The 72,089-nt window shown below is 36.3% G+C and overlaps 4 protein-coding genes and 1 long non-coding RNA gene across 10 annotated transcripts in view; 3 read left to right on the top strand and 2 right to left on the bottom strand.

Moving 5' to 3' along the window:
• Positions 1-1,760: 1,760 nt before the first annotated feature.
• LOC107763894 (uncharacterized) lies at positions 1,761-5,178 on the bottom strand. Its single transcript, XR_001643127.2, has 2 exons — positions 5,020-5,178; positions 1,761-1,954 (listed from the first exon to the last, which is right to left on the bottom strand). It is a non-coding gene; the product is annotated as an uncharacterized LOC107763894 (long non-coding RNA).
• Positions 5,179-21,617: 16,439 nt separating this feature from the next.
• Positions 21,618-31,796, top strand: LOC107763893 (protein TIC 100). Its single transcript, XM_016582402.2, has 11 exons — positions 21,618-22,326; positions 24,520-24,591; positions 24,715-24,804; positions 24,894-25,067; positions 25,419-25,509; positions 27,062-27,124; positions 27,200-27,266; positions 28,866-28,969; positions 29,045-29,171; positions 30,033-30,775; positions 31,179-31,796. The coding sequence occupies exons 1-11, from the start codon at positions 21,707-21,709 to the stop codon at positions 31,494-31,496; spliced, it is 2,469 nt and encodes an 822-aa protein (XP_016437888.1). The 5' UTR covers positions 21,618-21,706; the 3' UTR covers positions 31,497-31,796.
• A 5,934-nt stretch (positions 31,797-37,730) lies between these two features.
• Positions 37,731-38,069, top strand: LOC142172678 (uncharacterized). The gene has a single exon (XM_075236345.1). The coding sequence runs from the start codon at positions 37,731-37,733 to the stop codon at positions 38,067-38,069; it is 339 nt and encodes a 112-aa protein (XP_075092446.1).
• Positions 38,070-63,898: 25,829 nt separating this feature from the next.
• Positions 63,899-65,192, top strand: LOC107823730 (uncharacterized). The gene is made up of 2 exons (XM_016650418.2): positions 63,899-64,597; positions 64,706-65,192. The coding sequence occupies exons 1-2, from the start codon at positions 64,201-64,203 to the stop codon at positions 64,909-64,911; spliced, it is 603 nt and encodes a 200-aa protein (XP_016505904.1). The 5' UTR covers positions 63,899-64,200; the 3' UTR covers positions 64,912-65,192.
• A 3,353-nt stretch (positions 65,193-68,545) lies between these two features.
• The window catches only part of LOC107823728 (pentatricopeptide repeat-containing protein At2g15820, chloroplastic), a 9,233-nt gene continuing 5,689 nt past the window's right edge, over positions 68,546-72,089 (bottom strand). The window contains exons 3-5 of one of the 6 annotated variants that reach the window (XR_012702287.1): positions 70,558-70,915; positions 69,988-70,061; positions 68,546-69,784 (exon numbers count right to left, since the gene is read on the bottom strand). The gene's annotated coding sequence lies outside the window, so the exon portion shown is untranslated. Of the gene's footprint in view, positions 70,062-70,545; positions 70,916-71,289; positions 71,350-72,089 lie in introns of those variants that run through there. The other 5 variants (XR_001656704.2, XR_001656703.2, XR_001656700.2 and 2 more) reach the window with 5 other exon arrangements.

Here is a 72,089-nt window from a genome sequence, read left to right on the forward strand (position 1 = left end):
TAAAGGGAGGATTTATAAAAGGAGATAGAACGAAGAACATTTCACCAGAATTATTCTACATACATGATCTTCAGGAAAATTGTGACATTGATGTGCATCAAATTAGTTCAAGTGACAATCCAACAGATTGTCTTTACCAACTTCAATATTTGAGAATATGGTATACAAGATTGGAATGCGGAGACTCAAATATTTGAAATAAGGTTGTCTTCAGGGGGAGTAAAATGCGCGTTGTACTCTTTTTCCCTTACTAAGGTTTTTCCCACAGGGTTTTCCTTATAAGGTTTTTAATGAGGCAGCCAGCAATGCGTATTACTAAATATGTGTACTCTTTTTCCTTCACTAGGATTTTTTCCCACGTGGTTTTTCCTAGTAAGGTTTTAATGAGGCACATTATCTTTTAATGAACATCCAAGGGGAGTGTTATAAATATATTATATTATGGATGTTCATTTAGTACTCCGTTGTAAATAAGCTTCCTGAAGAAGCTTATCCATATGGGACTCCACCGTAAATATGTTTATCTATTGAAGTACTCTATTGAAAATAAGCTTCCTGAAGAAGCTTATCACTTCGGTACCCGGTTATGGATAAACATTACCCCCGGTAGAAGATTATCCATACCGGGTATAATAAGTTTATCCTTTCAGTACCCAGTTTTGGATAGACATTACCCTCGGTAGAAGATTATCCATACCGAGTATAATAAGATTATCCTTTCAGTACCCAGTTATGGATAAACATTACCCCCGGTAGAAGATTATTCATACCGGGTATAATAATCTTATCCTTTCAGTACTCCGTTATGGATAAACACTACCCCCGGTAGTAGATTATCCATATCGGGTATAATAAGCTTATCCTTTCAGTACTCCGTTATGGATAAACATTGCTCTCAGTAAAAGATTATCCATATCTGGTATAGTAGCAGCTTACACAACAACTTCCTTTTTCCTATAAATAGAAGAGATTTCAGTTCATTATGTACATGAGTTTGAATTCGAATAATATATCAGTTTCTCTCTATACTTGTCTTTACTTTATAGTCTTTATTTTATAACATGATTCAGTTAAACGGAAGAAAGCCTAACACGTGATTCAAATACGGTATGTTACTGATATATAAGAATAATAGGATAAGGTTGAGTTTTTACCTTCCACGTGGCAGTGAACTGAGGGCTTTCGACACTCCACGTCTACTCCAAAAGACGAGTTGAGCGACGAAATTGAAGGACTTTTGAGCATAGGATTGGAGAAATTTTATTTTGGGTGAGACTCACCCAACAATAGTTGTATGAGGCCTTCTCTATTTTTGACAAGTGTATTTGTGGGGTCCATTCACCAATATTGGATTGATTTAAAAGAAAAAATGAGTTAAGTGAATTTGTTGTTGATGTGGTTCCTACCTCATATATTTATATTCAATAAATAGAAAACTAAATAGATAGTACAAGAAAAATGGAGGGAAAGAGAAAACGTGGAAGCAATTTTCCCTCCTTAATTACCATTTGTGGTCATTACAATAGAGTATAGACTCCAACAAAATTTCTCATCTCTTTGAACTGTGGATCAACATAGCCCAAACGAAGGCCACAACAAATTTATATTCAAGCAAAGAAAAACGGCATTCTATCCAAACGTAATATTCCATATACATTTTGTATCTATCTGTCTTCTTCTTGTTTTTATTTTAACTTTTATTATCATAGTTTACATCTTTCTAAATTCATCTTCAGTTGCCAAAGCTTAAAAACTGAACCTTTAGAAGTTATTCATCGATATACAGAATTGTGCTCACAAAATACTCTTCTTGTCAATATCAGTGTGAAATACAAAATTGTGCTTACAAAATACTCTTCTTATCAATATAAAATTTATGTCTTCTTGTTAACAAATACAAATTTGTGCCCACTGACATTGAGACTTTTGCATTTGATCCATTTTGTTATCATACCTGCAAGAAAAATTATCAATACAAAAATATTGTTTACTATAAATTTAAAATAAGATCAATATGAACTTTTATTATCACTGTAATCTTTTAGTACTAAAATGAGATGGTGGGCCAAATTTGCACAAAAGATTTCATTCACAATTATAGTGATAAAGAATAGTGCCTAAGAATAGACTAAATTATATCACTGTAATCTTTTAGTGATAAAGAATAGACAACAATAAAAAAAAATCTTATCAAGGACTTAGCTTCAGTATGTATAACTGGACAGGGAGGGGAATTCACTCTAAGTTTATTTTCTAATTTTGTGTTCTAAGAGGGATTTGCTTTTGTTTCCTAAAACAGCAGAAACTATTGTACCAGTGGCTAGAGGTGGAGTTAATTTCGTTATGGAGACTATGACAGTGCCTACTACTCTTGTTTCTTACCAAGATCACAATTCAAATAATGAGAAAAATTCCACAATGATACATAATGTGTATAATATCGACAAGAACTTTGCTTTTAAGATTGGCATGAAATTTGGTTCTAAAGAAGAATCATACAATGCATACAATTCCTACGCCATGGCAAAAGGGTTCGGTGTTCGAAAAGGACCAAAAACTCTTAATAGAAACAAAGAAATTACTAGATGTTTATTTCTTTGTTCTTGTGAAGGGAAATCTGACAAGCTTTCCCCTTTTCAAGAAAAAAAGCGACAAAGGTTAGAATATAAATGTGGTTGTCTGGCTCGTATAAAATTCAAAATTTCAAATGGGACATGGGAAATATGTAAATTCAATGATGTGCATAGCCATCTCATGATAGAAGAGAACTTGAGACATTTCATACAATCCGGTCGAAAGCTTACAAGTGCTACCAAAAACATTCTTGGTTCTATGGTTGATGTTGGTATTCGTGCAAAAAAAAGTTGTTCGATACCTTCAGAATGAAGCTGGTGGAATTGAAAATGCAGGATTTACTGAACAAGATGCTCATAACTTCATACAAGCGCACAAGAGAAACATGATTAGTAGTGGAGATGCTCAAACTTTGGTAAATCATTTTATGCATTTGCAAGCAGAGGATTCAAACCTCTTTTATTTTTTTCAAGTTGATGAAGATGGCAGATTGTGCAACTTCTTTTGGAGAGATAGCATATCTAGATTGCACTATGAGTATTTTGGGGATGTGATGATTTTTTATACTAGATATCGTACAAATAGATGACATGATTTGTGCTCCATTTGTTGGTGTGAATAATCATGGAAAAATGTTTTCTTTGGATGTGCATTATTGTGCGATGAAACGATTGATTCTTTTGTTTGGTTATTTCAAACATTTTTGAAGGCAATGGGAGGAAAAGCACCAAGAACAATTTTTACCGATCAAGCTCATGCCATAGCATTTGCCGTTAAAGAAGTTTTTTCTGATACATGTCATCGATTATGTGAATGGCATATTGATAGAAATGCTCAAAAGAACATACCATATCTTTACTGGAAATCGGGATTCAAAGAATATTTCGATAAACTTCTGTGGAGGTGCACTCAGAGATAAAATTTGAGTTAATATGGCAGAAAATGATAAGTGATTGGAATGTGGGAATACCACTTGGCTTCAGAAGCTATATGACTTGAGGGCGAAGTGGTGTCCCGCATTTAGTCATTTTTTTTTCTCTGCAGGTATCAGATCAACTCAAAGAAGTGAGAGCACGAATAGGGTCTTTACAGAAATGGCATGCAAGACAATGAGTATAACTGAATTTGTAAAGCACTATGAGCAACGAGCAACTGAAATGCGTGATATTGAGGAAACTGAGGATTACAAGTGTCGAGGAAAACCTAAACTTTTCATAGAAGATTGTGGGATCTTAAAGCATGTTGCTAGTGTTTACACCAGAAGAATTTTTTCCAGATTTCAACATGAATTTTTGCAAGGGACAACCAAAAAAGTAGTCAATGTTGATACTAATGGGACTTGTAGTAAGTTTACAGTTTTAAAGGGTGAAAGTGGGCAAACTGAAATCGTCCTGTTCAATTCTCTGGACAAATCAATTATTTGTAGTTGCCAGATGTTTGAATCCATGGGTTGGCTATGTTGTCATGCACTAAGAGTTTTGTTCTTTGACTTGAACTTTTTTTGTATCCCGGAGCAATACATTTTGAAAAGATAGACTAAGAATGCTAAACATAGTAATGGATTTGAGGAGTACATCAATAAGTAGGAACCGTTAAAATCCTCTATGGCAATTCGCTTAAATGGTTTAATGAAGGAGTCATTTGTAGTTATGACTTTAGCAGCAAATGATGTCGACTTCGAGGAAATTGCTAGAAAATATTTGTATCAAGCAAAGGTTGAGATAACTAAGCTCCAAAGTGCGTTATATGTAGATGGTCGTGATAAAAATCGGCATAAGTTTATTTCAACTACTGATCCTCTGCTAGGTAGTATGGATCATATTCTGGATCCAATAAAGAAAAAAGGAAAGAAAAAGGTATATGGGAGATTAAAGTCAATTACTCAGCAAAGAAGGAGAAAGACATCTCAAAAGGCATCAAAAGCTAAAGTAGGACTACCACATGCGTCCACGGGATTACGTTTTGAGGTTTAATCTCTATACATGTCAAGTTAAATATTTTTTGTTAATGGTTTTTGCACCTTTCTGTCATCTAATAATTTTAATATGTATTTTCCTTTCAATTTCAAATATGCAGCTATATGAAAATTCAAATAGTACTTTCACCCAATTGTTGACTCAAGAATCAAGCTTGCAGACAGCATGTTGCAGCCAACACCCAGCTCAAACAATAACCAGTGTCGGCATCAATTGAAGCATAATAGGACCCTCTATTTTGTGTGAATATATTTGAATCTACTTTTGTTCTCTTCCTAGGGGTGTTATTAAATAATTTACTGCAGGATATTACACTAATATGACAAGTGAATTTTGTATTTTGGTACTACTAATTTCAAGTGTAGAAGAGCTTCAACATCTAGAATCTATAATTATGAGATATCTGAAATATAATTTATTTTTGTGAGCAATATACAAAGAAGCCATAAGAGATTAAGAAAGAATTTACCTTAAATCCATGGATAAACGGAAGTAGCAGAAGATCTTTAGAATTGAGCTAAAATTTGACCGAACAGGATTAAAATTTGTTCTGGGTATTGTTTCAGTTGATAAGAACGAGAAGAAGAAGTCTTCAATTCATTTAAGATGATGTTTGTGGTTTTGCGTGGGACCCACAATCCTCTTTACTTTATTTTTATTTCATTTAATCCTTTCAGTTGGCCCACATTCACTTAACTCATTTTTTCTTATTTAAATCAATCCAATATTAGTGAATGGATCCCGCAAATACACTTGTCAAAAATAGAGAAGGCCTCATACAACTATTGTTGGGTGAGTCTCACCCAAAATAAAATTTCTCATAAGATTGTAAGTACTAAAACAAAGATTCAGTTGAGTTGAGAGATTATTTTTTTAGTGTTCAAGCCCTCTTTCGGCTGGGAGTATTTATAGATGGAACTTAGGGTTCTGATTTTTTGAGCGGGATTATTTTCAAAATGGTTGAAGGTCACGGGTTGGGGTTTTGATTTTCAAAATTACCGTTCAAGAATGGTCCAAAGTGTGGCAGAAAAGATCTGAAATCAATCGTCACTTTTTCAGATTAGAAGATTTTGTAAGAGGAGATGATTTTGAACTTTCATATGGTCAAAGGAAAAATTTCTCTTTCTCAACTATATATTCAGCGAGAGAGATCCAAAATCGATGGAAGAAGAAAGAAAAGAGTCGTTTTACACATGTGAATATTGATCCTCGATTTCTCATATCGATGCAAGAGCTGCACGAAAATGGCTAAACACTACTGACTTGCGGTGAAAAGGCTTTGGAATTTTGCTCAAAAATAGTGGAGGCATAGAGTACGACTGGTTTGGAGGAGATTAGGAGACTTAGTTTTTAGTTACTTGGGCTGCTGGATAATGTGATGGACATTAGGGTATGATGAGCTGCTGAAATGTGGTGATATGAAGGCTTTGTTTGGGCCGAAAATCATGGCCTTTTCCTTCTTCAAATTAATTTAATTGGGCTCCCATATCTTAATAATAATTTGGACTCAATAAAATAGGAATTTTTATCTGGCTATACTATAATAGAAATCTATTTACTATCTTTATTTAGGTTCCTTATTAATTACTTTATATACCTATATTTATTAGTTTTATACAAAACCATAAAAAGGAGAAAATACAACATACCTTAAATACTGAGTATCAGTTACACATAATCCCCCTACATTTAAGATACTCTTCCTTTTTCAAAGGATTACAAAATATCATCTGTCTTTGTGCTTACCCACCGTAAGAAACCCACTGATACCCGAATCATCACCTCTTTCATACAAATCAACTAATCTCTCTCTCTCTCTCTCTCTCTCTCTCTCTCTCTCCCTCCCTCCCTCCCTCATACAGATCAAACTATTATCTCTAAAAAATTGTAGCATCATATATTTCTCTGAATCAATTCCACCAACAACCATTAAAAAGCTTCAATTATTGACACACTCATCAACATTATCTTTGAAATTGCAGGTGGAGGGGTCTGCCATTGACATACCATTAAAAAGTTTCGAACCTTTGAATTAGATATTCAGATTTTACGAATTTGTGATTTTTTTGGATTGGGTGTCCTTGAAAACGATTGAAAATATCCTTTAGAGTTTATATCTCAATTTTAAGGGAGATTCGTTAAGTTTAAAGTTGGTTTTAGGTTGAATTTCTGATTGAAACTCGAGGAAGAAGAAGTTTCGGAATTGTATTACGATTGTATGATAAATGTATCATAACTGTATCTGAGTTGTATTTGATACATCAATACCTAAGACAATTCTGATACAACACTAATACTATTAAAATATTGTATCATAATTTAAGTTTAGAGTTGGTTCTAGGTGGATGTTTTAAATTGAAACTTGAAAAAGATGAAGATCAAAGTTGTATCATAATCTAGAATTGTATCACAATTTGTACCTAAAATAATATATGATACAGTGCTAATACAAATATAATACGATATTGTATTAGTTTAAGTTTAGAATCGGTTTTAAGTTGTATCATAATTGTATCAGAATTGTGTAAGAGTACTTTCGGGATTGTATCAAATTTGTATCTGAATAATGAGTAGTTGTGAGTTCATGACAAATTGCACAGTTTATATCACAAATATGTGATAATTATATAATAATTTATTAGTATTGTATCAGATATTATTTTGGATATTAATGTACCATCTGCAAGTTAGATACAATTGTGATACAAGTATGATACAATTATGTTTTACGCATTAATATATCTGATACAATTTAAATACAATTATGATATAGTTATCATACAATCCCTAAATATTTTTTCATTTTCAGTGTTGTTCGGTCTCCCAACAAAAGAATGATGCAATTAAAGATTTAATAATATAAAGTTGTCGCCAATAGTGGAAAGAGAGAAGATGGAGATTCTGGGTGTAGATTAAGGGATTTTGATGTTAAAAAAAGGAGAGAGAAGAGGAAAGAGAAAAAAGGAAAGGATATAATTGAATCCCTTAATTGAAGACATTAATAATGAGATGAGAGTCTTTTAAGGAGAAATATACACAATTTGTAAGAAAAACCTAGATACTTATTAAAAACTACAAAACGTAAAGAATAACAGTAAATAAGTTTCTAATATAGTATAGCTAGGTAAAAATCCCAATAAAATACTTTGAGCATATATAGTATTATTACATATTAAAATAAGTCTGTTAACTCAATAATAATTATATTAATGGTAATATTAATAATAATGCTAATAGTACTAATAATAAAATAATAATTTCGTAATAATAGTAATAGCTTCAATTATTATAATTATAATAAATAGTAATAATAATAGTAATACCACTATTACTAACAAATGTAACAATAATAGTAGTAAAAGTAAAGTATATAAATAACTTAAAAGTAGTAAAAATAAAGTATATAAATAATTTAAAAGCTCAAGAAAATTGATTGGAAGAAAGGAGGGACAAAATTAATGTCAACAGAGACCACATAGGAAGTTTTCTTCACTCTCTACCCTTCCATGTTCTTATTTTTGTTAAGCATTGGGGACAATACTTATTTTCATTTGGGGAGTGGTCCCCAATGCTTATTTTCATTTGGGGGTAGTCTATTCTGATTGATTGACATTGACATTTGGCATATAATAACTATTACACTATTTTTCCTTTATCTTTATTTTCTCTTTGGTATGTATATATATTCTCCCACATTTGATGTATATATTCATTTTCCTTATGTATATATTCATTTTACTTCGGTTTATATATTCGTAGCTTCTTTACTTTGTCTTTCTCAGTAGTCTAACTTCTTATTTGCTTTAGTAGCTTCTTTTTTATTTGTTAGCTTCTTTTTCGTTTAAGTGAACAATATGCCTTTGGTTTTCTTAATGTCACGGTTCTTTCAAAAGGTGGATTTTGTGTGAACCAGGTGGCTCTTCCCAACGATGGATAACGTGAGAATCTTCTTAAGGAATTGAGTCCGTTTTCTTTTATGTTTAGGCAAATATAGTGATGAATAAAAGGGTCTCAAGCATACTTTACTTGGTACCAACACATTTACCTATGATCGTATGGTTAAAAATAAGTTGTTGGCAGAAAATAGCTCTTATTGTGATCTTTTGACTCTTGTGTTGACTTAAGCAGTCATCGAGTGGTTCAGTCAAGCCATTTGTGATTCTCAATCTTAACTAGGGTTGTTGTGGGACCTCGACTCCGTTCTCTTTAGCAATCCATGAGAGGTGAGGTATTGAATTGCAAGTCCAAGTTCCCGTGTTAATAGTCTAGAACTTGCCCTGAATGTTTTCTAGGTGAAATTCTAAGTATAGCTTGGCTTGAGAAATGAATGTAGGCTCTCCTTAATCTCATTTGAAGTTTGAAATCTTCCATAGCCTACTAATGTGATATCCCTAGTCAACCCATTTAAGCCTAAGCCCTTTTTCTTTTAATAACCACGCTACAAGCCTTTATCCATTTTGTAATGACCCTCTCTTGGCACCCAATCTTTCCTTAGCATTCTTGAAAAACAATTGGCAAAATCATAAGTTTGGGGGAGAGACGAGGAGTTTGAAAGTGATAAAAGGAACAAAGAAGAGAGAGAAATGAAGAAAGGGGATGTGATGACCCGGTCAGTCGTCTCATGAGTTACCGCTCTGTTTTTTTCATTTCTGCTTCTTTATGCTTTGTTTATCCGTTTTATGTGGTCTCGGTTTGGTCGGATCGAATCCGGAATGAATTTGGTAAGGTTTGAGACACTTAGTCTCTTTTGAGGAAGCTTAAGTTGGAAAAGTCAACCAGATGTTGACTTATGTGTTAGAGGGCTCGGATGCAAGTTCCGATGGTTTGGTTAGCTTCGGAAGGTGATTTGTGATTTAGGAGCGTGATCGGAATGAGTTTTGGAGGTTTGGAGTAGATTTAGGCTTGAATTGACGAAGTTGATATTTTGGCGATTTCCGGTTGGTAGGCGAGATTTTGATATAGGAGTCAGAATGGAATTTCGAGAGTTGCAGTAGTTCTGTTGTGTCATTTGGGATGTGTTTGGAAAATTTCAGGTCATTCGGACGTGGTTGGTTAGGTTTTTGATCAAAAGCGTAATTCGGAAGATTTTAGAAAGTTTGGCTTGAATCCGATGTGTTTTGAGTGATTTGATGTTGTTTGAGGTGTTTTGGTGATTGAAACAAGTTTGAATAAGGTTTTAGGACATGTTTATGCCTTTGGTTGAGGTTTCGGGGGTCTCGGGTGAGTGTCGGGTGGTCAATCCGATCATTTTGAAGTTGGAAAAATTGCAGAAGTTGCAGGTTCAACTGTTGCAGGCTTTTACTCTTCGCGTTCGCAAGTGGACCCTCACGTTCGCGAAGAGTCAGTGGAGGTCAGTGGAAGTTTAGCCTTCACATTTGCGAGGGAGGCTCTGCGTTCGCGAAGGGGATGGATGCTCGCGCATCGCGTTCGCGAGATGTAAGTCGCATTCGCGTAGGGTCTTTTTGGTCAGCCAGTCTGAGGTCGTGTTTGTTCTTCACGTTCGTGAGAGAGGGTATGCGTTCGCGAAGGGTAAGGTTGAGGAACCATCGCGTTTGCGATGGTCATGTCGCGTTCACATAGAGGAAAAATTGGTCAAAGTAAGATTGTGCTTCTCGAACGCGAGAGTTTGACCGCGTTCGCGAAGAAGGAAATAAGGTCTGGGCTGAATGTTTTTAAACTCTTCTTGTCCGCGAGAATTTGGTTTATTTCCTCCATAGTTGGTCATTTTGGGAGATTTTTGAAGGAGATTGAAGAGGGATTCAAGGGGAATCATTGGGAGGTAAGATTCTTGGACTTAAAAGTCGATTATTATGTGAATTCCACCTAGAAAATCATGGAAATTAAGCTAAAAATTGAAGTGCTAGGGCTTGAAAATTTGGACTTTTGATTGGGGATTTGGAGGACCATTTGGGGTCGAATTTGAGAACTTTTGATATGTATGAACTCGTGGGGAGATAAGGAATCTATTGGTGTGAAAATTTCTGAATTTCGTGACATGGGCTCGGGGGTCGGGTTTTGGTAATTTTGGGATTTGTGCCCTTTATTGATTGTTTTCGCTTGGGCTTTGTTCTCTTAGCATATTTTAACGTCCTCGTTCTGATTTTGGATAGATTCGACGATCGTGGAGGCCGATTCGAGGGGCAAAGGCGTCGCGAGCTAGAGATTTAGCTTGTTCGAGGTGAGTAATGATTTTAATTGATGTTCTGAGGGTTTGAAACCCCAAATTGCACATCGTAGTGCTATATTGAGGTGAGACACACACTTGATGACGAGTGTGGGGTCGTTCACTATTGGGGATTATGACTTGGTCCGTCCCGATTGATGATTTTATCGCGTATTTGATTGATAATTGTTTGTTATCATCATTATTTGGGCTGAATGTCATATTTGGGCTTCGTGCCAATTATTTGAACCCTTTGGGGCTTTTTATTGATATTTTCTCACTATTTGACTTTATATTTAAACTCAGTCATGCTATTTTCCCACTGTTTTCATACTCAGCCATGTTTACTCAGTTTTATTACTTAAATGATATTTTAAACGATGTTTGGGCTGAGAAACACTGTTTTACTATTGCCCGAGGGGCTTGTGAGGATTTTGACTGAGTAAGGCCAAGGGCCTATGTTATGAGAAAACACTGATACTGATTTGAGGCTGAGGGCCTAAGATATGTACGCCACGGGTGGCTTGATTGATATGAGGCCGATGGCCTGGTGTTGATGCCACGAGATGGCTTGATATTACGCTTGGGCCGTAAGGGGCCCCTCTAGGAGTTTGCACACCCCCAGTGAGTGTGGGTACCCATTGTGATGTAAGATTGAGCCCGAGGGGTTGGTATTGTTTTGAGATGTTGCCCGAGGGGCAGATTTGATGATATTGTACCCGAGGGGCGAACTTCTAATTATTTACTTTGCCTTAACTGCCTGTCAATTACCTGTTTACTTGTTGAAAAAGGATTGTTACTTAACTTTTCACTGGTTTACTACTTTTAAATGGTTTTACTGCTTCATTATAGAATGCCTTGTGCCTTACGTGTTTTCTTACTTTCAGTCGTTATTTACATTTGTTACTCACTGAGTTGGAGTACTCACTTTACTTCCTGCACCCCGTGTGTAGATTCAGGCATAGATGGTCCCGCTCCCGAGTGCTGATTCATTCCAGCTTCAGGCGGATCTCGAGGAGTCTTTAGGTAGTTGTTGGCGTTCGCAGCCCGGAGCTCCTCCCTATCTCTTTTCCTTTATGTCCTTAGTTCAGTATTTATACTTTGTAGTTACATTTGAGGATTCCATGTTGTTAGATGCTCGTGACTTGTGACACCTCGGTTAGGGCTGTGTTGGGTTGTACTTCCGTATTTTTATCGATATTATCTGCTACTTCGTATAATTAATCATGTCTTAGACTGTTTTACCGCTATTTTAATTGTTTAATGTCGAATTGGGAATAGTTGTCTGGCCTTGTCTTCACGAGAGACGTCATCACGACCAGGTCCGGGTTAGGGTCGTGACAAGTTGGTATCAGAGCCTAGGTTACATAGGTCTCACGAGTCATGTGCAGGTTTAGTAGAGTCTTGCGGATCGGTATAGAGACGTCTGTAGTTATCCTCGAGAGGCTTCAGAACCTTTAGGAAAAACTTCATATTCTTGAAATTCTTGTCGTGCGAACTTGTTGATCCGAATACTAAACTTCTTTTGTTCTACTCTCTCACAGATGGTGAGGACACGCGCTACTGGTCGGGGTGGACGACCCCCAGTACCACCAGTTGTGGCCACCAAAGGTCGAGGACGTGACCGTGGTCATGGTAGGGGAAGAGCGGCTAGAGCAGCACCTGTAGATCCACCAGCTGCCCCAATTCAGGATCAGATCCTAGTTATGGACGCTCCAACAACACCAACTCAGGCACCAGCTGTGCCCATTATGATTCCGGGTCTTCAGTAGGCCTTGGCTCAGATCTTATCAATTTGCACTGGCCTAGCTCAGGCGGTTTCAGACACTATAGTCGCAGCTACTTCTCAAGCCGGGGGAGGCAATCTGACTCCCGACGCTCGCACACCTGAGCAGGTTGTGCAGGGACTTCAAATGCCGGGGACGCATCCAGCCCAGCCGATTGCAGCTACTCAGGACTATATAGTTCCTGTCATGCCGGAGGATGCGCAGCGTAGGTTGAAGAGATTTGGTAGACTTTTGCCTCCGACCTTCAGCGGTACAGAGGACGAGGATGCCAGGGCTTTTTGGACAAGTGTCAGAGGATGCTTCTTACAACAGGTATTCTGGAGACCATCGGGGTCACTTTTACCACCTATCAGTTTTCAGGAGCTGCTTTCACTTGGTGGGAGGATTTTGAGAGGCGTAGGCCTGTTGGTGCAGCACCCCTTTCCTAGCAGCAGTTCTCCGTTCTCTTTCTGGAGAAGTACGTATCGTAGTCTCGCAGAGAGGAGCTGCGTAGGCAGTTTAAGTGGTTGTGTCAGGGGGAGATGACTATGTCGCAGTATGAGAAGGTTCTCTGAGTTGGCTCTTCATGCCATCTGGTTGGTCCCGACAGATACAAAGAGGATTAGGAGGTTTGTTGATGGTCTTACTTATCATCTCCGTATTCTGATGACCAAGGAGAGGGTGATTGGTGCTACGTTTGAGGAGGTTGTGGATATTGCTTGTGAGATTGAGTCTATTCATCGCCAGGAGCGCGAGGAGAGGGAGGCGAAGAGGCCTCGAGGATCTGGTAGTTATAGTGGTGCTCATTCGAGAGGTCAGTTTCAGCACGGCCGAGGTCGTCCATTCAGGTATGCTCAGCCAGCTCGCTCAAGTTATCGTGAAGCATCTTTGGGTCATGGTTATCACAGTTCTCAGCAGGGCCAGTCATCACTTAGTGCCCTTCCAGCTCAGATTTCATCCCGTGCTCCATCAGTCCAGGGCTCTTCTATGCCGAGCGCATCTGCTAGTCACTCCGGTGCGAGGGATTCCTTTCAGTTCCTTTCAGTCCCCTTCTCCAGCACATGGGAGTTGTTATGAGTGTGGCGAGATGGGTTACATGTGGAGGCAATGTCCTCGTTGTTTAGCTAGTTCGTCTCAGTAGAGAGGCCAGTCATCGGCTTCAGCGCCAGTTTCTTCACCACCACCCACTCAGTCAGCTAGGGGTGGGGGTTAGTCAGCCAGGGGTAGCACCAGAGGGGGAGGTCGATCTGGGGGCGGTCAGGCCAGTTTCTATGCACTTCTAAGCAGACCCGATGCTATTGCTTCAGATGCTATTATTACAGGTATTGTTTCAGTTTTCCACAGATATGCCTCTGTATTATTTGATCTCGGTTCCACCTTTTCTTATGTGTCATCATATTTTTCTCGTTATTTGGGTACGCCCCGTGAGTTTCTTGCTTCACCTATTCATGTATCCCCGGTGGGCGATACTATTATTGTAGACCGTGTGTACCGGTCGTGTATGGTGACTATTGAGGGTCTGGAGACCCATGTTGGTATTTTATTATTGTGTATGATGGATTTCGATGTCATTTTGGGTATGGATTGGCTATCTCCGTATCGTATTATTCTGGACTGTCATGCTAAGACAGTCACATTGGCTATACCGGGTGTGCCACAGATTGAGTGGCGAGGCATGACTTATTATGTTCCCAGTAGAGTGATCTCATTCTTGAAAGCCCAATGTATGGTTGGGAAAGGTTGTCTTTCATATCTAGCTTTTGTGAGGGATGTCGGAGCTGAGACTCCCAGTATTGATTTTGTCCCAGTTGTGAGGGATCTTCCCGATGTGTTTCCTGCAGACCTACCGGGCATGCCACCGGACAGGGATATTGATTTTGGTATTGACCTGGTGCCGGGCACTCAACCCATTTCTATTCCACCGTATCGTATGGCACCAGCGGTGTTGAAGGAATTAAAAGAACAGCTTCGGGAACTCCTTGATAAAGGGTCCATTCAGCCTAGTGTGTCACCTTGGGGTGCGCTAGTTCTATTTGTGAAGAAGAAGGATGGCACTATAAGGATGTGTATTGATTATAGGAAATTGAACAAGGTAACAATTAAGAACAAGTATCCTTTGACTCACATGGATGATTTATTCGACCAGCTTCAGGGAGCGAGAGTGTTCTCCAAGATTGATCTTCGTTCAGGTTATCACCAGTTGAAGATCAGGGACTCAAATATCCTTAAGACAGCTTCCAGGACCCGATACGTCATTATGAGTTCTTGGTAATGTCTTTTGGACTGACCAATGCCCCAGCAACTTTCATGTATTTGATGAACAGTGTGTTCCAGCCTTATCTTGACTCATTTGTCATAGTTTTCATTGATGATATTCTGGTATATTCGCATAGTCAGGAGGAGCACGCGGAGCATTTGAGAGTTGTGTTGCAGAGATTGAGGCTTCAAGTATGTTTCTTGACTCGTTCGAGAACGAATGATTGTTTAAGTTGGGGAGGATGTGATGACCCGGCCAGTCGTCTCATGAATTACCACTCCATTTTTCCCATTTCTACTTCTTTATGCTTTGTTTATCTGTGTTATGTGGTCTCGAGTTGGCTGGATCGAATCCGGATTGAATTTGATAAGGTTTGAGACACTTAGTCTCTTTTGAGGAAGCTTAAGTTGAAAAAGTCAACCGGACGTTGACTTATGTGTTAGAGGGCTCGGATGCGAGTTCTGATGGTTTGGTTAGCTTCGGGAGGTGATTTGTGACTTAGGAGCGTGATCAGAATGAGTTTTGGAGGTTTGGAGTAGATTTAGGCTTGAATTGTGACTTGGTTCGTCCCGATTGATGATTTTATCGCGTATTTGCTTGATAACTGTTTGCTATCATCATTATTTTGGCTGAATGTCATATTTGGGCTTCGTGCCAACTATTTGAACCCTTCGGGGCTTTTTACTGATATTTCCTCACTGTTTGACTTTATATTTGAACTCAATCATGCTATTTTCCCATTGTTTTCATACTCAGCCATGTCTACTCAGTTTTATTACTTAACTGATATTTAAATGATGTATGGGCTGAGAAACACTGTTTTACTAGGAATGTCCCGTCAACCACTACAATAGGGTAGCAGTATTTCCATCCTATGATTGATGATTTAGTGCGACAAAAATATACATGAAGCGCTCGTCCTCTAATTTATGTAACATTGTGACAGAACCAGGATTTGTCATATTTATCATACACAAGTGACCTAGCAGTTTACTATAAGATTCGTGTGGTATCCTTTTTAGCAGTTCAAGCGCCTTTTCTTTTGTTCTATAAGCTTTTACGTAACTTATATTAATCCCATACTATTGTTTCATGTCGCTCATGATGTCTGCCGGAGTGTATATTATTTTTGGATTGACATATTTATTGCAAATCATTTTTGCAATGGCTGACGAAATAACATGACGTGGTAAAAATAGTCTATTCATTTCAGAGCAAGTTTGAACATCATTGAACCGTCTAACCTTGAAGACATTTGATTTGTGTAGACTTGAAGATCTAAGACTCCATTTGCAGCTTTCATCCACGCATGTAAGACAATACCTATTTAAAATATAGTGTTATAATAATGCACTTCTTCAGATTTTTACACTTGTGTCTCAAATAAACAAGCAGTATACATATGCAATCTCATTATTCAATAATTATACATTTTTTTATACAAGCGGTATACACAAAATTACATAGAAGTGCAGTCTCATACGTAGAAATCATACCTTGTTGTAGATGATCTATCTACTATAAATTGACATTTTTCTCGTATTGCGTAATACTTTATTACACTAATGAGTGTATCTTTGTCCCAATACAACTGACCTTCTGCAATTTCTTCATGTTGTGGATTGTTTATTATACAATTTCCCTTCATCATCTCAATTTTGTCTTCTTTTCCATGATTATCCATCATCTCAACAATATTAGTTCCGTGTACTTCTTCTATGTTCTGACATTGTAAGCCAACTAAAGTTGTTGCGAGTAAGTTGCACCCAAGTATGAACCTAAATATGAGCATTCAACACTTGAATACACAGTTTTCAATGTTATGCATAATGGATATTCAGTGATATCTAGGTTTTTCTTTTTTATCTCCATATACAAGCACACACTCATATCATTGTATATTGGAATTGCTACATAGCCATCCTTCATTGTATATTTTATCTCCATCGCACTTGTAATTGAATCTCTACCCAATTGCTTGTATATCTCATCAACAAAATACTCATAGCTACAGTCCGAATTGATCAGCACGCCATTAACAAGGAAATTAACAAATTTACTCTCACTTACCCATTCACCACTGTATTGAAGTAAAATAGGAATCAAAATTGGAACAATAGTTCCAACATTCACAATCTCCATAGACATTAGTTGAGTTTGTCGATTTTGTATCAATTTCACAATTTAAAAACGAAATCTCAACTCTATTAAGCTGGTTGTAAGCCGCAATTGTGCAAAAACTTTGAATTTCAACGTGAATTTTTTGGAGCTCTTCTCTGGGTTTAATCTTCAAAAACCTTAGAATTTTTGACAATTTGAATAATTGGGCAACTTTTATAGTGTTTGGAGGTTGAAGATCCCATACTGAACGCGTGAATTTAGGATACAAAATCGATTATGAGTGATTTCCTTTTCGTTTGCGTTGAGCGTATGGTTTTAGCATTTTCAGTTGCTAGCCTTTATTATTGTTTTTAGACTATGACTTATATGAGGTTATTTTGTGGCTATCAGGTGATATAAGTTTGGCCCTAGTAGTTACAAATGAACTTTGCTCAAAAACTTATAAGTCGTCTTCCTTCAAATACCCACTTGAACATATGGCTATCTACATCATTATACGTAGAGTGTCTCTAGTGCATTACATATATACCAACACTATCACACACCTATACAGTTACATTTAGTGGTGGTGAAATAGAAAAAAGACAGTTATTCACCCATATTATCCATTAAAAATAGGTTGGATAATGTCACGATCCAAAACTAACTCTGTTGTGATGGCACCTAATGTGGTACTAGGCAAGCCGACACACTGCCAAAACCAATCAATATTTTCATTTTCAAGACAAAACCAAAGCTATTTAACAACATGTAAGGAGTTTAAATCAAAACAAAAGAGCGAAAAGAAAGCCCGACATCGGGGTGTCACTAGTCATGAGCATCTACTACAAGCGTCTGACAACATCAAGACTAACATAACTTGGAAATAACTGAATACAACTAAGGGAGGATAAGGAGGGAGAAAAGCAGGGCTGCGATCGCTAGGCAGTTACCTTACTAACTCTGATGGGCCTCCCACTAAGTAATCAACACCCGCTACTGGGTTTAAAAATATCTGGATCTACACACAAGGTGTAGGAAGTAATGTGAGTACGCCAACTCAGTAAGTAATAAAAGTAAATAGAGACTGAGCAATAAAACATATACAGTTTATATCATGAAATCTCAATAAAATACAGCAGGCTTTTAAAATTAGGGTTTTTGAATCAACTCAGCTCATTTGAATCCAGTTTCAGTAAAACCATTTAAAACATCTTTCAACAGTTTTCAACAAAGTGATGAAACAGTGAGTTAAAATGATGAAAACATAAACAACCCATCGGGCAAAACTCACTCGTATACAGCCCCTCGGGCAACATAAATCAAGAACAGCCCCTCGGCGAACATCACTCGTGAATAGCCCCTGGGGCAAACATGAATTATATACAGCCCTTCGGGCAAATCTCACAGTCACTCATATACAGCCCCTCGGGCATTACCTCACAATCGCTCATAAACAACCCATCGGGCACAACATGAATTAAGAACAGCCCCTCGGGTAAAATATCATATCACTCACTCAGGGTACCCGCATTCACTGGGAGTGTACAGACTCTTGAGGGACTCTTACAGCCCAAGCACTATAACAAGCACCTCATGGCATAATCAATCAGGCCCACTACCTCTCAAAAATTATGAATCAATAACAACATGATGCGGCGTGTAGCCCGATCCCATAATATTCTCACAGCACAGGCCCTCGGCCTCATTCAGTCAGAAACCTCTCAAACCACTCGGGCTATCAGTAAAATAGGGTGTTCAGCCCAAAATATCATTTTATGCATCAAAACGGAGTAATAAAGACTGAGTTATGAAATCAGTAAACACGGCATGACTGAATATAGATCTTAAATCAAAAACAGTGAGAGGATAATAAGAAAAGGCCCTAAGGTTCCAAACAGCTCTGGCACAAGGCCCAAATATGGCATTTAGCCCAATTTATAGGAAATTCTTTCTAAAACACATAAGTATCATATAATTTAAGTCAAATATGCAACTTTATAGTTGGTACGGGACGGATCAAGTCAAAATCTCTAACGGTGCACGCCCACACGCCCGTCACCTAGCATGTGCGTCACCTCAAAATAGTAAAACAATGTGAAATCCGGGGTTTCATACCCGCAAGACTAGATTTACAATCATTACTTACCTCAATTCGAGCAAAATTCTACTCCGAAATGCCTTTACCCCTCGAATCGGCCTCCAATCGACCCGAATCTAGCCACAGTTAATTCAATTCAGTCAATACTAATTATAGGAATTAATTCCATATGAAAATACTAATTTTCCAACAAAACCCGAAATCTAACTCAAAATCGCCTGTGGGGCCCACGTCTCGGAATCCGACGAAACTAACAAAATTCGACAACCCATTCAACCACGAGTCCAACCATACCAAAATTACTAAATTCCGATAACAATTCGGCCTCCAAATTTTCAAATCTTATTTTCAAATCCCTAGGTCCAAATCCCAATTTACACCTTAAAAACATGTAATCTAGTCAGATTATTCGATGATAATTCAATATTATAGAGTAGAAATGATCACAAGTGACTTACCTCAAGATTTCCCATGATGTCTTGCTCAAAAATCGCCCCAAGCCGTGTTCTTTCACCCAAAAAACGTCAAAATAAGCTAAAAAAACATAGCAACATTAAAAACCCGATTCTGTTCTCTAAAAGCCAATTCCCGTCGCTAAAAGTGTCAAATCTGGTTGCTAAAGGTGCACACCAGATCTGTTGTACCAGCAATCTTTAATTTCACTAAAAAGGCTTTAAATCCATCGTACGAACTCGGAATTTGATGATTCTTATTCCTATGAGTCACAAATAATAATACGAATATAGTCCTTCAATCGAAACTCAATTCGGAGCTCATTTACTCAGTGCGATGTCCATTTCGCTCGATAAATAATTAACTCATGTTTCACGTTAAAAACCCAACCGCAACTTGATGAAATTAGTTCAAACTTTTCAGATAACTCATATAATTCATTATCAAAATCCCGAAAGTATCGAAATCAAATTTCGATCTCTAGAACTAAAAATGGACATTTAGATCATTACATGCTTATGCTCAAAACGTCAAAATCTTCCAAAACCTCTTCCAAAACTTATCTGAGCCTCATGGGACCCCAACCAAGTTACTAACAAGTCCCATAATATGACACAAACTTAGTCGATGCCTCAAATTACATCAAACAATGCTAAAATCGTGAATCACACCCCAAATTCAAGCTTAATGAAACTAAGAACTTCCAACTTCTATATTCAATGCCGAATCCTATCAAATCAAGTCCGATTGACTTCAAATTTTGCACACAAGTCACAAATGAAACTACAAACCTATTCCAACTTCCGGAATTCCATTCCGATCCTGATATCAAAATTTCCACTACTGACCGAGAAACACCAAATTTTCAATTTCGCCAATTCAAGCCTAATTCTACCACGGACCTCCAAATCACATCCCGGATGCGCTTCCAAGTCCAAAATTACCTAACGGAGCTAACCAAATTATAAAAATCTAAATCCGAGATCGAATACTAAAAAGTCAAAACTTGGTCAAATCTTTCAAATTTAAAGCTTCAAGTTGAGAATTATTCTTCCAAATCTATTCTGATTATCCTGAAAACCAAAACCGACGATTTACATAAATCATAACACATCATACGGGGCTAGTTATGCCCAAGAACTGGCGAGCGAAGTGCAAATGCTCAAAATGATCGGTCAGGTCGTTACAGATAATAACATTTTTAGAAATAGTCATTTATGAATAAGATTCATATTATCCATTAAAAAATAGATAACCATTGGGTTTAAATTTTACATTTGCAAAGAATCAAATTGATCTGCAAGTTTATGAGACTAGAAATTCTTTCAAAAATGATCATATTCAAGAAGCTATGGATAATATAGATATCCATATTATCTGCCGGTTAAACCATTTTATATCCATATTAAATACGGACCGAGTCGAATATTTTATTTATTTTTTCATTATCCCTTTTCGACCCTTCCATATCGGATTCACCCGCCCGTTTGCCACCCATAGTTACATTAGTATGAAAGTAACTATAATAAAATCTTTACTTGTATTTTATTTACGCAGTATAACTTTCGAGGGAACCTAATTGAATTTCCTTCCTTCTACGTGGCTCCACCTCTAAGTATATAATTACAGGCCTTAACTAGTTAACTTTAACACAAGTGTTTTGTTTTTTATTTTTCATTTGGTAACAATAAAATTATTTTCACTTCCTAAAGCATTGGATATCAATATTATCACTATTACATATTATGAGTAGTGACCATTACTACTACCTCCGTTGTTATTTATGAGATAATTTTGTCTTTTCAAAAGTCAATTTGATTAATATTTAAAGTTAAATGAATTAGATCAACTTAATATTTTAAAATTTAAATTTAATTATTCACAAATTATATAAAAGACATTACAATTTTAATTCTTCTCATGTCGATTGATAAATAATAATTTAAAATATTAGTTAAAATTCCTAATTTAATTTTCGACAAGCCAAAAGTATCAAATAAATTACAATGAAAGCAGTATTAGTCTATTAGAGACCTTAATCTTAACACAAAAACTATATTTTTCACCTTTTACGGAGGATAAAACACAAGTAAAAGGAGAAGCGGCCTGCAGTGTTGGCCATACTCGGAAAATCGCCCTCACTTCACTATGTACAACACTTAATACCGCACGTACAACCATTCTTTGCTTCACATCGTTCCCATCGTTGTCCCCCTATATAAACAAGCAACTTTCACACACACCTTATCTTCTTCATCCTCTTCTCCTCTACTCCCCACTCTCTTTACTCTTTACTCGTACGAACAACACTCTCCAATGGCGGACCCAGACGAAACCAACTTAAACAGTTCTCCCAATCCAGAAGAGGAGAACGATGAAGAAGAAGAAGAAGAAGAAGTAGAACTCGATGAACCCACTTCCTCAGACTCAGACTCGGACTCGGAGTCCGAAACGGGGCTCCTACCATACACCCGGGCCGGGGGCGAACCCGACACAGACGACGAAGAAAACAACACACCCGAAGCAAATGTGAAGCGTTTCATGCGAGTCCTCAACTCCAAACGCAGAAAGCGTGAGCTAGAAGAGGAAGCAGAAGAATACACTTATCACGAGGACTTGTTTGACTTTCCGTACGACCCTGAAAATTGGAGGGAAGAGGATTTAAAGGAGCTTTGGGGGGATGCTCCGATTGAAATGACTAAACCCGGTTGGGACCCGAATTGGGTTGATGAAGAAGAAGAGGATATTATTAGTGAAGAAACTAGAGCGGGTCGGGACCCTCCTATTGCCCCGTTTTATGTTCCTTATAGGAAACCGTTCCCTGTGGTGCCGGATAATAACTATGATATTTCGAACCCGAAATCTGTGATTGAAGAGCTTGATAGGATTGAAGAGTTCTTGAAATGGGTTAGCTACATTTTTGCTGATGGTAGCTCGTGAGTCTCTTTTTTGCTCACTTTCTTTTTTTGGAGAGATCTTGCTTAATGGGTTTTTATTTGCTTTATAATTGAGGTAAAGATTGTTTTTTGTTTTTGTTTTTGTTTTTGAACTTTGAATGTGAATATGATTGGGTATATGGTTTTTAGCTGCTAGTGTTAGTTTTCATTTTCATAGGCATTGGACTTGAATACTGGGTATAAGGGTGTGTGTTTGCTTTACAATTGAGGTAAAGAATGTTTTCCCCCACCCCCCCCCCCCCCACAACCAAAGGGTGAACTTTGAGCACAGCTACCCGGTACCTGTGCTGGTGTGAGGTAGCAGGTAACTGGTGTGGAGTAGTCGATGTGTGCGCAAGCTGGCCCAGTTACACAACCGTCATTTAAAAAAGAAAGAAAGGTATATGATTGGCTATATGGTTTTAGCTGCTAGAGTTACTTCTTATTTTCATAAGCATTGGAGTTGAATAGTGGAATGTGTCATTGATTCTCTGTGTTAATGTGGAGGAGTTCTTTTCCCAAGCTAAAATTAGTTGTGTGCTATGATTTTTCAAGTCTCGACGCACTAAGCTTATGCTATGCCGTGGAAGGGCCGGACCAATTGAGTCTTACACATGCAGCCTTACCTTGCATTTATGCAAGAGGTTATTTCCGTGCTTGAACCCGTGACCTCTTCGTCACACGGCAACAAGTTTTACCATTGCGGCAAGGCTTCCCTTCTCAAGTGTCAAACTTTATTGACATTGTTAACATATCCTATATATTTAGACTTAGTGATTTCCTTGCTTTAATGTAGTGTCTAATTAATCATCTTGAAGTAAATCTTGAATAGAGAAATTGGACTTCCAATCTGTGATGGAAGAGATTTTTCATCTAGTTGTAGTAAATAGAGCTTGTTGTTGGATGAATTGGCATTTTTATTTCCTCAAATCTTTAATAGATAATTATCTTTTAAAAAAACCTGAGTACTAGTCCTAATATGTTAAAGAAATTCTCTATTCCTATGATATTGTAAATGGTACTATACTTTCTATCTAATGCTATCATGGTCAAGCTCAAATTTGCGGGTGTTGAAGATATAGTACACTTGCTGCATAATCCTCAAGGTTCACCAGAGATGGTTCAATTTAGGGGTGGGCATGTGGCATGTGTATATTCATTTGGAATATGTAATTAGATCAACGAACGCATGGATTATGGAACGAGATCTCCTTGTTTCTATGTTTCCTTATATAATACTCAGAAATGCACAAGAAATCTGAGTATGTAACTGGAACAGTAGCTCTCAGATTGCTAATAGATTGAAATTTGGTAAGGTTAGTAGACCTCTACTCAGCAATTTGGTATAAACTTTTGAGTGAACAAAGACTTAACAAGCAAGAGTTTGTCCTAAGCTCTGGCAATTATACCTCTTGTTTTTCTCCTACTCTAGAACACTAGAGATGCTATAGATATAACTGACTGGTAACTCCACATGAGAAACTCAGTTAAAGGTTGTTTTTTGTTTTAATGAAGTACTCGGTTAAAGGTTGTTTACAGATGTGAAGCTTTGGAATGTGGCTTAAACTGGAATAGGTCTTCACAATGAGGCCCATTGCTCCTATATGAACAACTGGAATATGGAAACTTGGTTTCTAATTAGCAGAAATAAATGATACTCCTGATTGAACTAGAAAAACATTTTCTAATGGCTACCCTGTAAGAAGTACCTTAAACTGGTAAAGCACTTCTCATATTGAAGTAGTTGATTTCCAATTATTATATAATAGGTCAATAATTGACATGAGTAACAAATCTGCAGCGTTGCATGGTTTTGCCTGTACTCTGTGTTTTCATGCCTCTTACATGGTTGACATTTTCTAATTTTTTGTTTGGAAATGTTTGCCAATTCGTGTGGGCATTTCATATAAACTAGATTCTATTTGATGGCCATAATTGCAGCTTCACTTTTTCAGTTAGGGAATAAAATGTCCTTGTTAGGTTCCCGCTTCCCCAACTTGGTATCCCTTATCAAATTAATGTTAGACTTATGTCTAACTACTCCAGACTCCAGTGCGTAAGCTATATTAACATTAAGCGACGCTGATGTGACAATTACTTGCTGCCACTTGGTCATGGTTTAGCTTTTCTACCTTTTTGTTCTTGTTCTTAGATGATGTTATCTGTAAAACTGATGGCCTTTTGCATTCGAAGGTATGAAGGCACTGTTTGGGACGATTTGGCACATGGAAAAGGTGTTTATGTTGCTGAGCAAGGGCTGGTCAGGTTTGTCGGTATTATTTTTACTAGTTGTCGCTCTACAATTATGCCTAATTTATATCACGTTGTTTGTTAGGATTTCCTTAACTTCGCGTCAGCATCGCTCATTTTTCTGTTTGCTTCTCGCAGGTATGAAGGTGAATGGCTTCAAAACAACATGGAAGGTCATGGAGTTGTTGAGGTTGAGATACCCCACATTGAACCCGTTCCAGGATCCAAGTATGTTTACGTTCCAAAATGTTGCTCATAAGAGATATTGTGTGCTTTAATGTTCTAAGAGTTTATTAAGTAGTTTAATTGTTTCGCAGGCTTGAAGCCAAGATGAGAGCCGAAGGCAAGATAATAAAGAGAGACTTCATGTCCCCAGAAGACAGAGAATGGCTGGAGAAGGATATTGAAGATACCATGGAGCTAACAAGCGGAGAATATGAAATCCCATTCTATGAGAATGGTGAATGGGTCAGGCAATTTGGAAAGAAACCGTAAGTTTTACGTCCAAACTGAGAGTTGATGGGCATGCCTTGCCTTTTCTTTGTCGCTGAACTTATTGATGTTTTCCCCCTCAGTTCCAGTAAAGGTGATCTTTTTGTTATCATGTTTTTTCAGTTGCAGTATGTTAGATGTGGATTTGTTTTAATTTGAGTAATGGAGTAGTTTATCATTGTTCACTTTCTCAAGAAAAAAAATTGCTTTCTCAAAATGTACTTTATCATTGTTCACTTGCTGATCTACTGTGATCTCTACTATGTATAAACTGGGAGTAAGTGCGGAATTGACCCAAAGGCACGAACTTAAATGTTAAACTCGACCTTCTTGTTATGTTCTCCTGTTAGGGAGAAGGGGCGATATCGCTATGCTGGCCAATGGAAGCATGGGAGAATGCACGGTTGTGGTTTATATGAAGTTAATGAACGCACAATTTATGTAAGTGCCTATCAAACCTTCATCTCGTGTAGAAATTATTTGTCCAATAAGAAAATTTAACAAATTGCAGATGACTCTCATTCTCACTAGATAATCTTCAACCTTACAGCCAAATCATGGCCTATGATTTTAAAATGAGGAGAATGTACTTAATACTTAAAAGCATAAAGACGGTATTTCAAATAAGATACGAGTTGATGAATTTATCACTAGTTTTTACTGCAAAATTTGTCCATCCTTTGCCCTACTGGTGGAAGTTAGGTGTATTCCAGAATAAAGGACAGCCAGTGCCGTATGCTCCTGCTACGCGCGGGTCCATGGAAGGGCCAAACCATATTGGCTTTGATGTGCACAGCCTTACCTTGCATTTTTGCAAGAGGCTATTTCCGCGGCTTGAACCCGTGACCTCCTGGTCACATGGCAACAATTTTTACCGTTGTGCCAAGGCTCCCCTTTAGACCCAGAACGGTGGATAAGAATCAAAGAAAAAACTTTCAACATATGGGAAAAAGGAACTGGCAAAGAAGACAGTTTACAAGCTGTACCTGGGCTCTCTCTCTCTCTCTCGGTTTTTAGAAGGTTGTGTATGGCTATCTGTCTGAGCAGGTTATGAGTATAGGTTGCTTGAGATATGAAAAGAAAAGAACGAACTCTAGAAACCCTATTGTCAGTAGTGCTCTTGGATAACCCCCGATTATGTGCAGGAAACATCAAACAACTGACATAAGCTTTACCACTATTATAGCCTGTTTGGCCAAGCTTTTTTTTTGGCCAAAAGTGCTTTTTTTGGGCCAAAAATTGAGGTGTTTGGCCAAGCTTTTGGAAGGGAAAAAGTGCTTTTGAGGAGAAGCAGAAGCAGTTTTGGAGAAGCAGAAAAAAGTAGCTTCTCTCCAAAAGCACTTTTTTGAGAAAAATACACTTAGAAGCAGTTTTTTAAAGCTTGGCCAAACACTAATTGTTGCTCAGAAGTGCTTTTCAAACTAATTAGCCAAACACAAACTGCTTCTCACCAAAAGTACTTTTGAGAAAAGCACTTTTGAAAAAAAACACTTGTCAAAATAAGCTGATTTTTAATATAATAGATTTATTGTCTTCACACATTGATGTGAAGTTTCTTAATATGTTACTACTCCTAAAAATTAAACAGAAGCAATAGTTTTAAGCAAAACATGGCAAAATGAGATCCAAAGCTATGGAAGGAAGAGTCACTTCCTGACAGCAGTGGCGGACGCACGTGGTGGCAAGTGGGCTCAACTGAACCCGCTTCATCAAAAAATAATATTGTGCATATGTATAAATTACGATTAAAGCTGCGTAAAATTTGTATAAATATTTTATTTGAACCCAGTTGACAACTACTATTTTATGACTAAAGTTATGTACTTCTAAGATTGAACCCGCTTGCACAAAACCACTGCCTGACAGTGTTCTCTTAGTCTCATCATTTCTTCTGTTCACTGCATGTTTTTGATGCACATACATCTTTAGAGGCTTTGAGAATCTAGGCCTGGTGATAGAGTTCAAATTTATCTCTTTTCACATTTTGATGCAGGGTCGTTTTTACTTTGGAGAACTTGTGAGGGATACTTATGGATGTGATGCAGAAATTTCGGCGGTAAATTGAAGACTAAGCATATGCAGCTTGGCTTTTTAGCCGACACCTACAAAATATTTACAGTATTTATTTCAGATGCATGCAGGTATAGCTGAAGTTGCAGCTGCTAAGGCTCGGATGTTTGTTAACAAGCCTGATGGAAGTATGTATTGTTTTCTTATTTGTCGGATTTATGTGCTTTCCTCCATGATTAGTTACAGTGTTACACTCTCATGAGTTTACACGTGAAATAATTGGATAACCTGATAATGATTTTTTGCGTGTCATTATGCCTTATCTGATTTACGTGCTTTCCCCATGACTAGCTACACTCGTGAGTTTCTACGCGAAATAATTAGATAACCTGATAACATTTTTTTGCCTGCCATTATGGAATTTAACAGGAAAGGGACTTATTTACAGTCACGTAGATCATTTACGGAGTTCGAGACTCGAGTTTTGTTTCGAAGTAAATATTTTCTTTGAGAACGTTGTCTAATGTGGCAAAAAGGAGGAAATTCGTCTCTAAGGTTTTCAATGAAAACATGTCGAATATGGCACGAAGAAAAGGAACTTATATACATATTTGACAAAGATTGTATGTGACATATTAATTGGATGAGTGATTCACTAAGTGTGTGGCATATTAATTGGATGAGTGATTCACTAAGCTATGGCACTGTGCAAGATATACCACTTTCTATGTACTTGTTGAAGATGTAATTAATCAACTGAGAGCGTTTACTTGTGCATCTGTTTAACTGAAGGATATGACTAATAAGCACTTTGGACAGAAGAAAATCAGTTGTTTGGACAGCGTAATAAAGGAGATAGCCTACTTATGAAGCAAATAGAATCGTATTATGTGTATAAACCCTATTTTAGGTATTAGTTCTTAATTGTATGGAACTGTGCGCTATGTAACTATATCTATAAAAAATAATAAAAAGTCATGTTCTGCTTTCCGAATAAACTCATACAACCTTTAGGGGAAGATATCGTTGTCTGTGTAGGACTAGCACATACAGGTTTACCAGTAATGCTGTTACGTGGTTATCAAATGTATTTGGAGGTTAAGCAACTATATGCACTATCAGAAAGTCATTTATAGCTGAACTCTGATTATGAGAACTATCTTAGTATTATAGGCTCATATTGTGCGCTTCTAATTTTTTGCACTATGATTATCATGAATGCAGTCCCATTCCAGTATTCAATTTCAATGCAATTTGTCATAATATCGCTTTTCTCATCAGTAGTGAAAATGTTTTCTTGTTATTACATTTTCTTTTTTCCAAACTGCTGGTCGAATTTGACTTAGCATTTTGTTTTTGGGGAAGTGTTGAAACACTTCTAGAGACATTTGGTGAGTGTGTAGCTTACTCTTGATGCCAATTGATGTGCAGAAGATTGGTTGAGCATGCTCGAACTTCTGACTTCAAATACTCACTATATGATAGAATGCCCCAATACTAATTAACCGTTTCAGCTATTGAAGGTTTTTGAAATTGAGAGCATAAGATAGTTTTTTAGGATCTCGTTTGAATTGTAAGGTCCTATTATATTGCTGAGTCTAGCATACGATTGTAGAAACTGCTTCTTTTTTGATTTTCAATCTCTCCCTCTCTCTCTCTCTAAATCAGCTATCAAGATTCTATATTTGAAATTATCAGCTCCCCTTCTCTTATCATCGTTCGTGAACTTTCTGAATTGATTTGAGGACTATCGACTTTTCTAACCTACTTTGGCTGTTCCCTGGTAGTGGTGAGAGAAGAGAGAGGTCCCTATAGTGATCCTCAGCATCCATATTTATATGAAGAAGATGATGTGTGGATGGCACCAGGATTCATCAACCAGTTTTATGAAGTAAGTTGAATCTGTTTGTTATCCTTGCTGTTATAAAACGTTGGGGAAGTTAGAACTGATTCATTTGTTACGCAGGTTCCTGATTATTGGAAAGCATATGTGCATGATGTGGATGAAGAGAGAGAAATGTGGTTGAACTCATTTTACAAAGCTCCTCTGCGATTACCTATGCCTGCAGAGCTTGAATATTGGTGGTCTAAAGGTAGGATTTTCTATTTGTTTTATATTATCATCTATTAGGGATGGTCATAGAAAGAATGTTGTCGCACTGTATGTTCATATTATGTGTGTAAGAGAGGGAGGGAGAGAGGGATGAAAGTCTTGACTTCTTTCTATCAACAGTTTTGATTGTGCACAACCCCCCTGAGCTTTGTCGTAGTATTCAACTTGTGCTATCAGCATCATTGAGAAACATATGTGGACAGTCGTGTTGGATTTTAATTCATTGAAGGCTTTCTACCTTTTGGTATTTTAGCGTGTCAAAATTTCTTTAAGCATGTTAAAAGAAAAACCTGTCCTTCACAATGCACAAAGGCTGCGTGAGAATGCTTGAAAGAAGATTCTATTGGGAAGAATTTAGCTCAAATAGAAGTGTTTGGTTTTCTATATTTGAAACAGGTGCTTTACCTTGGGCAGAAAGAATTGTTTCACTAAGAGAGTCAAATTTAAAGTAGTAGTATATTGTTTATCTGGTGTTCTATAAGACTCTTATTAAAAATATTCATATTACTTTAAAATATATATATATATATATATATATATATATATATATATATATATTTTCTTTTTGACTATCACCAGAACACTTGACCACTTCCTACCAATCCAAAAAAAAAAACACCCAGCCACTTCCCCGAAAAATACATTATTTCAAACTTGATTTTTAGTCGATCAACTTCCCAGCTGCTATGGATACTTGAGTATGATAAAGTAGATATTGCCCTTAGTACTTCTCCTGTAATGTAAATATATTTCTGTTCATATTGTTCCAATTGACCTGATGTCTAATATCTCTTCTGATAAGCCTCTTTATGTAGACTTACTTTTGTTTCCTTTTTCTTAGATCAAAAGCCAGAATTTATTCTACTTAACAAGGAACCGGAGCCTGATCCTGAAGATCCTTCTAAACTTGTATATACCGAAGATCCGGTCATCCTGCACACTCCAACTGGAAGGATTATCAACTATGTGGAAGACGAGGAACATGGGGTACGATTGTTTTGGCAACCTCTTGTAAAAGAGGGTGAAGATGTTGATCCTGATAAGGTTGAATTCCTTCCCCTCGGATTTGACGAGTTTTATGGGCGAGGTGGGGCTGTCCAATCAGATAACATGTGGAAGCGGTTTGTTACCTCTATGGAAAATGCATGCAAACCAATGTTTGAGAAGCTGGAGAAATGGGCTGAAGAGAAAAAGAAAGCAGGTGAGATGAAGATAGAGCTCTTGAAGAAAGAGTTTGAATTAGCAGAAGCAGAATTGTCTCTGAAGGAGGCAATGGAAGACATGGATGACGAATTAAAGAGAATGCAAGAAGAGGAGGAAAAGAAAGTTGAAATGGGAATCCAAGAAGAGGATGATATAGTGCCTTCTGAACCAACAGATAACGTTGAGAAAACGTGGGCGGAAAAGAAGGAAGATGAGGAGGAAGAAGAGGAGGAGGACGACGAAGAGGAGGTTACTGCATCAAGTTTCGGGTCTGTTGACAATCAAAGCGCAGCTAAAAGTGACAAGAAGGATAGCAAAACCGGAAAGGCTCCATTTGGAGCATCTTCTTTGTCCTTTGCCGCCTGTAGCCTGGTTTCCACTGTAAGTTTGAAAGCACTTGAAGTTTCAGTGAAACATATAGTTATAGTTTCATGAAATGAATCTAAAGAGGATTACTTAAAGTGAACATTCACCTTTGGTTAACACAATGAAATGATCATTCAGCATCACTCAAACATATCTCAGAACTAATTAATAGCTTATATCAAACTACTAGAGATTGACTATGTGAACATATTGTTATTTGAGATGTTTGAGTAATGGATATTAAAGAATTTGACTAATGATGTCTGCAGAAGGTTAGCTGCTATAAGGAATAGTAGACAGTATTCATCTTTACTGAATGCATTATCTTCATTGCAATAACAATACGCCTCAATCCCAAGCAAGTTGGGGTCAACATTATATTCATTACAAACTTATGGAATTTTCTTTTGGCCTGCAGGTGCCATCTAATTTACTGCATACATTTACGGCTTGGAGGGAGGGAAAGTTGAGGCCAAAGCCGTCTCCATTGTTCACTCCATCTAGTATTCATGAATTTCCGAAGGAGCAAGAAACTCCAGGCTCAATTAGCTTCCCTTATGCTGTTAGCAAAAATGGAAGATTAAGAGCTGTGCGTCAAGCACAGTGGCCAGAGAAGTACATCAGCAAGTCGTGTATCAGAAGCCACTCAAAGCAGAAAGCATCTTCACAAATCCAAAGATACCAAGAAGACCAATGCTTCAACATATTATCATTGCACACACCATTACCTTTGTAGTGAAGCTATTTACCCTCCCTTTTCCTCTCATTCATTGTTAACTACTTTCATCAATTTTGCAGTGCTGCGGCCAATTGTGTGCATATCCATGGCATACATTGTTCCACCATTGTTGGTCCTTGTACAATGGCTTAGCCCCATATGCGGTTTGTCTAAGAACTAGTTGTTCCTATTTCCTTCATTCATAACATGTATTATTCTCATATTTGTTATTCTTATTAAAGTAGTCCAAGCTGCTTTGCATTCATCTGACTTTTTGGGTAGATGAAGCTGAGCTTGTATTGGTCAGAGCCTTAACACTTATCTTTTCATAATAGGCGAACTAAGTACCCAAATACTAATAATAGAGCCTTAACACTTGCCTTCATTCCTAACTGGTCTCTCATGAGAAGTCTAAACTGAAAGTTGCAGTGTGATCTTACAAGTAAGCCCATCAATATGAAATCCAACTTCAATCTCTCCACAACACTTAACTATGATAATTTATTCTTTTTTATATTCTTAATTTTTGATGTTGATACTGCTTCTCTTTCATGTTTATTTCACTTACAACTGCTATGATTGTGCTTTGCTTGAGTCGGGGTATATCGGAAACATGTTCTTAACCTTCACAAGGTAGGGATAAGGCTGTGTGTACACTACTATCTTCATACTCCACTTGTGGAATTGAACTTGGTTGTTGTTGTTGTTGTTTATATTCTTAATTTCTTAAATCTTTTTCCTTGTAACAAATATTTATTCGCTTTTAAAATTAATATCTAAGTTAAACTTTAACTAAAATAAATATAAAAGACGCTAAAATAATAACAAAAGGAAACGGTGATTGAAATTGTTTACTATGGCCCTAACCAATTAGGTTAGATGAAAAGGAGTGAGCTATCATTTTCTTAGCTAAGAGATAAACATCATGCAAGTGGTGATAGGGGAGGCATTCATTTTGTTTTTTCCTAGTAAATTTGGCACATTATGAAATATTATCGTCCCATGTTGAATTTCTTTAGGACCACTTAAAAAAGATAGCCAGAATACAAAATAGCTGCTATATATACAATGCATTTCGGCATTATTTAAGTCCACCAACATGCCAATATGATGTTTACATTTGGTTGAAAGAGATTTATTAACATGCTTTGTCTTCTGAATAGTCAACATTTTCAAACTTCAATTACGCTAATCACGTCACTGGGAGAAATAGTAAAAACTAAATAATTATTCTCTCTCTACTTAATGGCTTGTAATAAGAAAGTACTTAAACGGGGTCGGCTCAATAAACATGACGGCTTAAAGCAAAACTTCAATGAGAGGTCTTAAACTTTCTGTTAAAAACAAATATAAAAAAAAGAACCCCATTTGAAGTCCAGTTTTTAACTTTTTTATATGCAAAGTTATTAATAATTTTTTATAATCAATTTCTTATATTAATTTCTAATATATCTTATTCATTTAATCTTTCTTGTGATATACTTTTTAATTTATTGTTTGTTAAAAATCTATCAAGGGCTCCTTTTGTGATTGAAGTTTCAATTTATGAATTGTCGAATTCTTTTTCAATTTATGGTCTAGAGAATGACTCCCAAAAAGACTATTCCTTTTCTCAGTTTATTCAATCTTTCCATTTTTACGATGAAAATTGTACTTTTACATTTAAAACAATAAATATTTTTTTAAAAATAAAATAACATACACATTTACTAGAAAAATTTGGGGCCCCAAAAAATAGGTGGCCTAAAGCAACCGGCAATGTACTTAAATAACGTGTTTGACTACAAAGAGACTATGTAGGCGTTTGGACATAAAAATTATAATTTTTATGAAAAAAGTAATATTTGGAGTTAAGCTAAAAAATGGTATTTGGAATTTGCAATTATATTTGGACATGCATTACACTTGAAAAAAAAGTTGCAGGTTTGTGAGTGGGGAATAAAAATTTCTGAAAATTTTGAAAAAGTGGTCTTGAAAATCATTTTGGAAAAAATTTCAATAACTTGCAAAATTTAATGGACAAACACGTTTTTAAAAAAATAAATTGAAAAAAAGAAAAAAATATCTATGGACAAACGGGGAATATATACAAGTATTACACTCTAGAGTTTAAGTTGTTTGCGCTAACGGTGAAAAATATACAAGGTAATTATCGAGATCTTCATGGTAAGTATAAATTGGTAACTTGATAAAAATAGTAACTAACTTACTATGACATGTTAAAAAATTTTAATAGTAAAAAAAATCTTTACACTATTTGTATATATAACTTAAATTCATTCTAATATCAACATGAGAAAGGGGGAGACACTGCAATTTTTGAATACTTTATGTCCTCTTTAAGATAGTAATCCTTGCAAATTGCCAGAAGACAGCCGCAAGGCAAATGCCAATAATAGAGGTCAAAATGAAGATGAGGCCAGGTTAGGATAATTAATGCCAACCAATAATTTTATCTTCTATTACAAATGGACACATGATTTTTCAAAATCAGAGACAGAGAGAGCAACTCACAACATTTTAGAAAGCCTAAATGACAAAAGGTCTAAATTTGAGGGGCCACTTCACTATTTTCTTCCAGTAATTGCACAAACTCTAAGGTGTCATTTGATATATGACCTAAATTATTCCGGAATTATAGTCATGAGATTATAATCTCTGGACTTATTTATCTCACCTTGGAGGTGGGATAAAATAATCCCAAGTTTGATAGAATAAGATGGAATATTCAGAGTTAAGTCTGAGATTAAATTTATATATGCTTAGTTGACGGTATAAATTTATCCCAAGATATATTTATACCGTCAACCAAATACAGTATAAATTTAATCCCACATATTATCCCACTTTATCCGACGTACCAAACGAGCTGTTACTTCTCAAAATCCTCCCAACACCTCCAACACCAAGAAAATAAGAAATTAATATAATGAAGAAAACAAACTAAGACAGGAAGATCACTTTTATGGTTAATTACAATAGTTTTTAGGTTATATGACCTTTTTTCATAGGTTATCGATAAAAGAATAATACAAGATATATGTAAATAAAACGTAGGAAATCTTTGTATAATCATTTTCTTCTATTCAAATTGTAACTAGTCATATGAAGGTCCGAAAAATAATTATAAGGTACAAGTTGCTTGAGGCTGTACCACAACATAGTGACACAAACAATTGGGGGAAAAAAGACTGATATATTCATAATATTGGTCAAAAAGTCCAAACAATTCAGCCTAAGCTTTGGCACAGTGCTTGGACGTATTTCAATTCATAGATCCACCATTTTTGCTCCCAATCGACAGTAATTGTTTCTATTTAATTTGCTTTTTCTAGTAAAAGTTTAAGAACTTAGTTGAGTAACAACTAACCGTCAATTAACAATTAAGAAGTTTCTCAATTAAGGTACATATTTTATGAAATATATAAAAGTTTTAGGTTCCAGACAGAGAAAAGAGCTAGATATTTAATAAGTTTTAGTTAGTGTGACTAAACTACCCTTAATTAAATGTTACAGTATAATTTAATATGCGGAGTAATTTTTTTTTAGGAATACGTACATAAGGGTAATTTTAAAAAATAAATTATTATTTTTTAATTATATAAATGGACACTGTCCGGGGGAGTAGTGTTTTTTTGAATGCCTACTAATTCCAAAATATTCAACAAAAGGAAGCAGCCAAAATTTAGGACAGTTACCTAACTACTTGTATTGACCAACCCTTCCTTAATAATTTCACGTGGCATTTGGGCTCAAACCTTCCTAGAACTCACCTGCACCAGCTGCGCACGGCCTCAATTGTTACTGAAACCTACATTTAGATGAAAAATATTAGACGTTTCTAAAAAAATATGGTATTAGTATTTGTTATATTTTTCCTTCAGATTTATCCTTTCTGCTCGAATAGTAGAGTATTTGTCTAAATAAGATAATTTTCGAAGATATAAAATGCAGTTTAAACAAAAAAATTCATGATTAAATTTATTAAATGGCGTTTTGAAGTATCGACGGAAACCTTAAGATAGATAATATGGACAAGGAGTATAAATAAAGTTGTTAAACTACAACTCTAATTATATTCCCATGTTAATCCCATTTTTTTAATTGTGTTTTTCTTCTTTTATTGGTTTATTTTGGAATTAAAATTTCAAAAGTTCTTCATACAACTTGCATCACATATAGGACATGGTCAATACTTACATGTGTCCGATGTTTACATAAAATCAAGCAGTTTAATTATGAGAGTTACAAATTAAAATGTAGATGTATATCACTTAACCATGGTTAAATGATAAATAACTTTAATGTAGGGCAAATATAATGCATTTATTTGCTTGACGTAAACACCAATTGCGGATAAGTTTTTACATCTCCTTTCTCCCGCTTTCAATTCCAATCAATAGGATTTAGAGCATTCGTTTATGGAAACACGACAAGATAAGATTTGGATATGACCTAAATTAATCCACCTTAATCAATTCATAGAATTTTAAATATTTAAATCACATCATACTACTAATACAAGTAATGTACCTAATCAAGTTCTGAGTTTTTCGGGTTGTTTATCCAAACTCATCCTACATAATTTTTGATAGGTTGGATATTAAGAGTTGATTGTAACTCCAGGATTATTGTGTTTACATTCAACCCCGATAAGTAATTTAGAAAGTTTCTTTTTGGTCATTTTTGTAGTGTATTTTAGTTTTCCGAAATTTCTTTTAATAGTGTTTTGTAGAATTTCTCTTCATTATTAAATGGAAAACTGATTACAATAACATCGACAAACAATCATATGCATATGATTACATCATAATTATCACCAACTATCCGATAGCATGTCAATGTCAAGAATCCAATTTTAAAGGAAACCAAAAAAATAAGAATATTATATAATTAGTAAACAGCATTCGATTAAATAATTGTTCTTATCTTTTTTAATTTATTAAATAATTGAACAGTAATGGATAAACTGCAGGGTCCAGTCAAATGGGGAACATTAGATTGAATCTCTTGGATATAATTAAAGTCAAGTGTGTGAAACTCTTTAATATTCTTTCCCTTTCCCTTTCCCTATTTAAATATTTTTATTATTTTGAATATTCCATTCGGTATTCTCTAGCGTGTAGGTAACTCGTACGTAAGAATGAAAGGGATTAGGTTCGGACAACAAATTAAAAAAACAATTGAATATTGAACTTGTCATGAGATATATATGATAGGTTATATGCATCCTTACGATGTTTTGATGATCTAACAAACTTAATGATAAGAATCAGACGAGGAACCTGTTACATATCCTCAAGTACCTAAGAATAATAAGCCTCAAGCTGGGGACGTGGTTCAACCCTTCAGAGTCATAGAAACAACAGAAGGAACATATGGGCACCAGTTCCCTTGGTAACTGTACCAGTCAACCCCCCAACAGTTGTAAAGTTGCTGCCTGCACACGCAACTGTACAAACAGTGCAGCAGTCAACTTTATGGGGAATGCCCTTGTACCAAACATGCTTGTATCATTCAAGTAATGTCACCTATGTAATATTAACATTGAAGCAAAGGCGAAACATAACACTTGAACATTCAAGAGTCAATCAAGCATTCTCCTAAGTGAGCGTCAATCCAGCAAGTGATTCTCAAGGGCATTAAGAACAAAGAACAACATAACAAAGGACCAGTTCCCTATATTGAGTCATTATATGTCTTTAGTTGTGTTGCACCTTTGTTAAAGTACTTTACTTGTTTCCTCTTAGCTTAGTTAGAAGCATTATGTAGGAAACCTTTGTAAAATCATAAACCTTGTATTTGTGTCTTGGCTAGAGTTAGTCGAGTTGCAAGCTTTGTAATAGAGTTGTTACAAGTTCGTGAGGGATTAAGTGGTTAATTTCTAGGTCACAATAAGTTGTGATCTGAAGTTTGCTCAATAGTGAGGTTGAAATCCTACAAGGGTAGGTCGTGATTTTTAATCCCGTGAGCTGAGAGTTTTCCACGCAAAACTCCATTGTATCATTTACTTACTGCAGTGTGCGTGTGTTCTGTGGGAACTAATAGAGAATCTGGTTCTCTGTATAGTTTGGTGGACCTTTAGTTTCTATCAATTGGTATCAGAGCAGGTTCTTTCTATCAGGCTAACACCTAGAAAGGATCCTTATGGCTGCTCCACCAAATTTTGAAGAAGGTTAATCTACCTACAGACCACCAAGATTCAACGGCCAATATTATGGATGGTGAAAGACAAGGATGCATGATTTTATCATGGCTAAAGATTTAGAGCTCTCGGATGTTATCTGTAATGCATCTTTCGTTCCTACGAAGACCATTGATGACCTAGTAGTGACAGTTCCCAAAACAAGAAAGGAATGCAACGATGTTGACCGTAAGGCTATAGGGAAGAACTTTCAAGCAAAAAAAATCCTCGTCTGTGATATTGGACTAGATGAATACAACAGGATTTCAGCATGTCAATATACTAAGGAGATCTGGGAAGCTCTCCAAACAGCTCATGAAGGGACAACACAAGTCAAGCAGTCGAAGATTGACATGCTAACCATAGAGTATGATCTCTTCAGAATAAAGGATGATGAGTCCATTTAGGATATGCACACTCGCTTCACCTCTATCATCAATGAGCTTCACTCTCTAGGAGAAATTATCCCCAAGAACAAATTTGTCAGAAAAATACTTAGTGTATTACCTGGTTCCTGGGAAAGCAAAGTAAATGCTATTACAGAGGCAAAGGATCTACAGAAGCTGACCATTGATGAACTCATTGGCAATCTGAAGACTTATGAAATGAAGAAGAAGAAGGATAATGAGATAAGAGAGCCTAAAAGAGAGAAGAACCTGATCCTCAAGGAAGACAACAATGACTCAGGTGGTGAGGATGCTGATATGGCTTACCTGACAAAAAGATTTCTGAAAATGGTTCGCAAAAATGGAGGTATTCCAAAAAGGGGCAGCTCCAGCAAGTCAAGAGGATACGACCATCATAAGTGCGGCAAATCAGGACACTTCATCGAGGATTGCCCTCTCCTCAAGCAAGAACAATACAAACACAACACAAACAAAGCAGCTAAGAGGAACCCAGCTCCTGACAAACGATTCAAGAGAAAAGATGCCTCTGAAAATGTTGTGAAACAAGCTCTTGCTGCATGAAGAGACTCCATGATGGCAGTAGAAAGTGATGCAGCTAAGTATGACTCTATCTTTGCTATGATGGAAAAATCTGACGATGATGATGATGATGATATGGTAAACTTTCTAGATGTTCAAAGAAATCTGAAGTCTTACTCTCCAAAAAAACTTATGTCTTTGGAAAATATTTTAATTAATGTTTATCATAGTCTTATAAATGATAAAAATGCATTAATTATGGAACTAGGAGAAGTAGAAGATGAGAGAGATGATCTGGTAGTTGTTGTGGTCGATTTAAAAGAAATGATTGAGAGTTTGAAGAAGGAAAAATATGTCTTAACTGAAAAAATTGCAAACATAGAACATGAGAGAGATGATCTAGTTATTGTTGTAGTCGATCTAAAAGAGACCATTGAGTGTTTTAAAAAGGAGGAAGAAGCTTTAACTGAAAAGGTTGCTAACATAGAGCATGAGAGAGATGATTTATTAGTAGTAGTTGTGGACCTAAAGGAAATAATTAAGGAACTAAAAGGAAAAGGTAGGCATGAGATTATTCAAAAGGGAAAGGAAGTTGCAAATGAGGCACATCTTAGGCTTGAAGATAAGCTAAAATCAGTGAAATCTAGTCTGTGTGCTGAACTTGAGAAAAACAAACAACTTCAGGAAGATCTAGGAAGAGTTAAGAGTGAACTTGAAAAATCACTTAAGTAGACCTGGTCCTCTGATGCTATCACTGCCATGTATACGAACAATAGGGGAAACAAGCAGGGAATCGGGTTCCAAAAGGAAAAGACCCCTTACAACCCTTATAGCAAGTACGTTACTGTACTTGATAATTGGTTGTGCACTCACTGTGGTAATACTGGGCACTTTAAGGAAACGTGTAAGGCCAGATTTCAGTCTCAACGGAAAAATAAAGTTTTTGCTAAAAAGGTAACTACTGCTAAAGAACTTGGTCCCTCATATAAAAGACGTGTAATGCCTGCTTGGACCAAAAGAGTCCTGATTCACCCATTTCCTCACTATAAGGGACTCAAACTTGTTTGGGTTCCTAAGTCTAACCCTTGATTTTCTTGTGCAGGGAGCAGTGAAAGGGGGCAGCCAACAATGATATATGGATAGTGGCTGCTCAAAACACATGACTAGAAGCACAAATGATTTCCTTTCACTCAAGGCTCTGCAAGTAGGAAGTGTGTCCTTTGGAAATGGCAAAAAAGAATACATTCTGGGAGTTGGAAGGATTGGGAGGTCTCTCCCTCACTCAATTGAAAATGTGTACTATGTTAATGGATTGAAGTACAGCTTGCTGAGCGTTTCCCAAATCCGTGACAAGGGAAACAAATCTGTGACAGTGGACATATTTGTTCACAAGTGATAGTCCCAAAGTGTATGAGGCAGAAGTGCGTAGTTTCTACGGTGACTTCTTCAAAGTTGAGGATTATAACATCTGCCTTAAAGTGAACGGTGTTGATTTTGTGATGGATACTACTATACTAGGAACCATTTTGGGCGTGCCTATTGACGGAATGTCCTCCATTGAGGGAACCTGCTCTTCGAACTTCAAAAATGCCATCTTGAAGGATAAGGCAGTACAACAAGGGGAACAGGTACACAAGAAGGCCCTCTTTCTTCCAGTGTACCAACTATTGTTTGAAATGGTAAACAAAGTTATGCTCCCATGCGCAAAAAGACATTCCATTACGTCATGAGCAGATTTGGTTCTCATGGAAGCACTGGATGGTTACACCACTATAAACCTGCTTGGTCTTATGATAGATCACATGAAAAAAGTGGCACAGTTATAAGATGCTAATCATGGGTTGTCTTACGGGTTCCTTCTCAGTAAGGTTTTTTATTTGGTTCTCATGGAAGCACTGAATGGTTACACAACTATAAACCTGCTTGGTCTTATGATAGATCACATGAAGAAAGTGGCAGAGTTACAAGGATGGTAATCATGGTTTGTCTTACGGGTTCCTTCTCGCTAAGGTTTTTGAATTCTTCAAAGTCCCTTTGGGAAAAGCTAAAGTGGGTACTCGTAAGAAAACCTTCTCCAAGACTACCCAAGAAGAGTGTGAGTGCATTGATAGGAGTGGAGGGGTTGGGAGCAATTCCACTATCTCTCAGCTGATTAACGCTCAGAATAGTGCCACTGAAGAGATAAGGAAGCCGAAGGCACGGAATGCCATTCTCGAAGGCCAGCTCAGTCAGGCCAGGAGGCACCTAGTCCCAGCAGTTCCCAAAGCACAGAGGTTGCCCGTCTGACAAAGGAAATACTGACCTCAAGAAATAGGTTGAGGACCTGAAGGAAATGTTGCTCAATGAGAAGGCGTCAGCAAATGCCCGTATGGACATCCTCCTTAGAACCCTGGTGTTACATCCCGTACTTTAATATTAGGATAAGTAGTAATTCATATGAGCTTGAAGGGATTAAGACCATTCACGAGATTATAGAGGATTTGTGACTATGTTATTGCAAGACCCCATAAGTTTAACAACCTTGATACCGTTATATACATTGGATATGGTATTTTGGGTGGAACATTTTTGTAAAAAGTTTAAAAAATATAATTTTATATAGTTATTAATATTACTAATTTTGAATATGCTTTAAATTATACACATAATATGAGAAAGTTTATGAGATTTTCTTTATGCTAAAGATAAAAATTATTTCCTCACAAGAAACAAAAAAGGTTATCTCTTTATAATTTTAAGAATTAAGCATATGAAAATTTATATTCTTTATATGAGATTAGGAAAATTAAAAATTGAGAAAATATATGTATTTTTTTATGGATATTTTAATGAAATAATAATATATGTATTAATTTTATATGGTACCACATGACCATGATAGTAAAGTATATTATAGTAACGTATATAAAGTATCTTAAAAGTGAATAATATTTTAAGTAATTTAAGATAATTAATTAATTAATTAATAATTTAAATAGATAGGTGTAAGAGTTGTTTGTCCACGTGGGACCATGACAACTAAAGAATATATGACTAATGTGTGAAGGCTACGGTGGTGTCAAATTTCGGGAAGTCTTGCATTGCTTCATCAGCATGGTTTCATTGGAATTTGAAGTTCTCCAATATTTAGCTTTCATTTTATGGGAATAAAGAAAAGTCATTCAGTAAAAAGCCACATAGATTGAGATGATAAGGAAGAGAGAGTGGCAGGGGCGTTAAATAACCACCTTCGCCGCTTCCAAATTTCTACTTGTTTATTCTTGGCTTCCCCTCCACTTTTCCTAGTCCTAACGCCGTCTCTCTCTACTCCAAATCACATACGACACATGGACATATAGAGACATTGAGAAATTTGAATCAAATATATATAAAATAATACTACTCCTATTTCTTTTTCTTTTTTGTTAATGATTGAAAAAAATCCATGTAGTTATAAAATTACATATAATTATCAAACCAAAGAGTTTCCATTTTCATTTCAAAAGATGTCTCTAATGGCGGAAAGGACGAGGATTACCCAAGCACTTTGCAATTTAACACACAAACCAAAGTTGCAGGTGGTTCTTGGAAATTGGCCTGATGGGATTTGGGCCGACCCAATTGGGAGTTCGGTGTCATCATTTTCAACGTCGGCTGTTGTTCAGTCACCGGTAGAAGAGTCGCCGTCGACGAGGCTATTTGGGCTAGTGAAAGAGCATGAAGATTATAGAAGGGCTTTATATGGTGGGCTTACACATAAAGCTCTTCTTGTTGATGCTGTGGGTACACTTGTTATTCCTTCTCAGCCCGTGGCTCAGGACCATTAATCATGGTGGAGTGATTCATCTATAGACTTATTATAAAGCAAAATTGCTACTTGAAATCTGGTGCAACAACCCAGTGAGGATTACTATGAGGTAATTTTGGTGAAGGGGCAGAGCTCGCTTCTTTTCTTTTGTCATGATTTATACGACACGAACGAAACCAGCAAATACACAATTTTCATAAATAATTTTACACATAGAAATACAATCTTTACTTAGTAGAGTGAGTTTGGTACGAAGGAAATGTTAATTTTCCAAAAAAATATTTTTTTGAGAATGAGTAATTTCCTGGTAACCAAGTGCCAACAAAATATATTTATCAAAAGAGTTAAATGCTTCCCTCACTTATGTTTTTCCCTAATTAAAGTGGTTATTACAACAACAACATCCCAGTGTAATTTCATAAGTGAAATCTGGGGAGGATAATATGTACGCAGACCTTACCTCTACCCCTCTACCCTGAGGGACAGAGAGACTGTTTCCAGGTGACCCTCGGCTCAAGAGAGCAACAAGAGACAATATATTAATACTATCAATAGACTCATAATAAACAACATAAAATATATAACATAAAATAAAATAAAAAATAACAATATAAGAAATATAGGAAATACGAAAAGGATGGAGAAAAGGATGTAAGGTATACTAATATCCAACAGATACAACCCTGCATCAGTAGCTGATCAGTAGCATCCTAAGACTAACTCCTAAATGGCTAGTCTCACTCTAGCGCGTTGTAGTAATATTCACAAACCACCCTCTAACCTACAACCTTAATGCTAGACCTCCACAATTCCCTGTCAAGGGCCATGTCCTCAGAAATCCTAAGTCGTGTCATGTCCTGCCTGATCACCTCTCCCAATACTTCTTAGGGCTCCCTCTACCTCTCCTCGTGCCCACCACAGCCAGTCGCTCACACCTCCTCAATGGTGCATCAGTGCTCCTCCTCTGAATGTGCCCGAACCATCTGAGTCTTGCTTCCCGCATCTTGTCCTCCATGGGGGCCACACCCACATTCTCTCGAATATCTTCATTCCTAATCTTGTCCATCCTTGTATGCCCGCACATCCACTTCAGCATCCTCATCTCTGCTACTTTCATCTTCTGGATGTGTGAATTTTTAACCGGCCAACACTCGGCCCCATACAACATAGCAGGCCTAACCACTGCTCTATAAAACATACCTTTTAGTAACGGTGGCATTTTCTTGTCACACAACACTCCCGTTGCTAACCTCCACTTCATCCACCCCACCCCTATACGATGTGTGACATCCTCGTCGATCTCCCCGGTCTCCTGAATAACTGACCCAAGGTACTTGAAACTACCCCTCTTAGGGATGACTTGAGAGTCGAACCTCACTTCCACTCTTGCTTCCGTCGGCTCGGCCCCAAATTTGCACTCGAGGTATTCCGTCTTCGTCCTGCTCAGCCTGAAACCTTTAGACTCAAGGGCATGTCTCCAAACCTCTAGCCTCTCGTTGACGCCGCGTCGTGTCTCGTCAATTAAGACTATGTCATCAGCAAATAGCATGCACCATGGCACCTCCCCTTAAATATGATGCGTTATGGCATCCATCACCAGGGAAAATAGGAAAGAGTTGAACGCAGACCCTTGGTGCAACCCCGTAACAACCGGAAAATGGTCGGAGTCGCCTCCTACTGTCCTAACCTGAGTCTTAGCTCCATCATACATGTCTTTAATCACCCTAATATAGTCAATCGGGACCCCTTTAACCTCTAGGCATCTCCATAGGACCTCCCTAGGAACCCTGTCGTATGCTTTCTCTAGATCAATAAACACCATGTGGAGATCCTTCTTCTTATCCCTGTATTGTTCCATCATCCTCCTAATAAGGTGGATAGCTTCTGTAGTAGATCGCCCCGGCATGAACCCGAACTGGTTATCTGAAACAGACACCGTCCTTCTCACTCTCATTTCTACCAAAGTGGTTATTAAAATTTAGAATATGTTTTGATAGTGATGACAAAGATTGCTTGAAAAATATTTTTTTCCAAAAAGATAAAATGCTAAAAGAGATATTCCTACGTTGAATCTCTTGTATATACCTAAACAAGAAATTGGATAATGTCATAAGCAGAGGAAATAAAGCTTATTCCTTATAATATAATGTCATAGTAGAGAAAATAAAACCAAATTTTTAGAATTATAAAGTACTTCCTTTCGTCTTGGTCCTTTTACAAAAATCTACTCACAAGTTTTACTCTCTAAACCAACACTTCAAAATTGATTTTATAAATAGCAATGCGTGTTCATGATGTAGCTTTATTGATGCGACTTTATCTTAACAATACAAAGAAATATCACAATGATATAAAAGAAGAAAACATTCCTTGGTGAAGTTGTTCAAAATTGACAGAACAATTTGGTTTTAATAGTAGTACAGTATGTTCGGGTGTGTTACTCGTAATCGTTTTCATCTGAGTCCTCCTTAAGGCCCAAGGACAACAATTATAAGGCTTAATTCCAAGATGATTCAAACTCGTAATTCTAGAGATGCTTATGTTTTTTATTTCCCATGAGTCATATTATTATATCATTTATTTATAGGTCTCAAAAAAATACGTAGGTTAAAAAAAAGTTTATTTCATGATATTATTCAATGGCATAATGGTCTTATGACATTCCGAAAGATTTTATTAACGTACTTCTCATGCATTGCATTCGTTTACATGTGCATTTACCCATGACTCAGACGGCTTTATATACACGTATATATAAGTATATACATGTATATGGGATATAGGAAAGGTTATGGCGTTACATACGCACCACCACCTGATCAACTGGTATACGATGATGATGTTGCCCACAGTAGCCGAGATGATATATTGGGACGCCCTCAGAAGCGTGATGATGTTATGGCGGTATATACACGTATATATAAGTATATATATGTATATAGGATATGGGAAAGGTTATGGCGTTATATACGCACCACCATATGATCAGTTGGTATACGATGATGATATTGCCAACAATGGCTGAAATGATATGATGGAATGCCCTCAGAGGCTTTATGATGTTATGTACGTACAGACATATGCATTACATGACATTTACACGCATATGCATGATACTATAAATATTTCATGATTTACATAGTTATCCAGACTTATAGATATAGACAATCAATTTGACGAGTCCTCATAGTAGACGAGATTGGCATTCAGCGAAGCATCGTAAGACTCCACCTCATTCGGAGCACAGCCGAGTCTATGAGTCATCGTGTCAGAGTTTTGCTACAAACTTATGGGTAGGTCGGTACCCTATCCCATTTGATGTCAAATAATCTTACAGGCTTTGTAGACAAAGGTTTATTTGGTATAGTATGTCAGAGGCCTTGCCGGCCTATATGTATTCATATTTTAAGAATGATAGTTTATTGATACAGTATTGCCCACTTATAGTTATGCACTACAAGTTGTGGCCAGGTTGGCCCATGATAGTTACAAAAGGAATGAGTCTAGCTAACTCGACCTATGTATGTTCTAGTTTTGGTCGAACGATATCATGAGTTACAGAGTGGTTCGCTCAAGCCAGCATGGCACCGGGTGCCAGCCACGCCTCCTCAGGTTCGGGGCGTGACACCTGGCCTCCTCATCTGGGCCTTCCCCTGCCAGTGCTCCTTAAAAGTTGTTCCCTTCCCAGTGTCAAGTTCCTAGTGTCTGTCTTCTGCTTCAGTTTCCTGTGCTTAGAGATGTTTATGATTGGTACGTTTTTTGTTGTTTGTATTTTGTGGATGTTTTGGTAACAATGGAACTGCTCCCTGTTTTATTTCCAAAAATTAGTGAAAAATTTCGTCCTTTTGTTGTGCATGCCTTTCTCTTCTGCTCTGTTTTAGTCATGTTTGTGTGCACATATGTGGCATGAGTTAACCAAGCTAGACTTTTTTTTACCTATTTTTTGCTACTGATTTTTTTATGATGCCAAAAGGGAGAAAATTAATTGAGGGGAACAAGAAGGGGGATACAGGAAATACGTATGTCATTCTGGTTCTCATAGGGAACTTCAATTATAAGTTTTTCATCATCAAAAAGGGGAAAAATTGATAGGTTATATGCATCGTTGTTATAGTTTGATGATCTAACAAATTTAATGATAAGAACCAGATGAGGAACCTGTTACACATCCTCAAGTACCTAAGAATAACAAGCCTCAAGCTGGGGACGTGGTTCAACCCTTCAGAGTCATAGAAACAGCATATGGAACAGATGGGCACCAGTTCCCTTGGTGATTGTACCAGTCAACTCCCCAACAGCTGTAAAGTTGCTGCCTGCACACACAACTGTACAAATAGTGCAAAAAGCAACTTTATAGGGAATACCCTTGTACCAAACATGCTTGCATCATTCAAGTGATGTCACCTATGTAATATTAACATTGAAGCAAAGGCAAAACATTGCACTTGAACATTCAAAAATCAATCAAGCATTCTCTTAAGTGAGTGTCAATCCAACAAGTGATTCTCAAGGGCATCAAGAACAAAGAACAACATAACAAAGGACCAGTTCCGTGTATTGAGTCATTGCATGTCCTTAGTTGTGTTGCACCTTTGTTAAAGTACTTTACTTGTAATTCCTACTTAGCTTAGTTAGAAGCATTGTGTAGGAAATCTTTGTAAAGTCATAAACCTTGTGTTTGTGTCTTGGCTAGAGTTAGTCGAGTTGTAAGTTTTGTAATAGAATTATTACAAAGGGGCTTGTAATAGAGTTATTACAAATTAGTGAGGGATTAAGAGGTTAATTCCTAGGTTACAATAGGTTGTAATCTGAAGCTTGCTCAGCAGTGAAGTTGAAATCCTACAAGGATAGGTCGTGATTTTTAATCCCGTGAGCTGGGAGTTTTCCTCGTAAAACTCCATTATGTCATTTACTTACTGCAGTGTACGTATGTTCTGTGAGAAGTAATAGAAAACTCGGTTCTATATATAATTTGGTGGACCCTTAGTTTCTATCAATATAGTTGTTCCTAACCAATTAATTTAATATTTAGTCGATTTTTATGGAAAAGATTCAAAGGATCAACTCCAACAGTTTGTGGTGAACGTATATTAATATCTTATGAATATTTTATATGAAACTTGCACGAGATATAAACAAAAATATTTGAACCCATCCGAACTTGACACAACTAACTCATTTAACTATATTGTCTACATTAATAATAGTGAAAAATATCCGAGTACTGAAAGTCAGTTAGATACCTAAAAAATTTCATATTAAAGTTTATAAATAAAACTAATTTAAATTGTAGAAATTACATAATAAAATATTGGTAATTAAATAAACCAAATATTGTCCAATGTACAAAAATAACATAATATTGTAAAACTAGAATAAAGTAATTTACATGTACGTAATTACTTTTTTGTTGATATTTTTTCAAGCGTGTATTCCTCTTATATATAAGTCACGGTTTGAGGAGCATGGGTCAACATGTTTGCTTCAGCCACGGGCTTAAAAGTTAATTTTACTTAGAAGTGGAGGGTTTTTTCGGTATATCATGAATTTTGTCTTTAAAAGTACTCTTTTGAAAAATCTAGAAGTACATTTTAAGATTTTGGTCAAATACTAGTTGCTGCTTAAAAGTATTTTTTTTTATAACTATTAACTTTCATTAATTACCAAGTAGAATATTTACAAATCCAGCTAGACTTTATACTCAGTCTAATGTTTATATGACAAACGCATCCACAGTAATAGAGACTATCATATACACATTAACTAGGAAATTTGAAATTCTGTAAAGTCATCTTAAGATTCTCAGCAACACGAACATGATAGGTATAGGCTATTTCTCTAGCTACAGTATCACTAGTTTTCGTTGCATAAAAAACTCGGTTGTTTCGTTCAATCCATATTGCATATATGAACTCTGTATATACCAGATTCAGTATTTTTGCTTGCTTTGTCTTTCCTCTTGTTCTCTGTTATATCCAGCTTTGCATTTGCCCCCATGTCATCATTGATGGCCAATCAGTTTGTATCCATGCCATTAGTTTACTCCACACTCTTCTGATAACTTCACATTCAACAAATAGATGATCCTTGATTTCCTCTGCTAGTTTGCACATTTGACAACTTGTATCTATCTGCATACCCCAGCTTTTTAGCCTTGTAGCTGTGAGTAATTTGTCTTGAAATTGAAGCCATGTTATGAAAACTGCTTTTGGTCTTGCTGCATTTCCACACATTAGGTTCTTCCAGGTGACTTTTGGTAGATTTCATATCATTTTCAGGTAGATGGTCCTAATCATGCTCATGCTCCCTAGTGACTTATGTTCCACATTACTCAATTCCTCTCTTGCTTTGAATATTTTCCTTACCATCCAACTTGCTTACTGGGATATGGACATATTTGCTAACTGCTTCCCTTTTATATAGTACTCATGTATCCATTTTATCCAAAGAGTATTTACTATGTACTTCCCAGCAAGTTTTAACTATAGCTGCTTTGTTCCAGATCTTCAAACTTGTGAGGTTAAGTCCTCCAGCTGACTTTGGCACATACATTCTAATCTACTAATGCTTTTCTAGTTATTTCATTTTCTCCTGACCAAATATAACTTCTGCAGGAAGCTTCTATGGCCTTCATCACTTTGGCAGGTATTATGAACAACTAGTCCCAGTAAGATTGAGCTCCAAACAGAACTGACTTCACCAACTGGACTCGACCAGCATATGACAACTTCTTTGCTACCCATGAAGTCACCTTGCAGTGATCTTGGATATTAATAGTTAAAATTCTACCATCTTCAGCTTCCTTATAGCCAGTGGGATCCCTAAATACCTAAAAGGTAATTCTCCTTGCCTATATCCTAGCAGTTGTTGAATATCATGTCTGAGAGGATCTAGTACTCCACCAAAATATATAGCACTCTTTGACATGTTAGCTTGTAAACCTGAAGCATCTGTGAAGTTACCAAACTTTATGTGCAGTAGATCTACAAAAGTTAGGTTTCCTTTGGCAAACATTAGTAGGTCATCTGCAAAACTCAAATGAGTAATATTTATTTTTCAACACTTAGGATGATAATTTGAATTGCTTCTCATCTCTCAATTCACTAAGATTTTTGCTTAAGTACTCCATGATTATGGCAAATAAGAAGGGTGACATTGGGTCCCCTTACCTGAGCCATCTTGCAGCATCAAATGGTTTGGTTGGTTCTCCATTGATTTCTATGGAGTAATTAACAATTGACACAAATTCCATCACCCATCTAACAAACTTTGGAGGAAAGTGCAACCTTTCCAGCATCTGCTTCAGGAACCTCCAATCTACTGTATCATAGGCCTTTTGAATATCTACCTTAATCATGCATCTTGGTGAGATGTATTTCCTTGTGTATGTCTTTACCAATTCATGTGCCAAGATCACATTGTCTGCAACTCTTCTTCCAGGAATGAATTCAGCTTGTGTTTCTGTGATGATGTTAGCAATAACCTTTTGTATTCTTCCTTCTAAGACTTCAATAATGATTTTATAGAGGATAGTACACCAAGCAATGGGCCTATACTCTTTGATTGTAGCAAGATTAGCTACTTTTGAAATCAAAGTTACTACAGTACAATTGATACCTTTGAACATAGTACCTATTATAAAGAACTCCTTTACTGCTTCTATAACTTCATTCTTGATAATTGGCCATGCTTTTTTTATAGAATACTGCATTGTATACATTCACCCCTGGTGCTTTGTCATCTCCTATAGAGCATAATCCATTATAGATTTCTTATTCTGTTACTGTTTCACATAACTGAAGTTGCTGATCATGTTTCAGTTTTTTGCCTCTTCTCATGGTCTTCTTATTTACTACTGCCACACTAGGAATTGATGTGCCCATGAGTGATATGTAGAACTGAGTAATCTCTTCCCTTATAGCTACTAGGTCAGTCAGTCTCCTTCCATCTAGAGAATCAATCTCTGTGATTTGTTTCCTCTGTTTTCTATCTTTCATGACTGCTGAGAAGTAGCTAGTGTTAGAGTCTCCAAGTTTGTGTTAGAGTCTCCAAGTTTTATCCACATTGCCCTCACCTTCTGTTGCATTATACTTTTTTTCAATCAAGGACCACTTTTCAAGATGGCATAATATATTCGTCTCTTCTGATGCAAGTGCATCTGTATAATGTGCATTTATCTTGGTCTGGACCTCTTTCAGATCTTCCTTGGCTTGTTCAATCTTCATAGTAATACCCTTGAACTCAGTTTCATTTAGAACCTTCAGTTTTCCTCGTAGGTCTTTCTGCTTCAGCCAAATGTTTCTCATTGTGTCTACATGCAGGTTTTGTGTCCAACAGTCCTTCACCATCTTGGGAAAGTTCTCATGTATTGATCAAATATTAAAGAATTTGAATGGTGGCTTAATCTTTGGCTCCCTCATGTTAGTATTTATCATCATAGGGTTATGATCTGATATATGAGGCAGTCTGTACTCAGTAGTGAGATGTCCAAACTGCATCATCCAATTTGCATTTCCCATTGCTCTGTCAATTCTACTCCAAATTCTGTCTCCACCTTGCTGTTTATTTGTCCAGGTATAGTAATCTCCCTTCCATGGTAGCTCATTTAGCATTAGCTTTTGTACACATTCAGCAAAGTCATTTATCTCCATGCTAGTTACTGCAGTACCATATAGTCTATCTTGTGCGCACAGTATGAAATTGAAATCACCCCAGATAATTTAGGGTTTAGATACCTTATGTGAGATTCCTGCAAGCTGTTGTCATAGCTCCTTTCTCTTTTTCAAATTGATTAGCCAAATATAAATTATTTCTCACCAAAAATACTTTTTTGAAAAGTACTTTTGAAAAAACTATTTTTCAAAATAAAATGATTTTAAAAGCACGGCCAAACAGGCTATTAGTAGGCCTTTAGATAAAATTTGGTTGAATGTAAAAAAAGTTGAAGTTGTCTTTTAGTTGAAAAAATGAAACTATATGTGTGAAATTCATCTTAGTTTAAAATACTTTTCAAATAATTTTTCTAATATTAGTATATTAAACAGTATTCATAAATACTATTCCCTCCGGTCCAAAATAAGTGATTTTTAGCCTTTTTTGTGATCTAAAATAAGTGATTTTTCCAGATTTCAAGAATGAATTAATTATTTTTTTCCTACATTGCTCTTGGAGTAAATAGTGTTGGAGTATGTATTAAGAGTATTTATGGGAAGAGATAGTAAAGGTTAATTTGGTCAATTTCATCGCTAATTAATGTTAAAAGGTGAATTTTTTAATTTGTGTAAAAACAGCTAAAAAGTCACTTATTTTAGACTGGAGGGAGTATTGAATTTCATTGATTTGCATATATTGACGGACAAAGATTTAACAGATACTGAAATTATTATTACTGCCAAACTGAGAATGTCTTGAAGCTGCGCAGTCACCACCGTTACATATGTGATATCTGTCACTAATTTAGTGGGACCACAAAGCCGCCAAAACTGAAACCTTCATTTTACACCATAAAACAGTTACGCACTGCCGGCGTTTACGACGTGCCTCCTCCAAATAGGCTGATTCTGCTCGTGAGCATAATCATATAAATCTGCCTCTCTGAGATTAACCGGTCGAACAGAGACAAAAATCAATCATAGTGATCCGGGAATCCCATATAAAAAGGTTCAGTACATAAAAATTATTTGCACCGAATATTTATATCATATTAATAAAAACCAAATATGTTTGCATATTCACTCTTATATTTGATCATGATTAATTAATTTTATTTTATCAAATCACTTAACTAATTAAATTGACTTGGTATAAATATTCCATGTTAATTTTTTATTTTTATTAACAAAAACAAGTAAAATTTTATATAAAAAACACCTAATATAGATTAGCTTCTATCAGTCTTCGTCGATCTCCCCTCCCCCTCCCCCTCCCCCCCCCCCCCGTACATTATCTGTTTCGTTCAAATATAAAGCAAGTAATGAAAAAGCTGATGTGGCATCTCTCCTAATTCAGAAAATACATTTATCTATTTTCTCAGTTTTTTGGGATTTTCTTCTTATTTTAATACAATATATTTAATTTTTGAACCCAAAAAAAAAAACTATAGCTCCAAAATAAATAAGGGAAGAGAGAGAAGAGTGTGGAACCATACTATTGTTAATTTTTACTAAAGTTACTAAAATAAGTGTAAAAAAAAAAGTTACCAAAGTATATATAACTCCACTAATAGTGGCGCTATATAGTAACGTTAACTGTACCGTTACTGTATAGCGCCACTATTAGTGGCGTTATACTGAGAAACTTACATAGCGCCATTAATAGTGGTGCTATATGTCTTTTATCCTGACCCCACCAATAATGTCCGGGTTCAATAATTTAAATGTGTATAACGCCACTTTTTGTGGCGCTATATACAAAAAAAAAAACCCGGCTAGCCATTTTCTATATAAACATCTTATAATCGCTCCAACATCATTCAAAATTTATTTTTTAACTCTTCTTGCTTTCTATTGTTGTTAAATTCTCCAGCATTTTTTCATTATGTCTGAAGAACGTAGAATAAGAGTATCATTATATTGGGGGGGGGGGTGAGGTTGTGATGGAGAATAACTCTGTGGGCTACAGTTTACCTGCTAAGTGTAATGTTAAATTGCCACTTTCAATTGAGTACGAAACATTGATATCGTTGTTATGCAAAAAAATGAGTGTGAGAAAACGTTCAGTGATACTCAAAGTAACCGGAAGATATCCGTATTCCGTTACGCCGCAAGGGGTTGCTTTTTACTCAGAGTTTAACATCGACGATGATGACACTTTGAGTGATTTCTTGAGGACTCCCGATGAATGCCGGGAATTTCTTGTAATCACAATGTTGGAGATGTACGTGAAGGTCGAAGACGTTCCAAAAAATGAGGTTGTGCGTAGTAGAGATAACCCCCAGTCATCGGGTGGTTATTCTGGATCAGTTTTTGCTGGACATGTTCCATATGAAAGAATTTTTCTTGATTTAAATTTATCACCGTCGGCGAATGAGCAGCGAGAAGAGAGGTAAACTACAATTTTCATTTGTGTTAATATGTATATTTTTGCGTATTGAATAAATTTTAACGCTCATTTATTTAATAGGGGGTACCGGCCGGATATGAATTTTACAAGTGACCCATCCGGTAGTCATCACCTAACTGAAAACGTCCATCATGGAATGTCATCACATTACAACTTGTAAGTGAAAAACTACAACCATATATAAAGCATTTATTAATTTAGCAACTTATATTTTTGTTGAAATGTGCAGTGAAAACGAGCAAGTTGAACTACCCGTACTCACTCAATTGCCCGAAAACGACGTATTACATCAGGATCTGGCAGATGAACAGAGTGAGGAAGAGAACAGCGATTACGATAACAATGCCGATGAATCGGGAGATGAGACACCATTTGCTCGTGAGGATGGTGATGAAGAGGACGAGGAGGAAGAACCGGATTTGAAGAGAGCCCCTCATAGACGAAAAGTGAACGAGTCTAAAGTGCCGTTTCATTCAAGGGAGATTCCTTATATTGATATCTTGCCAGCCGTGCCGAATGTGGAAGCTCTCACACGGGATTTTGATGAAATCCGGACAGCAATGTGGGATGAGTCTAGACCAATGGTGCTTGCAAAGGGGATGCTTTTTCCTGATAAAGCACGCGTAAGCAGGGCTTGTAAAATGCACAATGTTAAACAGTGTCGTGAAATGCAAGTATCGGAGTCAAGTCCGACGGTATACAAGGCTATTTTCCGCAGGTGGTTTTGGCCATGTAATTGGATGTTGCGTGCGTCGAAGAAGAAAACAGGTATGTGGAAAGTGGGTAAATACATTCCCACCCACACATGCGAAATGGATACTTTCAACGGGAATCACTTCAACTTGGATATTGACTCGATATCTCTTGTACTTATTCCGCACATCGAAGCGTCCATCAGGTATAAAATCAAAGAGTGCATTACAGCAGTCTACCAGGAATATGGCCACACAATTACTAAAAGAAAGGCATATCTTGGGCGCAAAGGAGCGTTTGAAATAGTCTATGGTAACTGGGATAAGTCATTTGCAGATCTGCCTAGCTACATGGCTGCACTGCAGCACTTTAACCCCGGAACAGTTATTGAATGGAAGCTTGAGCGGAGTCCGGGTAAACCAGAATATATATCCAATTACGTGTTTTGGGCGTTTAAGCCAGCAATTGATGGTTTTCCGTATTGCCGGCCCGTAATATCCATAGACGGAACTCATGTCTATGGAAAGTACGATATCAAGCTATTGATAGCCGTGGCTGTGGATGCAAATGGACAGATATTTCCTCTAGCCTTTGCTATTTGTGCAAATGAAAGCACAGAGACGTGGACAATGTTTTTGAACCACTTGAAAGAGCACGTTGTCAAACATCGTTCAGGTATTTGTCTAATATCTGATCGACACGGGGGTATATTAAGTTCTGTGGAGAACCTTCCTGCCTGGCAAGAACCTTATGCATACCACCGTTACTGTGTGAGGCACTTTAAGGCCAATTTCAAGAAGGCACATCCCAAAAAAGATCTACATGATTTGATGTGGATGGCAGCAACAGACCACCAACAACATAAATTCCGGAGGCATATGGATTCTATCAGGCAAGAAGACGATGCAGCATATCGTTGGTTAATGCGACATGATCCTGAAAAGTGGACGTTGCATGCAGATGGTGGCAGACGCTGGGGAATTCTTACTACAAACGTGTCAGAATCCTTCAACGGGTTATTAAAGTCGGCAAGAGGATTGCCCATCACAGCCATGGTGCGTATGTCGTTTAAGCAGATGGCGGAGAGGTTTGTACAACGGTCTGCAGCTGCAACGGAATTGATGGAAAGGGGTGTTGAATTTATGCCAGTGCCTATGAAGAGATTAGAGAAATACAGACGGCGAGCACATTGGCATTCCTTTTTGCAATATGATAACGAACGAGGTATTTTTGAAATTCGCACCGCTATCCATAATAATCGGGGTAATAATGTACATACTGTAAATGAATCCACAAGGTTATGCTCATGTGGGAAATGGTCAATATACTACATGCCTTGTTCACATGCCATCAAGTGTTTTCAACGTGTTGGTTATGCGGAGACCAACTATATTGATCAACAATATAGTGTTTCCAAATACGTAAACACATATAGTGGTCAGCTGCAACCAGTGGGTTCTGAGCATTACTGGCCCCCAGAACCATTTAAAATGGTGTGTAACAAGTCTTATTTGCGTAAAAGACAGGTGCAGAAGAGAACGTGTATACGGAACCAAATGGATGTTAGTGATATCGTATATGCACGCAAATGTGGTATATGCTCGCAAACAGGCCACGACCGTAGAAAATGTCTTTTGGGTGGAAACAATAATCAAGCTCAGGGCGGGTGTTCTTCTATTGTACCTAACTACCCATGAGTTCATGTTGTAATAATTAGTTGTTATTTATACGATTTAAGTATTTATGAAAAAATATTTTTTTGTTTGTTAATTATGATTTGTACTTTCCCTTTTTACCTATTTAAATAATAATTTATACTTAATTATCGGTATATTTATTATGTGTGTTGTCTTGTCGCTATCACGATATTTAATACACAAATTATATATATGGCGCTATGTGTGTCTTGTCTTGTCGAACTGAAAAAGCTGAAAATATAATGATATAGCGCCATTAGATATGTGTGACCGGCTGACATAAAGTCGTCTCGTCAACATCATGATATGGCGCCATTACATATGGCGCTATGTAATATAGCGCCATTAGATATGGCGCTATTTAATATAGCGCCATTAGATATGACGCTATCTAATATAGCGCCATTAGATATGATGTTATCTAATATAGCGCCATTAGATATGACGCTATCTAATATTTGTATTCTTTAGCCTATAAATAACGGGGTCATTGTATTTATTTAGTGTGCTAAAAATTTCCCCCAAGAAATATTTCATTAAAAGTAAGTAAGGTTTTTATTATAAGCAAATAGTTCACAAATGGCTCAACATGGTCGTCCACCAATTTGCTCTTGTGGAAAACCATGCATGATGGATTGTGGGTGGGAAGGTGCTAACGTTGGACGCCGCTATTGGTGTTGTATGAACAAGTTGTACAAGCAACCCGACGAACATACTTGTGAATTTGATGAATGGGCTGAGGAACCATGTTATCAGGAAAGCTACAGGGATAGATTACATGAATTTCATAATATGTTGTTATACCAGCATAGAATACAAAAGGAGGCAGATAGAATTATTACAGATATGAGGGAGAAACTAAAGGAGGTGGAAGATAAAAAATGGAGAGATGAATGGAATTGTGAAGCACACAAGGAACGCAATAAAAAATATAAACGGGAACTTGCGGAGGTGAATGCGAGAGTGAAAGAGTTAGAAGAAGAAAAAGAACAAATGGAAGAACGATTTAAGTGGTTGGAGCGAAGAATAAATGACAACTGAGTATCTGAACATTTACGTGTATGTGTTTAGTGTCATTTTCATATGTTATGTCTTTTTATTATGTTGGCCTGTTATGTTTGTGTTTGTATTGTACTAATGTTTTCCTTGTTTGTTGTACTTAATTTTATTTTAATTTAAGTGGAAGTTAAGTTTAAGTTGTTGTGTTACTATACCAAAAACTATAAAACGAAATTTGAACTAAAAAAAGCAACTGTCATATTCGACTAAATATTGTTGTTAATGTACAAAAAAATATTATTTACGCCAAAAAAAAACAAAAATATGGAAGACCGAATCAATGTGTCCCGCATCCGGTGTGTCTCAAAGTAGCCGTTGGCCTGAGGCGCATCCCCTGCCGCCCGGGTACGCTATCAGGATCATCATCATCAAGTCTACTCCTTATGGCTGGATGCGGCACAGGATGACATGTATCGGTGGTGCTGTCAGGTCCAGTAGAAGGCTACATAATAATATCAAACTTAGTATAGAAAACTACATAACAATTCACAAAAATATATATTGTCTTACCATAAACGTGTCTGGATCCTGAATGTAGTCATCTGTCGCAGCATCGCATGAAGCCTAAAAAAGTAAATTAATAAAGTTAAAACAAAATAAATAAGTTATAGTAAAAACAGTAATAAAATTAATACTAATAAACTCATACGTGCGCATGTGATGAGCTGCCATAACTCAGTCGGTGCCCACTATCAAAATCTCGGATCGGTCGAGACTCATCAGTGGTAGACGGTCCAGGGAAATATCTACCCAACTCCACTCCTTGAAAATCCGAGCCCATCATCAAGAATTGACCCGATGGGGTCACCTGCGACGTCCCTGTCGTGTCATAAATGCCAAGGCTGTAAGACGGCATGTCGGTCTCATGCATGCCACCTCCCATATCAGGAACCTCAAAGCCCCCTTGCTGGGGACCTCCTCTCCGCCCACGACCGCGTCGTCCAACACCAGCAGGTCGTCGTGGAGCAGCAGCAGCTCGTCGGCCACCACCCCGTGGCATACCACGACCTCGCTGGTATGTGGCTGGGTCAACATAATCTGGCTGGTGTGCCAAACGCTGATCCGATCGGCCTCGCTGCAGTGTCTGGGCAGCCACATCCATTATGCGACGACTATAGTCCTGCATGATCACAGGGTCGTGGACATAACTCTGCATCTGCTGCCCCATACGATATACGGTATGCAATCCAATCGCCTGCACAAAAGTTTTTAATATAAACTACGTATTTGACTAGAAATTACTATTAAAGTAATTGATAATAACAGAAAACATACCAGAGCCTCATGTCTCCCGGTGTATGAGACGTATCGACCATCTACCTGATGAACTGGGTTCCCGATAAAAAGACGGGAAACAGTGCGGTACCATGCCATATAAACTTCGATAGGAAAGTGTTGCGGAGCTGGGGTCAAGTCCCCTCGGTTGTCCCAAATACCCAACTGCGCTGTCAGCCACTCAATAAATGTGTCGTCCACTCTCATCCTATCATCCCTCTCATAATGTAAAGGGTCCCATGCAGGCTGAGTCGGTATAGACTGCGGAAATCCAAACTGACGAAATACTCGCTCTGAGGCATGATGCTCAACAATATCGAGGCACGTGAGAGGGACGGAAGCCCTCCAAATATGGCGACCGTGCGTGCAATACGCTGGCAGGGTACCTATCAGCTCTTCGCTGTACGGCGTCCAGATGAACTATCAAATAATAACACAAACTGTTAGTATGCGCAACACCTAGTTAAAAATAAATTGGTAAGTTTAGTTAGATATTCACCTGTGCATCCTCCAGAAAATCCAACACATCCCTACAGAACGGGAGATTATGATGGCCATGATACTCTCGTGCAAGTCTACGACGCAATACCCACCTACAAGCTAGAGGGAGATCAGGAATATGTACATTATCCGGTAGTTGTGGTAGAGGTGGCCGAAGTTGCAGAAATCGCTCCCACACCCAAACCTAAAATAGAAAGTTGACATAAAGATTAACTCTAACTAGGTAAAATTGGAACTAAACGACAAATTATTTGAATAAGTTGTCACCTGTAGAAGTGGAAGAAAGCCACAAACGCCTCTCTGTGTGCCCATGGATGCCCGGCACATCTGCCTGTACAAAAAAGATAGGACAGCACCACCCCAGCTGTAGCTGACTGTATCATCAAAGTCCGCAATATGATGCAGAAAACGAAGGCTCACTAGGTTCCCCGAAGTGTTCGGGAACAAGACCCCCCCAAATAGAAGGAGCAACAACAGCCTCGTATATTGCTCCACATCCACCTCCGCTGAGTCGTCGGTGATAGTATCGTGGATCTGCACCAAGTGGTCTCTAATAGGGACCAACTGCATACGACTACTCCCAATTGCTACATCTGGGTCCTCGGACCTGAAGCCCGTGAGCCTGTGCAGCAACTCCATATATGCAGCCCGGTTAAAAAATCTCATGTTCCCAGGCAGTAAAACTGGCAAGCCATCGGTGGACAGGCCATATAAAATCTCGACGTCCTGGAGTGTGATGGTGGCTTCGCCGATGGGCAGATGAAAAGTGTGCGTCTCCGGTCGCCACCGCTCAATCAACGCCGTGATCAAAGCATAGTCGAGCTGTATCCGCCCAATGCTAATGATCCTATATAATCCCATTTCCTCCAAGTGATGGACCACACGGGGATGTAGAACGCGGGGAGGAGTCAAAAAATCCCACAATAAATCCACTCTCCTCCCCCGAAAAGTCTGCGTAAGCAACTCTCCCCCCATATATGCTCGGATCTATGCTGGGGCTGTAGGGGTAGTAGCTCCGACGTCCGAGGGCCGGGATGTATAGGTGCATCCATGTCGTCAACTGAAAATTCATAATTTTTAATAACTATCATTAAAATTTATGTGTGTTTTTTATAATTTAAATTCATATTTTTTAACAACTTAATTGTATAAAATTATATATAAACTTATGGGTTTCGTGCCCAGTGGTACAAAACTATCATTAATAATCTTATGTTTTTTTAATAATTTAAATTCATATTTTTTAATAACTTAATTGTAACAATTATATATATATATATATATATATATATATATATATATATATATATATTTTTATAATTATGGGTTTCGTGCTAGATTTTCTAAAACTCAGTGGTACCAACTATCATTAATAATTTTATGTTTTTTAAATAATTTTTATTCATATTTATTTAATAACTAAATTGTAAAATATATATATATATATATATATAATTATATATATATTTATATTTATAATTATGGGTTTCGTGCTAGATTTTCTGTGGCCCAGTGGCACCATAATTAGATATATATGGGTTTCGTGCTAGAATATAATATAATTAAACAATTACTACACAATACTATGCTACAAGGCTCTACATTTTACTACGCTAAAGGGGTCTACGTTTTACTACGCTAATAAAGTATACATTTTACTACGCTAAAAAATAATCTAAACTAAACGGCATAAAAACACATAAATATACATGAGGATATTAACAAACACATTTTTAGACTAATTTACATATTTTTATACAACACTAAAATTAAATTCGGATAAAATTTAACATGCTAGTTTCGGAAAAAATAAACACAAACCGAAATAGAACACATACAAATCAAGTAATATGCATTGTTATAAAAGTTTCAACTTAAAATAAATCGAAATACCTCGATTTAGAATTTTTGAAATGTAGATAGATCGAAATTTTGACTCCGGAAGAATGAATCCACTAAAACACGAAGCTCTACTCGACAGTGGGACCTCAAATATTAAACTTTTATGTGACGGGGGACCCAAAAAAATTTTTTTTTTTTAAAATTGGGCCAGATCGGTGGTGTGGGGGGGACCAGAAGTGAAAAGAGGTGGAAGACGGAGATGGAACGAAGAAGAAGAAGATGGGGGATTTGTATTAACGGGTATAGCGCCAATATTAATGGCGCTATGTCTTCAGATATAAGACATATAGCGCCACTATTAATGGCGCTATGTAAGTTTCTCAGTATAACGCCACTAATAGTGGCGCTATACAGTATCGGTTCAGTTAACGTTACTGTATAGCGCCACTATTAGTGGCGTTATATATACTTTGGTAACTTTTTTTTTACACTTATTTTAGTCTATTTAGTAAAAATTAACAATAGTATGGTTCCCCACTCTTCATGGGGTGGCACCATAACTGAAAGACATCTATTTTTAGCTATCAGATCAATCCTCACCAATTATTATATCCGTTTCAATTGGTTATTATGATCCTATTATTACTAATTAATGCACTAACACTAATTCTGTTACAATTGCTTTGCCTAATTTTACGTTACAATTTATTCCTATTATACTCAATGAAAGTCACAAATTGTATTGGTTTACTATAAATATTTAAGCAAATCTTTTCCATCACATAACTTTCATTTATTGTTCCTCATCAATCCTTCACTCTCTATAAGAAATCTTCTCTTTTTTAAACTCTTTTTCCATTTATTTGCATTCTTACCCCAGTTAATCTTTTGACACAAATTGTATGCATAACTTTTAATTGACTAGAGAGTGGAGTGGGAGAGTGAGGAAGAGAAGAGCACTGATATTATTTTCGGGAGTATGGGATTCAAACTCAAGTTTTCTACAGAGGTCATATTACTTTAATGGTTTGTTGCATAGTTTGCTACAAAGGTTATATTTTCTCAACCAGAAAAATTGAGAAAATATGTTTAATCTATATGCTCTCAAAAGCAAAGGAGAACCTTAAAAAATGTGATTATTTTTCCGGTTCAAAACAAACAATATGATTTGTGTGCATATACAAATAGGAGATAGAAGGAACTTAAAAAGCACTCAACTCAAGTAGGCCTTTTATTCGGCAATTTATTCAAATTATCCATGCTTCTCCTGTGTGGTTGAGGCTATATTTATCTCAAATTGTGATTTTTTCTTTATTTCTCTCTATTGAATTTATGGAGTAAGTGAAAGTCTGTATTGGAATGGAAGGGGCAATTAATCAAAATTTTAATTTTTAAAGCTTTTCCATAAGATTAGTAGGAGGATGAAGGGGAATTAATTTGGTTAGTTAAGGAAGGATAATTTTTTAGTTTACGGCGTGATTGAATGGTATTTATTATATGAGAAAAAAGTAAACAAGAATATTTTAATAATGTGTATTCTGATTTACAACTTATAATATATTTTATTATATATGTAAAAATATATGAGTATATTTTAAGAACAGGGTGATATATATATATTTGGATTTTGTTAATTAATAACAAAAGAAGTGTGAATGGAAAATGGTGGAAAAGAAATGGAAGGAAGTGAAATTTTGAATGAGTTCACTTTACTAATGCACTTTGTCCCTCATTGGTAGAAGGAAAGAAAATCTTTGTGTATATATAGAGAAGCTCATCTTTTAGCTCTTAAAGAGCTAAGAAGAAGGCAAGCCTTGCGCCGTCGTCGTCGCTCGCTCGGCTTGGCTTCGGCTCAATGGGCTCGATTTGTTCCTACGTCATTTTTGAAATTTATTTTGAAGTTCAAATACTGTTCAGAATTTATTTCTACTACTAACTTTCTGTTTCTGTTTTCAGAAAGATTATTGTTTTATTTATTTACAGCAATACAGATTAATAACAAAAAATGATATATATATATATATATATATATATATATATATATATATATATATATATGTCATATTTGTTTTTTTTTAAATAATATTAATCATATTTGTTAACAAAACCTAGAATAATATTTGGCTTAACTTGGATCATCGCAAATGTTTACAAGGAGAATGATAGAATTTTGGCATTTTAAACTGTCTAATTTTTTGGTCTCTCTAAATTCAAAAGGATCAATTCAAACGAGGCATAACACGTTATAAGAGTAAGATCAATAAGGAAAAGAGAATAACTCTCTACAAACATTTAAGTGTTGATGCACTTTGTGAGAAGAAGAAAAAAAGGAGGAAAAGAGCGAGGTATATTAGTAAATGTTAGAAAGTGATATTTGAATTTTTTAAATATAGTACATGAATAAAAGAAAGTATAAGGAAAAAATTAATCAAGAGAGAAATTAAATTTTTGCATTTTTCATGAGTTAGTAGGAGGAAATCGGTAATAGAAATGATAGAAGGGTGTAAATACGAGAAAAAGGCAAAAAAAAAAAAAATAGATAAGATAAGCGAAGGTAAGTAAATGAAAACGAGGGCCAGAAATTGTGGGAAGTGGAAGATAATATTGGAATGAATATAAGATCGTGAAAAGAATAATAGATAAACAAGAAAAATAACGAAAGGAAAAAATAAAATCTCAAAATGCCAAAATTGTAATAAGAATATAGTAAAAACTTTTTTGCTTTTTCTTTAAAATAGAATAAAGTCTCTTTTATTTTTTTATTTTTATGAAAGTAAGGAGAAGAAAAGCAAGGACATAGATTTATTCACGTCCTAAAATTTTGAAAATATAAGTTTCTAACTTAAATATATCTATTAGAAATCTTAAGAAAATAATCATACACCATTTATTGGATATAATTATTTATGAAAAGAAAATAAGACTAAATCGATTGACTACTTTTGTTATTTTGTTATTCAGATATTAGAAATTGATCATATCGTTAATTTAACTACGCGAAGCGCGGTCAATTCACTATAACTATAGACGAAAAAGCTAATAAATTGACAGTAGTATTCTATTTTGAAATACATTCGTGACGTTATTAATTGAAAGACAAAGTAACAAACTTTCTTTTTAATCACAACATTTTAATATATATTTTAAACATATTTTGATTATCAAAAATTGTAATCTATAATATCTTTATTATTATCATTTTTGCTTTAATTAGAACCATTGAACATAAACTTTTGAGGCGTAAAATTAATCAAACAGGAACCTACGACTTGTTATCAGCGGTGACTATATCTTTCTTTTAAAGAAAAATCTTTTGTCCTAATTAACTGTATTTACCGGTTATCGGTACACCCAATAATGGAAAGATTAAAGGGCTTTCTATAATACTGCTTCTTATCTTCATCCACAAAAATCCCCATATAAATAGGAGTATACCTCCCCTCCATTTTTTTCATTCTTTTCGCCAATGCGAGCTTAACTCATTTTCATATTAGCCCCTATAGTTCATCTAAATTACACTTCGACCACTCTGGTTATGTTCACTGCCCTTCGCCGGGAAACTGAGAGCCACCTCTCTGTGCCTGCTCTCGGCTTCCCTCGCCCCAGATTCTTCCGCTACCGCCGCCTCAGGTAACCAAACAAAAAAATCTATACTTACGCATAAATATATAGTACGGTATACTCATACGATACGATAATGCCTTCTCCGAGAAGTCACCGGAAAGGTACTGACGAGAAGAATCGAAAAGGAAAGTTATCGGAGAAATCCATGTCTTTTCACGGACAAAGCTCGGAGAGCACAACGGAGTTGCTGCGAAGGCCTCGAACCGTACCGGATTTGCTCGCCGCCGGTAGACTTACTGCCGGAAATTCGCTGGAAGTGAAGGATCGGCTGAAGTTGACGAAGTTACTGTTGAATGTGACGATTCAGAGGAGTCTCGGTCCTGTACATGTTTTAATATCGCTCGAATCGACGGTTCAGGACCTTATTGCCGCTACTATTCGACAGTACACGAAGGAAGGACGGCGGCCGGTACTTACCTCTGGCAATCCTGCCGATTACGGTCTTCATTACTCGCAGTTCAGCTTAGAAAGTGAGTAAGAGCCGTTTGATTGAATGTAAATCGGAACCGTTATTTTACGGCTTTTGATTGGATAACAAAAACTGATATTCTCATTTTTTTTTTAATGGTGGGGTCCAGGTTTGAACAGGGAGGAGAAGCTGATGGGATTAGGTTCAAGGAATTTCTTTTTATGCCCAAAAAAGTCAAATGCTGAAAGTGCTGTGGAAGGTACGGTAACGACGTCGTCTTCTAGTTCTAGCTGTGCAAAGCAAGCTGATACAGCTACTGCTAGTGCTACCAAGATATCCTTGCCTTGGCTCAAATTCATGGATTTCTTGCTGTGAGAAAACTTTCACAGTCTGGATATTAGTGATTTTTTAATTATGGCATCTCGACGCAGGTTGGCGCTAGAAGTTCGAGATTATTGTATAGAACATATTATACGATAGATGGAAGTTAGAGAGGTGATTAATTAAGATTTAAGACCACCTCAAAATTTAGAATAATGTTTACCTATTAGATTTAAAATCTTTATAGAGTAACATAGATTTATTTATGTTCCTTGGTACTGTGTTTTATATGTTTGCACATTACATACCTATTTAAGGGCAACTATTTTCCTTTCGACCTTGACGCTGCAGTATGGTACCATCTTGGGACCCGGGGCAAACCAGGATTTTCAGGTCAAAATATAAAGAAGTAAATTTATGAAGAAGTCAATAGGTGTTAATATATATACTATAATGTACTGCTTGAGACAATTCAATAAGTTTATTAAGAATTTGCAGAAAACTCAGACATAAGACTCTGATTTCGATTTTTGCCTTGTATATTTTATTTCTCGTTCTTATAAGTTTTGAGCTATTAGTTGAATTAGTATTATTTTGTGATTTCATTCTTTTATCACAGCCACAAAGAGGGAAGGGCCTCTAGCCTATTAGCATCTCCTATAGTAGGAGGGAAAATGAAACAGTGCAGCAGAGACATGTTGTAGTAAATTGGTGCTTCTTAATTGGCATTGGAATCTTGGTGTCCATTGATACCCTGTGTTAGCTAGTGGCTGAAAGTATACCAAATTTGACTCATTTTATGGCTATGTATGCTATTTGGACTCTAAACAGAAAGGGGGAGTATAATAAAACAAAGAATAAACCTACGCCAAATGTATAAACACACGGAAACTTCCACAAGGTGACAAGAATGCGTAAACATGTTCCTAAAAGATGACTAGAGTTATCAGCCATTTAATTTTGAAAAAAGAAAAAGTTCCTATAAACATCTTTTAGGAACTTTTAAATTTTTTGTTTAATATCAAATCAAACTAAATATTAAGTGTTAATTTTCTAAAATATAATATAGACCCAAGAATAAATCGGATTATGAAGTCGACTTGGTTTGATTTTTGATTTGGCACAATTAATCTCTTTAATTGCGTGTGAAGTTCTTTAGATAGCCTTATTTACTTCAAGCTTGCTTACTTCACTCTAAATTTTTCAAAATTCCTTTTCATTTCTGAATCATAAGTTTGAGATAATTGCAACTCAAAAATTGAAACTTTAAAATAAGAACCTTGGAAACTAGTAATACTGATTACTGTGCAGGTGAGTTTTGTTGGAAACTTTCATCTGAAAATGAATAGTTGATCTTTGTGTCTTCACTTGTGCTCAGACTTCACGTTTACATTTACAATTTATTTATCTTTTTCTCACCAAATTTTATTTTCTTATTCGCTCGTTTAGGCTCTATATAATCGGATCATGCACACTAGGAACAAAATGCATTAATGGAAACGAGGTTTAATTTCTTGATAAATGTGTATCTTCAGCCGTTTTCAAAAAATAATAGCCGACAAAATATATATATTATACTTTTTGGTTAGCAAATGTAATTAATTTCGGCCGACCAACCAATTTTGTATTTTCTCCTAATTTCTTTCATCAAATTGTGGGACACAAGGCTTCTGTCCCGAAAGCAAGTTACCCTCTTTTCCGCTCTGCAATTAAATAAAAACGTTGTCACGCGCTAATGTAATTATTATATGTTATTTTTTCCGGTCTATTTTAATTAATTTTTTGACCTTTTTTTTGTGGTTCACAATATATGATTTAATCAGATATTAAGAAAGAATTAACTTTTTTTTTTCAAAGTTGCCCTTAGAGTAAAGAGTCTACGAGTATTTGTTATATTTTCAATAAACAAATTAAGGGTTAATATGGTCAATTTTATTGTTAATTAATGTTAAAAGGTGAACTCCTTGATATATGTAAATACAGCTAAAAATTAATTAAAGTGGAACGGATGGAGTAGTGAATAACGATTTCTAAATAATTCTATTCAAAGACTAACTCTTTAATTTTCAGTGATATATTATAGTACCAAGAGTCATTTTTTAATTTCCATATGTATAATTCCAACATGGACACACACTCTCCCCATATTCGTATGTAATTTTCTAAAGTGTATTCCTCCTTTTCTCGTTCCTTTTCCCCCTTCTTTTCTTTTTCTTCTTTTATAATGTCTTCCTTTCCTTTGATTTTTGTTTTTTCTTCTCTTTCTTACCTATCTGTTATTTGGTGGTTTTCTTTGACCTGATCAGTATTTTCAGTTTAGTGTCTGTTTTCTCCAGGAATATTCAAATAATATACTCATTTGGTTTTGAAGATAGAGTAGATAAGAAAATGATTTGTTTCTTTGGCCATATGTCGACGCAATTCGACACTCTCTGAAAGTCTGGGATTTGTTGTATAGTATATTATTATATATTAATAGATTTCTATTTATTTTATGTTTCTCGAGACTACATTTTATGTTTGTCACGTTACACACACAACATACGTAGCGTAGAATTATTTTATGCATCGATGATAGAGTATTTAACTTTTTCGACCTCGACGTTGTGAAATACTCTCTTGGGATGGTGCAAAGTGCAATGAACATACTATATGGTGAAAAATAAGCCAACAGTATTTATAAGTTGATTTTTCAGTGCATTATGTTTCGCAAACAAATAATGTGTCAAATAATACAGTGCACTACTCGATATTGACGCAATTTTCTCGGGGTAGGTGCACAAACATTCATTGTTATGAATATTATTTAGAAATTAGCTAATACTTATTTAGATTTTGAAATTTTAATTTGGAAATCTTAACTTATGACAATTCAGAATATTTTTATCTCGAAAAATTAAGCTGAAATTCATAACGAATTGGCTAATTCCTAAATAGCAGTTTTTTTAGAGTGAATTTCTATAATTTTCGCCTTCCAATTCATTGCATGCTCGACCATGTTTCAGGCTTTTAGCTAGCTACCAACTGAGCTACCAACTGAGGTAATGGAACTATATAATTATATATATATTCCCTTCGAGTTTAAGTTATATTATAGCATAATGTTACAATTTAATTTTTATAGCAGATTATTGTTTAAGTATTTTTTTTTTAGGTGATCATATTAAACTTGATATGGAGATTTACCTTGTGCTGCTCTCTTCTTTTCAATTTTCCTTTAAAGCCGCTAATAAGAGGTACTTCCAAACTCCTCTTTTGTGCCTTTTGTTTTCTCCTTTCTTTTCTCAACCCAAAAGTTATAAGGTAAATGGCGAGAGGACTCCAAGGCTTTTTTAGTTTTTTTTTTTTTTTTTTTTGTAAAATTAGAAAGTGAAAATGTACGAAGCTTTTTATACCTAATGAAATCATAAGATCTTTCGGATAATGTTAATCGTTCTTTATTTTGAAGAGAGTAAAGATAATGTCTTAGTTTAAATTTTGAATTCGCTATTAAAATTTTTGAAAGACCCTATACAATGATGGATCACAGTTTATGTGCGACCTGCCATAAGATGGTTAGAGCAAAAAAGTTAAGACAAGGTTAGGCAAAAATAGGATCATGTGGTGCCTCTTGTCTAATAAAATATATGAAATTTGTGACTCCTCGTTATAAATGTGAACTATTAATATATCTACTACAAATTTAAGAAACGAATGGATATGTTGTTCTCATTTCTGGTAGAAAGTAGTAGTAACGTCTGGAAAAAGTGTGGTGTGGTGTCTATTCACCAGTCACTAATATTTTATGACACAAATCAATAATTTGAAGGTCTCCATCCCGCAGAATAAGGTCTATGGACCTAACAGAACACAACTTGTACAATCTATCAAATCTTCTACACCATATGAGTTGTGGATTTTAGAACTAAGTTCTACATATAATATTTATATAAGTATATTTAATGAATTCTAAAGACTAAAAACACTATTTGAGCAAAAAACAACTTACATGCGGTTTTCTTGTAAGTGTGATTACGAGCATCTTTTTGCATTTGAAATAGAAGATTGCTCCATTTTCCTTAAAAATATTACTAGTGGCAGTTAGATCTTTACCTGCAGCACAGCACGTTAAAACAAAAATCCACCCAACTATCGACTATTGAGACAAAAGGATAATAATATCACGGGACCCAGACAGAACTTGACCTCGTTTATTTAGTGCACTTCTGAATTATTTTTAGTCCTAATTTGTCTATTTGATAGGATTAGGATATATATAACTCATTTGACCTCAAAAGCAAAATAAACTATTTGTCATTCATTCTTCAATAAGCCAACATCGCCTATAACATTTTGAATTACCACACCTTTTAGTTTTAAGATTGAAAAGGATACCATTTGTGAGTTGTATCATAAATAAACTTAAATTCATTTAACTTTCTTTTAGTACATTTCACTTCACCCCCATTTCCTTATGGAAATTTTCTTTTACAGTGTATAAATTATGAATGTAACTTGATCATTCCTTATAAGCTTTTGTTTATATTATGGCAATTATGAAGTTTGAATTAAAATTGAATTTGATACCATTATAAGTAGTTACTAGGTAATTCGATATAAAACATTAATCAACTTTACAGGAGAAATATACGGGCATGGTTCAGCAAGTAATTTTCTCATGCCATAACCACATTAAACAAAACCCCCACCCACAATGAGCATTTAGCAATCTAATCTATGATTTAATTAGAAAGATCATCGACCCAGTTCAGCAACTTCCCAACAACGTTTTTCCAGATTTATCTCTTCAGATTATTAGCAAATGAAAATCATTCTAATTATGATAAGGAGGCACTGTTACAGATACTGGACAGCTTTGGAGCCTTTTCTTGAACATTTTTGGGATAAAACGGGCGATGCTATCAATCAAAACAGAACTTCTTAGTAGCTGCAAGTGTTGAAGAATATTATATGGAGAAGAATTTCAGCATGTGTTTTAAAGCAATTCAGAAATAAAGAAACCAGACATGTTTCATCTGTCCATCTTCCAAAATATAAATGCTTATGTAATTTAGCATTCTGGTGCAATTCGTCAAATGTATATGATGTGGATAATAACTCACATGGAATCTGGGGTTAGTTTTCACCGACCTGGTCGCTTGAGTCTATAGGCTTCTGTTCCAATTCACTTTTCTACAAGGTTTACTTCCAGCCAATCGTGCTAGCTGCAATCAGAAAACATAGAAACAGAAAGTGCTTTGTATGGCACCGGCTATTATCATAATAGCACAGCTTGATGTTGGTACTCAATTAGTATCAGTCCGTGGAAGAGAGGAAGTGCCACCAGGGGCGGATCTATAACCCATATTATGGGGCACGTGAACCCATGGTCCCTCCGCCAAACTAGGTATCTTATGTACATATTTGCTAGAATTGGCCCAGTATTATGTATTGGCACCCATGCTCCATAAAGGTTGAATGGTGCACTTGGTTCAATACTTAATTATTTAAACAAAGAAGCAGAGATCAATTCTCACTTAGCATTTTTTCCCCTCCGTGGTGCACTCATGTTCTAGAAATCCTAGATCCGCCTCTGAGTGTCACTACTACTAAAGATCCCCACACCCCCACCCCTCCCACCCCAACCGGAAAAAAAAAACTCGAAACACTAATAAGTGTAGATATTGAAGGATGTGAATAGGCAAAAAAGAAAAAACAAACCTGTGGCTCATATCTTGTATTTTGTTGATAACATCAGATGAGACGATCTATTTTCAACTTTTACCAGGGTACTTGATGATGCAATCATATCCACCCTCTCTGGCGTCGTTTCTCTTACAGCTGCGGCTTATCTAAATCTGACTAATCAAACTGTAGAGAAGGCTTAGAAACATGTGGAAAAACAATGAAGTAATTATTTTGGGCACATTAAAGCAAGTCACAGTGGCAGTGAATGAGTGGAAAGAGACATCGATGATTTGTCAAATAGCGGCCTATTAAGTTCAGGACAGATAACTTCTTCACTGCCTTATTCTTGTCACCTTCTTTTCCTCACTGGAGAATCAGGTTACTAGACTAGCTGCAATAATTAACAAGAAAGATTGCTAACATATGCTGGAACATGTCATTAACAGAGAAAAAATTCAATGAAATCCTCTCTTCCATTACTACGGGAGTAAGCATCAACTTTCACTAAATAATTGCAATGAACAAAATCCCGAGTTTCATACAACTGATTTGGCATATTATGACATGACGCAATTCTGAAGCTGACATACCCCCACCCACCCACTCCCCCCACCCCCACACCCACACCCCGACAACAAAATTACATACTTTTAGCGTTAAAAATAAAAAAGTTAGTGATTCTACTGTCATTCTCAGCTCTGAGAAAAAGTGCTCAGCCCTTTATTCATCTCACACTTGTGATTTTGACCACAAAAAGTTCCTTACCTAGCAAGAACTTTGCACCATTTTGATTGACTCGGTAAATTCTCTGCCGAGACAGTCATTCTGCTTGATAAACAACATATGGAAGATTATTGAATGAAATATATATATATATATATATATATAACACATTATCCAAATAGTTGTTTCCCTAGACCTAGTTGCAGTGCACAAAAACATTACACACATCACTACTTTTTATAGCTATTAGGCAAAGCAGTTTATTACAATAAAAACATAAATAAGAGATAAAGAAAAGCACTATTTCCACAAGGAAGATCAACATGAAACAAAGTAATCACTACCTAGACAGGCAAATCAAAAGGAACGAGCAAATTTAGCCTTCTGCTCCTACACCAGTTTTATTATGACAATTTGCTGCTACTTATGAGAATCAAAGGTGACTAGGATTGTGTACCAACTACCAAGACAGTAAAAAGAATCTCTTGAATACAAGATATCGTAACTTGAGAATATCTGGATTTCCTTATAGCCTACATTTCTTAATCATGGTGATGTTCGGGCCAATTTGTGTGCACACTAATCCATCGGATACCTGCTACCTTCCACCAGCACAGGTAGAAGGAAAGAAATCACCTAGTATTTTTTGTCTCTGTTGGAATTAGAACCAATTGCCTTATACTCTCCTAATTAAATCCATGCTTTCAACTTATGCATCTCGATTAGTTAAAACTACAAATTTCCTCTTCCCGCTTAAGAAGCTGTAATTGATTACTCATAAGTACAAAAATAGAACTACATATCAGATCTAGAAACCAAGAGGCACCTTGCAAAAACCTCTC

Source organism: Nicotiana tabacum, chromosome 18 (assembly GCF_000715075.1).
Source record: "Nicotiana tabacum cultivar K326 chromosome 18, ASM71507v2, whole genome shotgun sequence".
Classification (NCBI taxonomy): Eukaryota; Viridiplantae; Streptophyta; class Magnoliopsida; order Solanales; family Solanaceae; genus Nicotiana; species Nicotiana tabacum.

What these genes read in the sequence shown, in the direction of transcription:
- LOC107763893 (XM_016582402.2), top strand. Translation starts at nt 21,707, where the DNA reads ATGGCGGACCCAGACGAAACCAACTTAAACAGTTCTCCCAATCCAGAA. An exon ending in TTAATGAACGCACAATTTAT is followed by an intron (nt 25,510 to 27,061) that starts GTAAGTGCCTAT and finishes ATTTTGATGCAG; the next exon opens with GGTCGTTTTTACTTTGGAGA. An exon ending in TGTTAACAAGCCTGATGGAA is followed by an intron (nt 27,267 to 28,865) that starts GTATGTATTGTT and finishes GTTCCCTGGTAG; the next exon opens with TGGTGAGAGAAGAGAGAGGT.
- LOC142172678 (XM_075236345.1), top strand. Translation starts at nt 37,731, where the DNA reads ATGGCTAAAGATTTAGAGCTCTCGGATGTTATCTGTAATGCATCTTTC.
- LOC107823730 (XM_016650418.2), top strand. Translation starts at nt 64,201, where the DNA reads ATGCCTTCTCCGAGAAGTCACCGGAAAGGTACTGACGAGAAGAATCGA. An exon ending in CTCGCAGTTCAGCTTAGAAA is followed by an intron (nt 64,598 to 64,705) that starts GTGAGTAAGAGC and finishes GGTGGGGTCCAG; the next exon opens with GTTTGAACAGGGAGGAGAAG.